The sequence below is a fragment of the Lytechinus pictus genome, unplaced genomic scaffold (genome assembly GCF_037042905.1).
Source record: "Lytechinus pictus isolate F3 Inbred unplaced genomic scaffold, Lp3.0 scaffold_19, whole genome shotgun sequence".
NCBI lineage: Eukaryota > Metazoa > Echinodermata > Echinoidea > Temnopleuroida > Toxopneustidae > Lytechinus > Lytechinus pictus.
The window spans coordinates 1,016,470-1,088,558 of NW_026974140.1; the positions used below are offsets into that span (position 1 = coordinate 1,016,470).

Consider the following 72,089-nt stretch of genomic DNA (forward strand, 5'->3'; position numbering starts at 1 on the left):
GTGATCTCAATATTCAAATGCTCATAACTTTCTTATTATTCATTCAATCTTCCTCAAACTTTCAACAATATGTTTCTTGGATTTTTCTCTTTGATATGGATTCAGCTGGTTTCAAGGGTTTCATTCTCCTTTAAGTATAATTTTTTATTCTTTGTTTTTTCTTTTTTAAGTATAATTTTTTATTATTTCCAAATCTGACACTGTTGCAAGGCACATAGAGTGGATGAGCACTGAAAAAAAGGCAGCCAGACTTCAAGAGAGTTGAGTTCTGCATGCAGAAGACACTGGCAGACAGAAGGGCATGGATCATAAATTCTGTCCCTCGGCCAAGGATCACTGATGACCGACTGAAGTATCCTTGGCTCTTTGATGAGGATCAGGTAATCTATGTTTTTCTATCTATAGTTTTCTCACCAGATTTTGAAATATACTAAATATCCCGAGATTGATTGAATGCTGACGGACGTTGATAGAGTTGCTTACTCAATGTTTCCCTATTACAGTGATTTACAGAATTTATTGGAAACTTCTAACTCCACATGGATTATCCAAACTTGCTCATAAACTTAATTTATTCAAGACTGCGTAAGGTATGAACTTCATATGTGGTCCTTGTATGTAAAATTCAGGTTATTTTATTGTCAAAGCAATATCACCTAAACAGCTTGAGGTATGGATGTAAAAACTTGGTGTTTAACATGTACCATCGTTAGGAAGACGATTTGAATGGATTTTGGAATATGTAGGTCAAAGGTCAATTTGTGAAATTTATTTGTTTAAACACATTGTCACCTTAACAATTTGAAATATAAATGTGAAACTTGGTGCTAACATGTACCACTATAGGAGATGATCTGGATATATTTTGGAATATGTAGCTCGAAAGTAAATTTGTGAAATTCAGGTAATATCTTTGTTAATGCAATGTCACCTTAACAGTATGAAATATGGATGTAAAACATGCTAGCATGTATCACTGGGAAGAGGATGCATTGAGTAGTGTATGTTTCATTGACTGTTTTTGAAAATTTGACTCAATGTCTCTAATCTTCAAATTAAAGAGAAATTCCAGTATTTGCAGTAAACACTGATTTCATGAGAAAGTCTGTAAAACAAGGCTTAATTGTCAGTATATCATCGAGGATCTATATCTGGTACAGTTACATAAACTGAACTTTGTGAAATCTTGAAATCTACGCTGAAAAATGTTCACACTGAAGATCACCAACACAGATAGGCACACGTGGGACAGTGTATTATTATTGCTAAAATAAAGACCCGACGGAAGTGACCGAATCCGCGCTTATTTTGCTTATTTCTCAGCAATCACACAATTTCTTCCAGAATCCTTTGGCACATATTTTTTATTCATACAAACAGACACTTAGGTGGTCATTATATTAGATTCTGTAAAAAGTCATTTTTAGATCGTTACCAAAACTGGAATTTATCTTTAAAGGTCTAGTCCACCCCAGGAAAATGCTGATTTGCATAAATAGAAAAAAATCAAACTAGCATGAAATTTTAAAGTTTCGCATATTTTCAACAAAACAGTGATATGCACAACTAGGTGAGCCAATGATGTCACTCACTATTTCTTTTGTTTTTTATTGTTTGAATTATACAATATTTCCATTTTTACGAATTTGATGATTAGGACCTCCTTGCCTGAAGCACAAAATGTTAAAATAATGGAATTCCACGTGTTCAGGGACGAATGAAACTTCATTTCACATGACAATGACGAGAAAATCAAAATATTTCATACTTCATATAATAAAATACAAAAGAAATAGTGAGTGAGTGATGTCATCAGTTCCCTCATTTGCATACCGACTGAGGTGTGCATATAACCGTTTTGTGAAATGAAGCAAAACTTTAAAATGTCATAACTTTCTTATTTTACATCCGATTTTGATGAAATTTTCAGTGTTATGCTTGTTGAATTTTTCTCTTTTTATTCAAATCAAGGTTTTTTTTTTTTTTTTTTTTTTTGGGGGGGGGGTGGACTTGTCCTTTAATCTTGCCATATCTGTGCTACCTCTGTGTGTGAAAAGTACATTAATTTATTTAGTTTATTCAGGGATTTTTTTTTTGTATATACATAAAGTCTTTCTACCTTGTCTTCTCAGTCAAACCAAATCTTATAAGATCAACAGCAAAAAAATAAAACAGTTTCCAGGAGTATGTGACATCATTCTGCATTCCATACTTAATTAAGCTTGACATATCTGTGCTAACTCTTAATTTATTTAGAATATTTATGATTTTTTATGCCTCCGCCAACGAAGTGGCCGGAGGCATTACGTTTTCGGGTCGTCCGTACGTCCGTCCCGTTTTGTTTTGTCGAAATCTCAAGAACCGTGGAGTGGTTTTACATCAAACTTGGTATGAGGGTATATCCTGGGGGGATAATACTTTGTTTTGATTTTATGGTCACGGGTGAAAGGTCACAGAGGTCGTTATATACCTTAAAATGTCCTGTTCTTGTGATAACTTAACCATTGGAGCTAATAACTTCAAACTTGGTACATTCTTTATATACATAATAGAGGGAGAATGATCTGATTGGATTTTGGGGTCACATGGTCAAAGGTCACAGAGGTCAGTATGCCTTAAAATATCTTGTTCTTGTGTAACTAAAGAACTGTTAGAGGAAGTAACTCCAAACTTGGTACATATATGCTTGATATAGGGGGGGGGGGGGTAATTTGGGGGGGTTGCAGGGCCAAAGTTCAAAGGTCATAAAGGTCATATACTTACAACTTTTTTTATGAATACTAAAAATTATTTTCATGTATCAAGTTTGATTCTAGGTCAGTGTATGCATGAAATTGTTCTTGTGATAAACCAAAGACTTCGATAGATCAATTTCAAATATGGACAATGCATACATTATGACATTGACTTGAGAAGTTCAAAGGTCTAAGAGTTCATGTCTCTTGTCACAATTGCTTGTACATTCAATATTAATGGTTCTTGGATGCATATGAGAGTGATCAATATGATAATAGAAAATATCAATCAAGGTTTTCCGTTGGGTAGATTTAATTTTATTGAATAATTTTTGCCTTATCCAAATATAAGTGAACACCTAATGTTCAGGCCAGCTATGGTAGGAATCGAACTCACGATCTCCTGGTTACTAGACAGGTGTCATACCACTAGACCACCAGGAATTAAGCCCGATTGCTATTGGCTGCTATTATGTGATATATCAACACAGTACCTGCTGCTATTATGTGAATCAAACCAGCTAACAGCCATCGGGCTTCTCGGTGGTCAAGTGGTATGACGCCTGTCTAGTAACCAGAAGGACGTGGGTTCGATTCCTACCCGAGCCGGCCTGTGAAATTTTTTCTTAGCAGCTCAAACATGCATTGAACATTCAGTGTTTATTTATGTTGGGATAAGGCATAAATTATTTAATATAAAAAGAATAGAACAAATTTGAAGATTTATGGGAAATTACCTGTGCAACATATTTCTGATCTAGTGGCAATGGCGGAGGCATAAATTTTGACTGTGTGCAGTCGAGAATCCATTTAGTAATTTTCTTGTGTTTTCTTTTGTTTTTTGTATAAAGTCTTTCTAACATATCTTCTTGGCCAAATCAGGTTGTATGAAATCAGCAGTAGTAAAACAGTTTTCAGGAGTACATGTATGCATTCCTTACTCAGTTTAGCTTGCCATATCTGTGCTAACTGTGTGTGTGAAAAGTACATGAATTTATAAATAATATATTCAAATTTATGTTGTTTTTTTTTTAGATATGTATTCAAACCTGCCATGTATAGAGACTTGCCTCTTTTGTAAGTTAACTTGGGTAATGTTTCTAGAGCTGTACATGTAGTACTGTATTAGATGTGTTTGACTTTATTTTTATTAAAAGTATTCATTGCGTTGTTCTTAACACTGATTTGCATTTTGTCCCTTTTTAGGTCATTGTGTGATCACTCACTGATTGATACAATAAGTGGCGATGTGTAGTGTGGAATATGACCTCTGTCATATTATCTGTCTGACTGACCTACAATTTTAAATGTAATTTCTTATTATACCATCACCAATGTGGCTCTTTGATGATGTAGCCGAATGTGTACATTGTAACTGTATTTTAATTGACTCTTTTCTTTCGCTGATACACTAGAAACTCAATATACAGAGATTCCCAATATAACAGTCAAATTTGCTGGTCCAAGGTCCTTTTGTTTTTGTGCCCTGGTGAAGTTAGATTCCAGGTATAATAACAAGGTTCATGATCCCAAGGTCCTCCTTATACTGAGTTTCCACTTTATCTCATTTCAGCAGATAATATGATAGAGGTTGGATGACGTGTATGCTGTGTATGACCATACGACCATGGTTATACTCTGGTTTGGGTGGTATAGCAGTTGATGGTTATACCAGAGGTCGGTTGTAAAACCATGGCTCTACTGTGGTTTGGTTTGTAGAACCAGGGATTTGTCATCGTTTCTGGCTGTGAAACTACAGTTAAACTTTGGTTTGAGCTTGAGAACCACGGTTTTATTGTCTCACTTGCATAGCAGAAGTGAGACATAGCCGCCGCTTTTCCGGCGGCGGCGTCAACACCAAATCTTAACCTTGGTTAAGTTTTCGAAATGGTATAATAACTTTGGAAGAATTTGGTCCTATTTCATGAAACTTGGGTATAAGGGTAACCAAGTATCACTGATCGATCTGCTATACATTTCAGGTCACATGATCAAGGTCAAAGGTCATCTGGGGTTACTGAACTTAGGCCATGTTTAGGTGTCAATATAAAAAACTCAAAGATTTTGAAATATCATAACTTTGATCGTTTTTAAAATCGGTGTTTGATCGATGTCATCGAGCGCCGGTGCAGATTTTGCGAAATCGGTGCATCGAAAAGAAAAAAAAATTACGTCGACCGGCCGATTCGCTTGGTTAACACAATCATCGAAATAAACAGTAATGTCCAACTTGACTACTACTTACTTGATCTACATTGCCCCCAAAATAACACCTATTGTGTAATTATGATGCCTATTCACCACTAATTCGAAGTTTATTTCGATCATAGTTCGAGTCTAAGTCGTCTGCTCGTGCCGAGATAATTTATGCACGATGAATTCATGAATGGAAATGGTAATACTGATGTAAATCCTTTCAAATTTACCATAGTTAAATCACAGTAACTGTAGTACGATCACGGTTGAAGGATGTCCAAACCATGGGCAGACCAAGGTGCACCATGGTTTAACCATCATCAGACCATCATGCACCATGGTTAAACCATGGCCCTGTCGCACAATGGATCCAATATTAACCATGCTTTTACCATGATTTTGAGGATGCAAGACCATGGTAATTCTATGATTGGTTTGTAGTGAAACCATGGTTATACTTTGGAATTCATTGCATAACCATGTTATTATCGCTGTTTCTGTTTTAAAATCATTGTTTCACCTTTTCTTAACCATAGTAAAGACATTTTGAAACGATGGATTTACCACAATAAAAACAAGGTTGTAACCACGGTTAAACCATGGTAGCCATGGTTTATCTACAATGAAACCATCGATTAACTGTGGCACATTATGGTTAAACCGTGGTATACAATGGTTAAACCATGGTTAGACAGTACTTTGACATGGTTTAACCATCATCATACAATATTGCACTAATGGTTAAAAGGTGGTTTTACCGTATGATTGATCATGGTTTTACCGTGATTTGGGTTGTAATTATGTGGTTTGGCTGCTGTAAAACAATGGTTTCACCGTTTTCTAACCATGGTTTCACCTTCGCTTTACCATGGTTTTACCTACCCTTTACCATGGTTTTATACTTTCTTAACCATAGTTTCACCTTTTCTTAACCGTGGTTATAGTATGGTAAAAACACAGTTGTGACCACGGTTATGCCATGGTAATGTCATGGTAAGTGCGTTCCAATTTAACACCTTTTAACCATGGTTACCATGGTTTACCTATGCTAAACCTATAGTTTAACCGTGGTACACCATAGTTAAACCATGGCTAGACAGTACTTTGACATGGTTCAACCATCATCATACAATATTGCACTATGGTTAAAAGGTGGGTTTACCATACAATTGATTATGGTTTTACCGTGATTCGGGTTGTAATTATGTGGTTTGGCAGCTGTAAAACAATGGTTTCACCTTTTTCTAACCATGGTTTCACCTTCTCTTTACCATGGATTTATACTTTCTTAACCATGGTTAAACTATGGTAAAAACATAATTGTGACCATGGTTATGCCATAGTAATGTCATGGTAAGTGCGTTCCAATTTAACACCTTTTAACCATGGTCACCATGGTTTACCCATGCTAAACCTATAGTTTAATCGTGGTAAACCATGGTTAAACCATGGCTAGACAGTACTTTGACATGGTTTAACCATCATCATACAATATTGCACTATGGTCAAAAGGTGGGTCTACCATACAATTGATTATGGTTTTACCGTGATTCGGGTTGTAATTATGTGGTTTGGCAGCTGTAAAACAATGGTTTCACCTTTTTCTAACCATGGTTTCACCTTCTCTTTACCATGGTTTTATACTTTCTTAACCATTGTTAAAATATGGTAAAAACACAGTTGTGACCATGGTTATGCCATAGTAATGTCATGGTAAGTGCGTTCCAATTTAACACCTTTTAACCATGGTTACCATGGTTTACCCATGCTAAAGCTATAGTTTAACTATGGTTAAGCACTAGTGCACCATGATTTCACCATAATTAAACCATATCTTACTATGGTTAAACTATGAAATTACTGTACGATGGATCCAATGCAAAACCATGGTTTTACCTTAACATCAAACCATGGTTTTTTTTTACAAGGGTGGTGATAAACAGAAACACAAACTCGTATCCTACATCGTATAGAAGATAAGAGAAAAAATGAGTATAAGGTAATAATAATTTCCAACTTCACGATTCATACTCAGAATTCTGTACAAACATGCATTTTTATAATATCATAAATACAATCGATGTGAAATATCAATTGTCAACTCTATTGTTAAAAAATAATGCAAAATTCATATCAAATGATAATATTATCTTCATCGTCAAAATTTATCGGGAATGGAGGGGTGGGGGGTCAAAAAATATATTCCATTATTCTAACTTCAAGCAAATGCATAGTTTGATATATTTGATTGCTAGAATAACTAATCCAAGTTTATTAATTCCCCGGGATAAAGCTACATGCGCATGTCCTGGTCAGCTACGCCCACGGCCAGAAGCCTGTAAATAACGGCCTCAGCTGCTAATGTGAAAATGTGTAGCCTTTCAGCTTCCATACGTATGACGAGTCCTGATGACTTTGTTGAATGTTGTGCGCGGTATAATATCGCTACCTAACTAGATGGCCTTCATTACATCACATTCATAATATTATATTGTTTATGAATATAAAATTAATTGCCATATATGTATACGCATGCATGTGTGTATATCAATATTCTTGAATGTATTTTCGACATTTCAACAATCTACGATTATGAGAAAAAGGGGTAGAAATTTTTCGGAAGAATGACCCCAGACGCACGTTGCTAAAACAGTGATGTTATTTCACGATCTTTGAAGTAATTTACCACACCCGGAATGGTCGTATGGTGGTACAGAAATAACATCTAACTGTGCAATTAGTTTGGTCACTACAAAATAGGGTCCATCCGCTATTCATACGGACCGTTAGTCATAATATAATCAACGATGAGTGTCGCTAGTCACAATCAAAGAGTAGGATCGCTGGTCATAATCAAGGAGGCTTATGATAATCGCTCGGGTCGCGGGCGCGTTCGAAATCACTCGGGTTTTGGATTTCGATGCGATTTTTTTTTTCTAACGGTGTCTTTAATGGGGCAAACACGCTGGGAAAATAAAATGAAATTGAAATTCTAGTTTCGTTTTAAGCCGGCAAGTGCCTTAAATAAAATGTACTCGACTACTGTTTTAACATAACAAACAAGCAAATCAGCCACGTGGCTCAACTAACTTCGAAAATATCCGGACTTCTACTGTGTCTTATAGTATGACTCCGAGTCAGAACTTGCCATATCTGCCACATCGATATTACATCGTCATTCCCATATGCGGACATGCCTGCATGCAATGGCCCCAAGGCGGGACCCGGCCGCGGTCGGACACGACGTGCATCGGTAGCATGTAGCAAGCTAACATAATAATAATAATAATAATAACTTAGTCTTATATAGCGCTTTTCATGAAATTATAACAAAGCGCTTTACAATGTAGAACATACGAAATATACAACAAAAGTGAAATTAGAAATCATATAACTAAAAAAATAAAATCAATGACACTGTAAATGGAGATATGTTGAATATGCTTTCTTCATGAGGTACGTCTTTAAATTAGATCGAAAGGAAGTGATATTTGGGATACAACGGAGGGAAGCTGGAAGACTGTTCCAAAGACTTGGGGCAGAGCTTGAAAAGGACCTATCACCAAAAAGTTAAGTTTTTGATTTTTTTGACTGTTAAGAAATTTTGATTTGCAGAACGAAGGTATCTACTGGGAGTATATGCCTGGATTAATTAGGAGAGATATTTTGGAGCATGTCCATGAAGACATTTGAATGTTAGGTGTAGAATTTTGAATTGTATACCAAATTTAATGGGGAGCCAGTGCAATTGTTTAAGAGTAGGTGTTACATGGTCATGTTTCTAGTGAGGGAAAGCTTAGAAATATCCTTTTCTGGAATTCCATGGAGCAGGCTATTACATCTGTCAAGAAGTAAACTAATAAATGCATGAATGAGGACTTCAGTAGATGACTTTGAGAGATATTTTCGAATTTTACAAATTTTTCTTAGGGCGTAGGATGCTTTACGACAGATTGTGTTGAAATGGGGACGCATTGAAAAGTTTTTATCAAACAAAACACCTAAGTTGGTAACCGTTTTAGAGGGATGTATAATCATTTGCAATTTGAATCGAAGGTAGCTCAGGGGTATGTCTACACTCTTAAAACATGTATTAAAAAACTGTGGGTTAAAAAAATGTGGATTAAAAATCGCTCAACATTGGTTATTAATTGAGTGTCGGCTAATAATTTTGTTTAGTCTTGCGTGGGTTAAAATTTTTTTTGATTAAAATTATTATTTTTAATCTTGTTGATTACTCTCAGACAAACATTGATTAAAAACGGTATTCTCGGCTTTCCCCATCAAGTCAATCGAGGTAACTGATATTTTTGTAGGTGAAAGTTTGATCACAGTTGATTAAATGTTGTATTCCCGCCAAAATGATCGTGCAGTCTGAGGATGTTTTCGTGGGTGAAAGTTTGATCAACGTTGATGAAGATACTGATCACGTGAGCGAACAGCGCCTGCGCATATTGGATTTCATGCAAATTTGCCTGCTGCGCGAACTCGCTCAAAATATTTGCGACAAAAGTGGAAGAAGTCATCAAGTATCTACGCGATTGGGAGCTAGAAGGGCTCATAAAGGTGTTTGGAGGTGAGAAACTCTATTCATATATGTGATTGTTATTAGTTTAATTTATGAATATCTAGTTCTTAAAGTAAACATGGTCTTACCGTACTTTCTTAATGATTTAGGTAGAGGATCGGGTACAGCTTTCTAGCAGAAGATCTAGTTCTTAAAGTAAACATGGTCTTACCGTACTTTCTTAATGATTTAGGTAGAGGATCGGGTACAGCTTGCTAGCAGAACCCGCTGGTACAGTGATATGCGATCCAAGCTTGCGCTTGCATGCTCAGCTAGCTAGCCTTGCCGGCGCGCGCAGCCCCAGCTGGCTGGCGCTGGCTGGGCCAAGTCTAAGCTAGCCGATTGTAATAGTCTAATACGGTACTTAACTGTTTTTTGCCGTGGATTCATCTCGAAATCCGAGTCAATCTGCAACATCCCAAAATAGTTTCCCGAAAAAAATAGTTTCGGAGAAATATCTCTGATAATTGGCACCTTAGAAGAAAAATGGGAGGTGATTTGAATTTCCTTAAATGCTATTTTGTCAGAAAAAAAAGTAATTGGTCATTTTTGGCAAAGCAGGAGTCTTGTGCCAATGCTATAGTTCTTGTGTGTAATGTGAATGAATCATCATAAAATTCTGGCATTGGTCCTGCATTCTTTAATGGAATTCTGTCTTTTATTGTCATGATCAATTGTCAGTATCACTATGTAGCCTTATCATGACATAATTGCAACATTTACTTGAATCTGAGTGATATTATTTCCCATTCCCTTTTGGGAAATATCAAACATCATTATTTACATCTTACAAGTGTATTTGGCCTTAAATGTTGTGCCAGCTAGTCAAGGCTTTTACACTAATGAAAACGCAAGGGTGAAAAGTTGCAACACATAAGAAGGAAATCAAATATGAAGTTCTAACGTTGTATGATTCATTAATTTGTGCAGGAAATACTTTATTGTTACTTCCCTTTGCAATCTCATTTTTTTTTTTTTCAAATTTGAAATATGGAAAATAAGAAATTAGTATAAGCATATTATTTCTCCATTCATATGCATGCAATTAATACTCCCCAGTGGCGTACCTAGGATTTTCCACAGGGGGGGGTGCAAAACCGTCCGCCAAAAAATTTGACAAGCAAAAAAAAAAAAAAAAAAGGTCTTTAATCATAAATAAAGGATTTCGTACCAGAAAAAAAATTGACAAGCAAAAAAAAAAAGTCTTCAAGCTCGTCAGGGGGGGGGGCAATATAGGTTTTCAAGCTCGTCAGGGGGGGGGGCAAAAAAGGTCTTTCAAGCTCGTCAGGGGGGGCAGGGATACATCCTTTGCATGGGTTGTGGCTCGTCAGGGGGGGGGGCAGAGTGATACTCCCCATGAAATGATGTTATAGAATCAAGGCTTTTGCAAGTGCAATAGCACCATTTATTTTGAGGTTCGCAAATTTGAGTGTTTCTAAATCAAAATATTCATTTCGTAAGCAGTTGAAATAATGAAATTAGCATTGATGTATATTCTGAGTATTTGTAACCTTTCAGGAGTGTATAGTTGTTTTTGCTTCGGACTAGGTCTTTAAATGTTAAGTTGAGTTAAACACATTGACTGTCATGATGGATTGTTAAACATAAAAAAATGTAATTTATAGAATTTTCAATTTTGAAGAAAGTTTTGTATATAATTTGTTGTTTAGTTTACTTCTTTTCATTTAAATTTCAGCTATTTCATCCATTGAACATGAGAGAATAGAATGGATGAAGCACAACACATCCCCTGGCACAAAAGTTGCACAGTACATGGATGAAACTTCTGCCTTTAGGTACCATTGGATTCACGAAAAGAAGCAAGATGGAAACAGAAGCAGTGCAACGGAAATTCTAGAACGCTTGGCCTAGACTCCTTGAACATGTAAATATGACTGACTTGTACAATCTGTTAAGGATTTTTAATGATATAACTTCATCAGTTTTTACTGTTCCAGGAGTAAACAGTGAAAAAATAATTCTCATGTGTATGACATTCTCCAATTTATATGTGACAGTTGACTAAAGTTCTTGAAAATATAATTTTAAGCCATGTTTTACCCGTTTTTTTTTTCTTTTTTTATTTGAAGGGAGTGCTGAGTAGCATGGAGCCTGTCCCCATATGTCCTCAGTTGATCGATTTTCATCAGATTTTCCAGAGACCTTGAGAATCCCAAATCCATTTGAACTTATATTGAAATTTCTATGTAAATTATTTAGATAAATTATTTGCTTTATTCAATATTGAAATAAATATATATTGCCTCAGAGAAAAAGGAATAATTCAAAAAGCTGAACCTTAACATGGTTTCGTATGAACAACAATTATTTGAAGTGATAAAGATTCTTATATATTCTTTTGTTTTATAATTTCTTAATGTATTTATGTTTTTTTAACATCAAGGTGTATTTTTTTTTTGGGGGGGGGGGTAAGTCCGCTGTTCTAGAGAATTATCTGAACCAATATGAATGGACATTGTTTTGGCTTAGGGATGAAATTGTAGGTTATAAAGGAAAACAGCATTTCAAATAGGTTGAAAAACAATTTTCCAAATTCCGGGGGGGGGGGGTCACAGGTGGTTACTTTACTTGGTTATGGCATGCCCAATTTTTGTTAACTCTTTGTTGAAAGATGTACAAGAAGTGCCCCCCCCCCCACACTCTTTACATAGTCAGACTTTATTTAAAGGAAGAAGTGAATATAATAGTTCAATATGGTTTTCCAATTATTCTAAAATTGTGCTGGGAAAAGTAAGATATTATACCTTGTGTTGGATCATATTTTTCACTGCTATTCATAAAAAAAGGATGTTCATTACCTTTACATTAATAAATTCAAAATTTTGGGGGAAAACAGGTAGGTCCTTCATTTTTTTAATCTAATTTACATATGCCTCTGATTGTTAATTCAAACACCAGAAGATGCAAGGAACTATACATGTCTTCATTTCGATGCATTTTTTGTTGCTCTATTGGCATTCGATTGAATCATGATCAAAGAGTTTTGTTTTTTAAAAGAGAATTAATGAACCTGATCTCTTTATTTTTATTTTTGAGGGGAGTTATTATCTTTAGAAGTGAAGCTAAGTAAGTGGAGCCTTTTTCAATGATGTGCAATTTAGCTGTTATTAACAAGACAAATATTTATTTATTAAGGTGGAAGAAGATTACAGTTCAACAATTGAAAGACAACTTGTTCACCAAATGGACCACTGTATCTCAGGCTGTCATTAAATATGCTGATCATGTGCACCCTTCTTGGAGAGCAGACTTGGGTCTTCAAAGTATGACACAGATCTTAAAGAAGGTAATTATATATTGTATGCTTGATGTATATTTAATTGCATCTGCCAGAGTGGAGGGTGGTGTCTGAGACATTCTTTTATCATATTGCATTGCGGATATTTTTGTGTGTGCATGTATATATATATATATATATATATATATATATATATATATATATATATAGCTCTGGCCCGGGCATCAAGCACTTTTTGGATACCTCAACTAATCTACCAAATGGATTTGTCTTCCAAGTATATATATAGGTTCCAGGTAATCAAGAAGTCACACATTGTTTGGTGAAAGATAAAATAGTCAATATTTACCATTAACTTAATTGATTTTAGGGGAAGGCATGTGGCAGTCAATTTGCATAAATTGTTTCACCCAGATCTTTCCAATACACCAAACAGAGTAAGAAATTGTGTGTGGCATTTAGAAATGATGTATCTTTCAAGCTTGTGCATAAAGATTATGCATAATTGCATTTAATGAAAACTTCATTGGTTAATAACAGGATTTGATATTCCTTTTGTACTCTTTGTATTCATTTTTTCCAGATGAAGTAAAGAATCTGGCTCTCAGCGTTCTTCCTGTTATCTTCAGAGGAAGAGGAAAAGGAAATAAAGGCAAATTCAAGTTACAAGAATCTCTGGATGCCATATATTTTTTTTCCAGTAATTAATATAAGATGTGATTAGAAATATGATTTAGAAGTTTCAACGCACGAAAGCTTAGGAATAGATGATGACTTATGCAAAAAAGCAAACCAAAGCTAGGGCAAAATAAGACAGGTCAACAATTTTTAAAGGAAATCAAACACCAAATAAAAAGTTCAAACTTTTGTAATACCAGACAGCTATTGATAACGCCATCTTGTTGAAAACCCTAAATGTGTTTTGCACACATATAATTTTCTCTGTAATACATTTTGGATAAAAACGAAGACATTATTTTTCATAGCAAAAAAAATTGAGAGTTCTCCACTAATTATATACCCAATATCTATCATAGTTATTTAGTTTCTCACTTATTTACTTAATTTTCCACGTTATTATTTATGTAATATAATTTACTAATTTCTTATTTGTAGATGAAAAGATTATTAAATCACATGATTATTGGATTTCTTAATATAGAACACTCATTTTACCAGTCGACTGTAATGTTCAATAATCAGCAAGTAGACCAACTTTCTATCAGTAATAATCAGAGTGTATTCCCCTACTCTGCTTACTATTCATTAATTACTTATTAATTCATACCAAATGCTTTGTACTCTTTAATGTTTTATGATTTATTTTTAATGTTTCTGTGCAGCACTACATGTGGGGGTGATCGCAACAGCTATTTATTATGCTTTTATCACTCCTGACTAGCATGTAGTGCTGATAATTTTCTTTTTGTTCTGAAATTTTAAGTTATTTATGATTTTTATTATGCACATTTTGTATGTTTTTTATGATTTGGTCGACTAAATAATAATAATAATTATAGGGTTATGAAGCTGATAGAAAAAAATTGAGGCTCGGTAAAATATGATTAAATTCAGTTGCATTGAAAACATGATCCTCGAGACCTGTGCATGGTAATATACATGTGAGAAAACTTTATAATTGGAAAAAAAACCTCCTTTGAGTCAGTATGGGGGGGGAGGACACTCACACAAAAATGTAAATTTTAAATAAAGTAATGCACCAAAATGGAAATTAATATTATCAGAAGAGGGATTTTGAAGGCGAATGTATAGGAAAGTAAAAAAAAAACCAAGCACTGTTAGCTGTTGATTATATAAGGCGCAAAAGAAAAATTTGATAATTTTCACAACTGTGTCACATATATTGTTTTAAATGAATTTTCAGGAAGGAACAAGTGTCGAGTAATATCATGGAAAAAACCAAGTTGTAAGGCTAAGCCTTATATCATGCTGCTGGTTGTGTGAGGAGTAAGTTAACCCCAACCAAGTTCTTGAAACCCGTGCCCTACAGATGCAGTCGTTGGTCAAGGCTGTCGACTTTGCCTTCTTGAAAGTTAACATACATTTTGGACCTTCAGTATTAACCCATGGAGCTCCCGCCCGCGCAGGGGCGGGAGCCCAGGGGCTTACCGTGTATTTGACCATACCCACGGGACTAGCGTGATTTATGGTCTAAATATTTATCCAAATACATTGTGAAAACAGAAATTATGCACTTACCACGATTATATGGATGAAGGTCTAACGAGTGGCAGTTTTCCTGACATCTGGGCACAGACTGGAACCTCAAAAAAACGAAAAGTTCTCTCCTACCCCAGTCTCGATAGGCCATTTTGTCACGATTTATAGCAAAAATGGCCGATCGAGACGGGGGTAAAAGGAGAAAACTTTTCGTTTTTTGAGGTTCAAGTCTGTGCCCAGATGTCAGGAAAACTGCCACTCGTTAGACCTTCATCCATATAATCGTGGTAAGTGCATAATTTCTGTTTTCACAATTCCTTTGGAGAAATATTTATACCATAAATCACGCTAGTCCCGTGAGTATGGTCAAATACACGGTAAGCCCCTGGGCCCGTATTCCATAAACGAGATAAGCTTTTTGCTTAAGTCTTAGCAATTTGTCTTAGCATTTTGCTTGTCTAAGAAATCTTCCCTTAACGATATTCTATAAACTTTAAGACATTTGTCTCAAGTCAGACGATATGGCTAAGCCAAAGTCTCAAAGTCAAATTCTATGACCTTCTAAACTGCTGCAGGGGTGACTGCAACAAAATAGCAAAAATGTAATTGAAGTTGTTTTTTCTTAACAATTTTAATTTTATTGAAATTAATTACAACTATTGTAGTAAAAGAAGAGCATTCATCACCCATATATGGTAAGAATTTTTTATTCAGATTATCTATATTTTGTTAGTACCAAAACATTTCAATCCCAAACCGAGTGACTTGCACAGTTTTTTATGTATCAGTCCCATTCATTACTTTTCATGTATTGTTTGTCAGAATCTAAATGGAATAGATTCCTCTCGACATCTTTATTCTACTTTAGTTGAAGTAGACCTAGGGTCTAAGGGAAAACATTTGTAACTTTTGAGAATAGTCTTGGGTCTAACATTAGGCCTAGATCTAGCCTAGGCCCAAGATCTACAACTAATATCCGTCTGTTTGGAGGAGAATTGAACATTGTCTTTACTTTTTACTTTCCTGAAGGCTGAAGCAAAACGTAACTTTGTTAGTCTAGTGCCGTAGTGGAGCAACTGAGACTGAAGCTACATAGGCCTAGATCTAACGATAGACCTAGGCCTATATTAGTATTGGTCTAGGCCTAGAACATGCAGGACTAAGCCTGGCTTAGCCTTAAGACAGGGATAGATCTATCTAGGTATACATGTAGGTCTAGAATAGATCTGACTTAGACCAAAAGCTTCAGTCTCCGACTGTATTTTGGTTGTTCCGCTATTACGAGTACGACACTAAACAGTCTAACGTTATGTTGGCCTAGTCTCACCAATGTTATATGACAGTAAATGTCAGAAACTTTTAAATAAATCCCCAGAAACGACGGTTATTCCTGTCAACAGTGTTAACGTTAGATCTATCGCTATGCATTGCTTGCCAACTATGCCTAAAGTTAGATCTAGTCCTAGTAGTAGTCTAGACATCTATCTAGATCTACTCCTGCTTTAGGTCCATCTGTTTGGAGTTTTTATTTTATACATTTTGAGGACTTGTTTAGATCTAGGTTTCCAGGACTAGAAAACACTGGCAACAGCTCAGTCTAGACTAGGGCCTAGATTTATATAAGAATTTAGATCTAGGGCCAAGCCTGTGCTTTCTTCTATTCATTCTAGATTCTATTTCTAGCCTATCCGTTGGCCCTAACGTTAGGACTGGCTGATCTAGTCTACTGTTTGATCTACAAATATAAGACTCTAACCTAGGCCTAGATCTAGACTAAATGACTTACTCACTTAGACTAAAAGTTAGACCCTATCTAGATCTAGAAGTAGAACTATACCAATCAAGGTGTACATAGGGTCATAGTAATAGGTCTAGATCTAGAGACTTGTAGACTCTATCTCAATGTAGATTCTAGATCTAAAAATAGTAAATGTAGGCTAGATCTAGTCTAGTTCTACTCATCTAACGTTAGGCCTGAGAAAGGAAGTAGGCTAGGGATCTAGCATTGGATTATTTATAGGACTAAAGGATCTTGATCTATGCTTAGATCTAAACTAGGGGCTGTAGTTCGAAATCTTGAGGTCTAGCCCCCCCCCCCCAAAAAAAAAAAAAAAAAATAGAACTAAGCCCTCAGCTACATGTAGTTCTCTATGTAGCCAAACAAAAGTTAGCATTGACCATTACTTAATCTTTTTTTGGCGTATACATGTAGTTATCATACAAACACATATTTTGATGAATGAGAAAATGTGTCTTGCAGATTATTTTAGCTCAAAACCTACATTTCATGGACATATAGGCCAATGTCATAAAATGAAGAAGTAGTTCAATACACATCATGCTGTTTACACATTTATTGATCTGATATGCTGTTACCATGGCAACACATTTTCCAATATATGTCTTGCAGATCTACACCTCAAAATCAATGTGTGAGCCAACTTTTATAAGAATTGGTAAAACTAATAAAGGGATTCAAACCACAAGATTTTCACCTAATTTCATTATATAATATGTTGTTACCTTGGCAACACGATTTCTGATACAGACAAAAATAGTCTTGCACATCTTCAACTCAAGACTATTGTGTGTGCCAAATTTCATGAGCATTGGTTGAAAAAAGATGAAGGAGTTCGAACTACAAGATTTTCACCTTATTTTCGTTATATAATATGTTACCATAGCAACACGAATTCTGATACAGGTAAAAGTATGTCTTAGAAATCTTCAACTCAAGACTATTGTGTGCGCCAACATTTTAGGAGAATTGACCAGTTGAAAACTGATAAAGTAATTCAAATCACAAGATTTTCATCTAATTTTTGTTATTTTATTTGTTGCCATGGCAACGCAATTTTTTATAAAGGCATAAAATATACTTTGCACATCTTCACATCAAGACTAATGTTTGTGCCACATTTCATGAGAATTGATTAAAAACTGAAGAAGTCGTTGGAACTGCAAGATTTTTACATAATTTTTGCCCTAATATACCGTTACCATGGCAACACAATTTCCGACACATGCAAAATGGTGTCTTGCACATCTTTTCCTCAAATCCAATGTGTGAGCCAACTTTCATGAGAATTGGTAGAAAACTGATGAAGTAATTTAAACTTTAAATTTTGGCCATAATATACTGTTACCATGGCAACACAATTTCCGACACATGCAAAATTGTGTCTTGCACATCTTTTCCTCAAATCCAATGTGTGAGCCAACTGTCATGAGAATTGGTAGAAAACTGATGAAGTAATTTAAACTTTAAATTTTGGCCATAATATACTGTTACCATGGCAACACAATTTCTGAAAAAGCAAAAAAAAAATTATTACACCTCCTTACCTTAAGACCAATGTGTGTTCCAAATTTCATGAAAATCGGTTAAAAACTGAGGAAGTAGCTCGAAATGCAATATAGGTATAAATTCAAAAAAAAAATTGGCCATGATTTGTTGGATTTAAACCAGGTTGTCTTAAAACAATTAAGACAACTCACAACTGTCTTAAAGTTAGGGCTAAATTCTTAGCCATGTTGTATTTATGAAATACAGACTCTGCAGTTTTAAGAAAAGTTACTTAGCCATTCATCCTATATCTGTCTTAGTCGCGCAAAACCTCTTAGCCAAATTCTAAGACAAAATTCTTAGCCAATTCTTTATGGAATACGCGTTTTGGCTAAGAATTTTGTCTTAGACAGAAAATAAGACAAAATGCTTAGATTTTTGAAAGCAGGCTTATCTCGTTTATGGAATACGGGCCCTGGGCTCCCGCCCGCTGCGCTTCAGTATCAGCCCCAGTGCTTCGCAGCTTGGCAGTTCATAAAAAACATATATGATTTGCCAGACGTCATGACCGGCACAATCACTACAGCTAGCTCAGTTAGAGATTTTCAAAGTTTCTGCAAAGATTAATAGTTAAAACTTGGGCATAAGAGTAATCAAGTATCATTGAATATCCTGTGCGAGTTTAAGTTCACATAACCAAGGTCAAAGGTCATTAGGGTCAATGTACTTCGGTCATGTTGGTTGTATTTGTTGAATTTCCATTGTAACTCAGAATTTTTATGGACCTACTTCATAAAACTTAGACATAAGAGTAATCAAGTATCACTTAATATCCTGTGCGAGTTTCAGGTCACATGATCAAGGTCAAAGATCATGTAGGGTCAATGAACTTTAGCCGTGTTGGGGGTATTTGTTGAATTTCCATTGTAACTCGGAATTTTTATGGATCTAGTTCATAAAGCATAAACATTAGGGTAATCAAGTATCAGTTATTGTTTTCGGCACATCTTACATCACATTATAATGGTCAGTCATTTTGGGTCAATGGAATATTATCTTATCACATGAAGATTTCCTTTTTTCAATAATTATTCAATACCCGTTTTCGAAGTCTGCTTAGCTCTGCTGCCTTTTCTAATCGCATACTGCAGGCGAGACTGCCAGAGGCGTTCCACTTGTTTTTTTTTTTTTTTTTTTGGGGGGGTTGCTTAGGGAACATTTTGCTTGAATTTGCGTAAGGACAAGTCCACCCGAACAAAATTGATTTGAATAAAAATAGAAAAATCCAACAAGCACAACATTGAAAATTTCATCAAAATCGGATGTAAAATCAGGAAGTTATGACATTTTAAAGTTTCGCTTAATTTCACAAAACAGTTATTTGCACATCCTGGCTGATATGTAAATGAGGAGACTATGACGTCATCCACTCACTATTTCTTTTGTTTTTTATTATATGAAATATTAGAATTTTCTTCTCATTGTCAAGTGATACGATTAATTCCTCCCTGAACATGTGGAATTACCATTGTTTATTACTATATGGTTCAGTCAAGTTGGTCCTTATTGTCAAATCTATGAAAAATGAAATATTGTATAATTCAAACAATAAAAAAACAAAAGAAATGGTGAGTGATGGACATCATCGACTGACTCACCTAGTTTTGCATATCACTGTTTTGTGAAATATAAGCGAAACTTTAAAATGTCATAACTTGTTTTACATCAGATTTCGATGAAATTTTCAGCACTATACTAGTTTGATTTTTCTCAATTTAAATCAACATTTTCCTTGGGTGGACTTGGCCTTTAAAGTGTTTTATTTACTCTCAACAAGAAATGGCAATATTTTTGATGCAGGTCCAGGAAAAAAAGTTGCTGGTCAAAAATCCAAGATATTTACCTACCAGCCGAGTATTTTGCTTTAGAAACACTCAAAATGTTGACATCCGAAAATAGGTTTTATTGCGCTCCTCGCCTTTGCTTGCTAGCGGCCTGAAGTATGAAAGGTTGTGATTACATGTGCGTGGTGTATGCACAAAAACCTAATTCTTTTTTTTTTTCAGAATACGATTTTGAATTTTTAAAATGATTTTCACATGAATGTTACTTTGCAAGTATTTCCTGCCTAAATTCATGAAAAGTACAGGTCTAGACAAGTTTTGAGCAGGCCATCTTTTATTGCCGTTTTGTGGGCTATCACTACTGTTATATCACACAGATCTCTTCCACACAATTTGAATGCAGATCTGGATGGATGAAAAGCTGTGCTAAATAAGCAGCAAAAAAAAATTATTTAAACAGTTGTATAGACCTGTATTTTTATCAATTGATGTAAGCAGGGAATACTTGAAAAGTAACATGCATGTAAAAATCGTTAAAAATATAAATTTTGTTTTCTGGAAAAAAAAATTATATAACTTTTTTTTTATTTTTTACAAGCACATGTAATCACAACCCTTTTTCCTCCCCATAGGATGTCATAGTATTCAGGCTGCCGGCACGCAAAGGCAAGGAGCGCCATAATACATATTTTCAAAAGTCAATTATTTTAGTGTTTCTAAAGCAAAATAATCACCTGGTAAGCAGTGAATAAGCCTGTAATTTACTTTGGGGTATTTTTTAGCTCATAAGCTTTCAACTTGTTAGTTTCATATTTTGCTCTGGTTGGGTTCTTCAATATTTGAATATTAGATATATGAACTTATTTGTCGGTCATGATACTTATTATGATGACAATATCTTATTCATTTCAAAATATGCTGTATGAATGTGTACCAGAGAAATTTGATAACAGGTAATTATTTAGTTATACCACTCAAAATTTTGGTCTCTGAATTGTGGTTAGTTTATTGGATTTTTTTTATACAATATACCAACACATTTGCATTTGGACTATTGTACATAAATTCAGTCATTTTACGTAAAAGAGAACATGAGGGGTATTTGCCTAGACATCTGACATGCAGTTTTGATTTTATGGTATACTAGTAAATGATTGGCATTGCAAGTTCTTGAGTATATATTGCAAAAAGGCCTTCCGAGTTTATTATCCATCTTATTTCAACTGAGTGCATTACATAACACTGTTTAGGCACAGAACAGAAGCATGCAGGTTGACAAAGTGGCAATCAGGGGCCCGTATTACAAAGAGTTACGATTGATTCAATCAATCGTAGCTCTATGGAAATCCATCAGTGTCATAAATTTTTCTACAGGAAATTTGCACAGTGTCCTTTGTAAACAAAGAGAAGCACCGTGAATTTTTAAGAAAACAATTAATGCATGAATATACATCATAGCTAGAAAATATTTTGAACAAGTATTCATAACACATGTTGACATTGCTGGTCGTCCATAGTTGCGATTGATCGGATCACTCGCAACTCTTTGTAAGACGGGGCCCAGGTCTAGAAGTTATGACAAACCCACTGATATGCTACAATTTGAAGGATGGTTTGTTCGAAGTCACATTCAATCCTCAACATTCATGACAGTATGCACACTGTAACACTTGTCCTTGAATAGTCAGAACAAACCTCCTTTCAATTGTGCACCCATCCAACACTTTTTGAAATCATGGATGGAATGTATTTAGTGATTTGAAACTTAAATTCAATATTGTTTCATATTGTTCCATACTTTAAGTAATGTAAATGCTTAAAGTAATTCTTAAAGTTCCATACTTAAAGCAAATGTATAGGCATTTGCAATTTGACTTAAATATTGAATAAATTGCTTTATTGAATGATGATGTTGAATTAAAATATGACATTTCTACATTATTCATCTGGTTTTTCATTGAAATGAATCTCAAATTAAGCATTTGTTAATTGTCATTCTTCAAATTTAAATGTATTGTGTAAAGTCGTTTCATTTACTTTGTTTTAAGTTTTACAAAGAATCTCGGTAGTTATACTTATCTATTTTATATCAAATATATGTATCAAATGATCAAATTGGTTATTTTTACTCCCTTTTTCTGTAATAAAATGCACCAACAAAACAATATATACCAATTATTGAAACGTTAAGGAACAATTAAGCAGCATAAGTTTAACCAACATCATGTGAAGCGTATGATGGTGAATGATAGCAGTTTGGAACTTCAGTTCATCATCAAATGATTAATCTTAATTCAACAGCACAAATCATTTCGTTTAAGCAAGAATAAAAATAAGAATAACCAACAATTGGTGAAATCTTTAACTAAAAATCACCAACATCATGCAAACTAAAAACAAAATTGACCAAAATTGGTTAAAAATTTGAACTGATATTAACCAACAAACCATATAAGTTTAATCAACATCAGGTGAATTGAAAGAAAAATGAACCCCAAAATGGTTAAAACTGAGTAACAACCTTTTGTAAATTTAACTAACATCGTGTGAACTAAAAAAATTGTAACCAACAAATGGTTAAAACTTACCAACAATGGCTTGAAATAACCATCATCATGCAAATTCGAAAAAAAAAATTATCCAACAAAAGGTTAAATATTTAACCAACAATTTGTTTTAGTTTAATCAACACAAGTTTAACCAAAGTTGAGCGAAATACCATCAACCAACAAATGATTAAAACTTTTAATCAACTACAGGTTAAACTTTAATCAACAGGGTGTTGATCAAAGTTTTAACCTACAAATGTGTGGTTCATAGGGTAATCTTTGGTTGATTAAAAATTTAACCAACAAGTATAGAAATTTTAATCTCCGTTCTAACAGTGTACGATGGGAGGAGATATGCAGGAATTCCATCTTGTTATCGTTAAGGAATAGATAATTCACAGTCATCCAGGAACGAATGACACCAAGACAATCTTCCAGTTTCTGTAACATTCGGAGAGCTTGTCCAGAATTGAATGAGATATGTAATTGTTGTCATCAGCATATATCATAGACGAGAAACCATAGGAATTAATAAGATCTTCCAACGGTGTCGTTTAGCATGTAAGAGTTTCAGGCCCGATAACCGAACCTTGCGGCACCCCCCATTTGAGTAGAGTAGGATCAGATCGTGAGCCATCAGTGAGTCGTGAGTCGAGCCGAGTTAGATCCCACGGTACAGTGCCAGTCAGTCCGCAGCTCGTCCGAAAGTATTTTATTCAGCGGTATGCATAGCCAGCCATCCGTGATTTAAGGCATATGTATATACGTAATTAGACAAAAAGCTTCGGTCTCTGTTATGTTCGTTGTTTCATTTCATTTTATTTCATTTCGTTTATTTCCATTTTCAACAATTACAGTTTATTTTGTACATTTTAACCTATAAATAACAAAACATATTTCAAGTATTCCTGTACAAAAATTATATTCAAGATTATTACATATCAGGTTGGAAATGGAGGAGGCTGCTAAAAAGCGGAGCTTGTAGAGTGCAGCCTCCTAATAAATATTCTTGTAGTTGCATAACATATAAAAATCAAAATAACAACTAGAGCATGAACCAGTTAAATTAAAAGGAAATAGGGGAAATTAAAATAGAAAAGGAAATCAGAAAAAGAGAGATTAAAGGTCTCCAGAATCCAGCCCCAGCACTCACAGACGGACCTCGTTGATCAACAGGAAAACGAAAGAGATGTAAAAGCGTACGTGACATGATAATCATGTTTGATTTAAAAAAAAAATACAAGAGTTTGAGTGATGAAGAGTTAAATTCAATGGTTATCTTGGAGAAATTTTTTGAACTTATATTTGAAAGAATTAAGGCTTGGTGATTTTTTGATGTTTTTATTAATAGTTCCCCAGAGTCTAGGGCCTTCAAAAGTAAAAATAGATTTTGCAAGGATGGTCCGGGGTAGTGGTAAATGGAATTCATCTGATTGACGTGTGGGATATTTGTGAAGAGTTTTGTTTTTGTTAAATGAAGAATTAAATATGAATGGTAACATATTATTGTTTAACTGATACATGAATTGACCTAAGTTATATTGGTACAGTGTTTTTATTTTTAGAATGTTGTTGTTAAAAAACAACTCATCTGTGTGAGATCTCCAGGACAAGTTGAAAATAACACGCAATGCCTTCTTTTGTAAAAGTAATATTCTATCAAGGTAGGTTGAGTGTGTATTTCCTCAAACAATTGATCCATAATTTAAATATGGTAAAATTAATGTTGAATAAAGCATTTTTAGGGAGGAAGTTGGAAGAAAAAATTTGACTTTGTTAATAACACCAATATTGCATGAAATTGTACGACATATAAAGTCAATGTGTGTTTTCCAAGATAATTTGTTGTCTATTATGAGACCTAAAAATTTTGTTGTAGTAACAACTTCAATGTCTTTATTTTCCAATTTGATATTAGATGGCAATTGTTCTAAAGAATTGCTAAAAAGCATGCATTTCGTTTTTTGTACATTAATTGACAATTTGTTAGCCCTAATCCATTGTACCAATTTATCCAGTTCAGTGTTTAGTACATTTATTAAAATATCGGGGTTAGGATGAGAGTATAGTACATTTGAATCATCTGCAAAAAGGACATAAGATAATATTTCAGAGGAGTTCTGGATGTCATTTATATAGATTATGAATAAAAGAAGGCCCAGGAGGCTGCCTTGGGGAACACCCCAGTTAACATTTTGTAGAGAAGAATTTCGTTCATTTATGCTTACGAATTGTTTACGATTTACGAGGTAGTTTCTGAACCACTGCAAGGCCTTCCCACGAACTCCGTAATTTTCAAGTTTGTAGAGCAGTATTTCATGATTTATAGTGTCAAAGGCCTTGGAGATGTCAAGAAAAACACCTATTGTATGTTCAAAGTTGTCAATAGCTTTTGTGATTTTGTCAATAAATGAGAGAGTGGCATGAGATGTACTATGTTTTTGGCGAAATCCAAATTGAAAATCAGAGATTATATTATATTTTTTCAAAAAATTTAATAATCTTGTGTAGATCACCCTTTCCATAACTTTAGACATAGTAGGTAATAAAGCTATCGGTCTATAGTTACATACATTAATCTTTTCTCCTTTTTTGTGCACTGGTATTATCTTTGATATTTTCATATTGTCAGGCACGACGCCATTACTTAAAGAAAGGTTGAATATGTATACTAATGGATCAACAATATATTCTATAACATTCTTTAATAAAATATTGTCAATACCATCGTGACCACAGCTTTTTTTGTTTTTTAAGTTGTTCACTATATCTATTATTTCATTTCTATGTACTGGTACTAAAAATATAGAATTAGGGTTTGGTTGGTGAATGAAATCTGTAAAAAAAATTTGTGTTAATGGTATATTGTCTGCAAGACTTTTGCCAATTTGTGTAAAGTATTGATTAAATATATCAGCTATACGAAAAGAATCATGAATTTCAACATTATTGTGCTTTATTGTTTTTATGCGTGCTTTTGTGCTTTGTTTATTTATGGCAGTGTTTATTGTTTTCCATGTTTTATTGATGTCGTGTTTGAAACGAATTAATTGATTTGTGAAATATTTTCGTTTTTCACTCCGCAATAATTTAGTGAGGGTATTTTTATATGTAGTATATTTACGATGTGACTTTTCTGAGCGATTAATTTTATCGGCATAGTATAAGTTATTTTTGCGATTTATTGATCGTAATATTGATTTCGATATCCAAGGAAGTCTTGGACTCTTTTTATAATTATTACATTTACTGACCAATGGTACATGTCTATCTAAATTTGAAGTAAAAAATTTCATACATATATTATATGCTGTATTTGTATCTTGAGAACTGAATGCCTCAGACCAATCCGCGTCTTCAAGACCATCTTTTAAGCTCTGTAAATTATTTGGTGTTAGTCGTCGGAATTTATGTTGCGGGGTATCTTTTTTTGCTAACCTAAACGGAGTTCTTGAAAATATCGGGAAATGGTCAGAAATATCAGATAAGATTATTACAGACTCGGGTAGAGGAGAAACATTACAAAAAATATTATCAATAAGGGTTGCAGATTGGTTAGTAACCCTAGTGGGTTTTGTTACCAATGGTAAAAAGGATGATGAAAGCATGAAATCCAAAAATTCATGTGACCTATTGTGATTAGATTTAGATATGTCTATATTAAAGTCACCTACCACATAACAATCTTTATTATAAAAAACCGGATTTTGTAGAAAGTCTTGCAAGTATTCAAAAAAATTATTTGTGTTGGAGTTAGGAGGTCTATAAAATACTGCGATCATTATGTTTTTAGAGTTTGGTACCCGAAGTTCAATGATAAGAGATTCAGCAATTTCATTCATACAATTAAGATCATTGTGAGTAAAATATTCTAGTCGTTCATTGATATAGATACCTACCCCTCCTCCCCGTGTATTACCCCTATGGTTTTCTACAAATGTGTAACCAGGAAGTGAGTATTAAACCATCAGATTCCTGTGATAACCATGTCTCAGTTAGCGCGATTATGGACATTTTGGTTTGTGAAGATGAATCGGATAAAAGGCGTAAATTGTCGAAATTAGAGCTCAAGCTCCTTATATTCATGTGCATTATTGAAAGTGTATTTGTAGATTTATCAAGATAATTAAATTGATTTATTGTAAAGTAATTCGAACTTGGATAATTATAGTCGTTATTTTCATTTAAATCTGCAGCTAAATTCATCTCCATTGATACGAGATTTTCAAAAGAAGAATTGTTGTTAGTATTTTGGGTTTCGTAAAACAAATTGTAAAACTCATCATCATTCAACACTGAAAAGGGGAAATTTTCAATCACTGGGAATTGAAAGAGAAAAACACGAAATGCAAAAGAGTCGCTTCCTGAAGAGACCGACGAGACCGCGTGCTCTGAGTGTCAGCGAGGCAAGGACCTGGAGAGAATAATAATTGGACAAAGAAAAACTGGTTACCGGTATACACATTCCTATGAAGAAAAGGAGCACAAACACATGAAAAGTAATCAGGTAAACATTGGCAATTATATATGATGTCAATTGCATCGTAAATTTTTTGTACTAAATAAGCATAAAAGAGTTGGGTGAGCTCCCGTGAATAAAACAAGCTGGGAAGCCTCCCATATATAGAATAGAATAAGGAATGACACAAATTCAAATTATTCAGGGCATGCTTCCCAGAAAACTGAAAGAAGGTGAAAAGGCATTCGAATGTAGTTATGGTGTTCGTACATTTAAATAAAACTTCTACTCTTACACCTGGTATACAATTTGTTTGGCTTGATCGAAATACCGCTGAATTGATGAATAAAAAGAATGATCGTCTGAGATCCAGATCATATTACACTGTACATTAATCATAGTTGATTTGTCAAAAACAAATTAACTAAAGCTATCTTTTTCTTATGTAGAATGGTTACTGCTTTTACAAATAATCATGTCCTATATACGTCCTCAGTGAACAGAGTAAACCTACATGACAAAACTTCAAAGTTCTTTCCTCTTTTGACCTTAAAACAGCAATGTACACTTATGATTATGATCAGTAAAGATTTTTTTTTCTTCTTCAAAATTAAAACTCAAAGATAAAAAAAAAAAATCCAGAGTTACAATCTATATTTCTGTTTGAACTCTAAAAAAAGATATATTTATAAATATATAACACGAAGTTAGGAACCAATTTCAAAATTTGTCCGACACCTATAAAACACATCGTTTATCATGTTTCAATTACCGGATAAATTATTTAGACAAAAATAATGCTCTACTGGCTGCAGGTCATTTTCATACTGTAGAATTAGTAAATAAATCTAACTCAATTCATCATTGAACTAGCTTACATCTTCTGTCCAATACAGTTAGCAACAAAAAGAATGGTTATTACTTTAACATCCTTCGTATTTGTAAACAGAAAAGTTAAAAATGCAAAGAAAAAAAAAATCATCTGAAATGACCAGGTTCTTTCCTCCATTGGTCTAAAATAAATGTACCATGATTAACATGATTATAATTTATATTTTTATCAAAAGAGCTTGTGTTAATCATGTGAATGACTACGTCAATAAAACTGTTAGCAATTGTAATACAAAAGGTCAAACATTTCTATGCACATGATGATATAAATGAATCAAGATTCAAAATCGAAGGCAAGTCTATAATGCACATGACCATCCGTTTATGGGATTGTGAACCCATCATGCCCATAGAGTATTATTTTGAAAAATTAAAACCACGAGGGTGAAAAAACAATTCCAAGTTTCAACCGGCACTAAGCATGTCCAAATTTTACTCAGTTGAAGTTTTGAATCTTAATTCAGAGGGGTTTATAAAAAAGATCTAGATGAAAATTTTCTTCTACTATCTTAAAAAAAAAGATCATACAGTCATAGTACTATATACTTTCTCTCCCATTGTATATTACGCATACATGCTTTCATGAAGAGCAAAATAAGGAAATGTTTACTCTACGGCCTACGTTAAAATTCTAAGTTATATCTTACAAACTCATTCACCTCTTTACAATGGTTATTTTTACTTAAATTTACTTAAATTTAAAGGAAAATGAGAATGCTATATGAATACAAGCACCGCCAGGAGTTAGTCAAGTTAAGGATGTTCAATACTTAGAATTCCCGTAAATTTTAGCAAAAAAGAGTCACAATTTTTAAATGCACATATGTTTTACTATAATTTTTTTTTTGTGTAAATTAATAGGCCCCAGAGAAAAAAATCTTATGCTTTAAATGGAGATGTAAGTTTTGATTGATATTTAAAAGAAAATGAGAATGCTATCTGGTTGCTACTTCCATCAGCATAGATACAGTACAGGTAAGTGCCTGGTATACATTTACTGGAATCTTCACTGAAAACTGGTATCAACAAATGCGAAATATTGAGTAAACTCCAGAAGTAAAACCTGTTTCTCATACGGACGAATTTTTTTCACTGGGCATAATTAGGTCAAGATGTATAAGTTGAACCGTGGTATGCAATTTACTACATATAAAAAGTCAAAATTTAGCGAATGATCATGTGAAAAAATTGTAGTTTACTCACATCCAAATTAGTAAGTTAATAAAATATGACTATGATGTATAAACAAATCAAATACATTACATGGGTGCTCTTGGATGAAGATTACTCGGACCAATTAGCCCATCGATCTGGCGTGCCTCCATTCCTTACAGGTTTGCGTGTTTGTAGCAAAATCTTGGTTCCAGTGACTTTGATCCTGGTTGCCAGGTTATTGTTCTTACGAATGTTGTATGCAATTGCTGCCAATCTTCCTCTTTCTCTTTTCATGCTGGGAGGCAAATCCGTACGGATGGAGACCCGACTGAAAGGCGACGGAGAGTCCGATGCTCTGCTGCCAGGGGGGTCCGGCTGCCGGCGTGGTCGTCGTTCGTAGGCCTGAAGAAGCCGGTCTCTGTCCATCATGCGGCCGAATCTGATGATAATCGCAGGGGGTTGGCGGTTAGAATTACGATCTCCTCGGGGGGTTGAGGGCAGACGGTGGGCATTTACAAGAGGTATCTGCATAGCTTCCTGCTTTGAAATGTTCATGAAGAAGCAAATTGTTTGATGAACTGTGTCATATATGTTTTCGTCAGTTGGGGGGGCCATTCCATACACCAACAAAATGGCCCGAATTCACAAAGGTGGTTTTTGCAGAAACCATGGTTTCAACCGTGGGTTTTACTGATTTTGCGATTCACAAAGGTGGTTTCAAATGAAACCATGGTTTCAACCGTGGGTTTTCGGCATGATTTTGAGTCAACTGTTTTAGGTGGTTTCAAACCGTGGGTTTTAGAAAAAACATGGTTTTTAGGCACATTGACCAATCACAGAACAGTATTTCGGTACATTGCTGAGCAAGTGGAGATATAGACGTAAGACGACGATAAATAGATTTGTACGAAAAGAAAAGAAGCTAGAAGCGAAGCGTGGAATATCGGTATTTGCCGAGCTGTGAGAACATCGTGAGTAATTTACCATTTCATAGCGACGGTGAATATTTTTTCTACGTCTGTGTGTATTTGTTTGTGAAGAAATATTATAATTAATGCTGTAAATGCATGCAGATTTAGGAGCGGAACGGTGGACTCGTGATGGGAAAAGCATTATCGCATTTAAGTTATTTTCTAGTCCCACGCGTGTAGTTTTGTGTCCTGTCAAAACAAAAGATTATGAAGAGCTCTCCGTACCGAATCGCTAAGCTCCCTGGCCTGGGTTTAATAATAATAGCTCGGCTCATAAAGCTGAGCTCTGGAGAAGCGATGCATGACAAAGCCGCCAAAGTAGTCAGACTTTCAACCACAATTGTGCAAAATTCAAGAAAATTGTATTCTTAATTTATACCTTAGTTTGATATGATTTTTAGTAAATTAAAGTAAAGTTCTGCACAATTAACCAAACAGCATCAGTCACTTAATTAATGGGCATGTTGCATGTTGTTGCCTTGTTGGGTCAATTTAGTGAATGGGAAAACACTTCCTAACTGTGTCTAGTCATTGTTAATTGCTTGTAGATCCTGTCTCCAATAATAGTGTTCAAAATTCACTTATTCAGATCCAACTGGAGAAATGTTGGAACTAGATCTAGCCTCGCGAGGACGAGGACTCTGTGATGATATTTTTATAATTTTGAGTTGACAGTGTCTTCATGGAGCCAGAGCCCAAGTTGTTAGACATGCGCTAGGCTAGGGCAGGCCTGCATAGGGCTGTGTCAGTGTGTGTCGAAGAAGTTGGTAAAATTGTCAATGATGCATGGAATCCCCTTCAATATCCACATCACTGCCAATAATTGGTTAGATACACTGAATTGAATTAATTTAAATTTCATACCTTTTTATTACCTAAGCTTTTAAAAGGAATAACAAATATTTTATCGGGCCTAAATAATGAAAACATAAAAAATTCATGAAATTAGAGGTTTCTTACCAGACCGATCTAGTGGCCATTGCAAAATATTCCCATCCCTTGCTCACCCTGCGTAATACAATACTAGGCTTGACTCGGTTTGTTTATAATGATGTAGCTACAATACGATGAGCTACGTTATGAAGCGCCATTCTATAGAACAATTCATTGAATAAATTATTTAAAAAGATGATAATATGAATTAACATTTTGGTTGGAAATACTATCGTTTAATCTGGCAGATTTGAGAGATGTTGAATTATATTATGTCCATCAGATTTAAAAGTAATTTAATGTAGATCTACCTGTACTTTGTTTTTATTTCCGCAGTAAATTTTTGAATGGATGAAAACATCTTACAACATGCACAGGCTGTCCTAAGATACTATGAAAGGAGGATTGTTAGAGAGGTATGTTCATTTTTGTTGTTTCTATGTGGACTATCGTCTATTTTCTAAAAAAATTATTTGTCACCGTCTAAACAATTTTTTATCATAAAATTTGTTGTCATGACATGATAAAGAACCATTTATTTTGATCAATTTCAAACTTGGTTGATGTACACATCTGACAGTTACTGAACTAATCTGAATTCTGTGTCACATGATCAATGGTCATAGAGTACTAGACCAAAAGCTTCAGTCTCTGTATTTTGGTTCCACTGAACTGAGTAAGGATTATAGTGAAATGTCAGAAATTGTTAAGGAAATCCCCAGAAACGACGGTTATTCCTGTCTAATAGAGTACATGCCTAAATGTCGAATATTTTGTAGATCCAGTTGATCAATTTATATTTATGAGAATGATGATGTGATTAGGATGTGGCAAAATAATGAATTAATAAGTCAACTGACCAAATATGCAGATTTCTCAAAAGGTAGGCCAATAAATTTCGACAATATGCAGTAAAGGTAGTTAAGAATACATTGTTTTTTTTTCAGTTGTTTAAATATTTTCTTTTGCTTCTTACTCTAGTCTAACTCAACAGGAATATGCCAACCAGAACTGCAGTTAGGAGTCATTGGCAGGAGGAACCTTTGTGACTTGTACGAAGATGAAGCTTTCAAGCACAGAATTGCTTTTCCAAAGAGACCACACGCTACCTCATCATCATGCTTGAAGGTGATCTGAGCCTGAGGAGGGACGAAGGGCCTAGTGATCGACTACCTTTGTTTCTGCAAGTATTGACAATTCTGCGTTTGTATGCTGTAAGTATTTTTTTTAATAAGAAAGTTATGACATAAACATCTCAAGACAAGCCTAGTGTATGCAAATATTTGTGATGTTGCTGTAAAAAGAAATCAAACTCAATGTAAAAAGTGATAATAGATTGTGGCAACTGCCCGTTTTTAATTCACAATGAAGTGAGCATATGATTATTTTTTTTTTTTTTCAAATATAGAAAATACAATCAGAAATGTATATTAGAACTAGAAGTTTTGTCATCCATTGTGGACAGATTCTTCCAAAATCCATACTTTACATTAAGGTTGTATCATTATCTTGGTTATTTGAAAAAAAGTACTGCATCTGCTTTGCTCAATGTATGTTTGTCACACAAATGTTTATGGGGTTGGGAATGGTGTAGCCTTTAGACCAGTAAAGTAACAGAGTAACAGAGTAAGGTGCAACTTCTGGCAATATATCTTCATTTACAGGATAATTTCAGGGAATACAGGGTGATGAGGCATCAGTGTTGCAATCATCTGTTTGTTGAGTGATCAGATGTTTCGCAAGCCATAGCCAGAAGAAAGGTTTTGTGAGAACTTGAGATTGAGGCTACCCAACAACAACTGTTTGAGTACCAGTACAGTACTACAGGAATTCAAGAGTCATAGGTGTGTTCGATGGGACCCATGTCTACATATCCTGGAGGGAAACAAGCTTTGTACTTTCTTGATGGGCAAGTCCACCCAACAAAAAGTTTATTTTGATATAATAGAGAAAACTCCAATGAGCATAACACTGAAAATTTGATGTAAAATGAGAAAGTTCTGACATCTTGAAGTTTCGCTTATTTTCACAAAACAGATATATATGCACATCCTGGTCATTATGCAAATGAGTGACCAAGTGACGTTCTCCACTCACTGTTTCTTTTTTGTAATATATCATGAAATATGATTTTTTTTTTTATAATGGCTAATACAGGTGTATGGTTTGATTTCTCCCTGAAACTTGTGTAAAAAGACAATGTGGCAACCTATACTCAATTGTGAATTCTGTAAAAAATCAAGTATTATAATATATTTCATATATTGATATACAGAAGAAAGAGTGAGTGTGTGACGTCATAGACTTGTTTGCATATCACCTGTTTTGCGAGTACTGGTAATTAATTTCTTATTTTACATCCTATTTTGACGTTTTCAGTGTCATGCATGTTTTATTTTTCTCTATCCATTCACATTAACTTTTTGTTGTACAGTGGACTTGCTCTAGAACAGGTATTTTCTGTAATGTACAAGTAAGAATTTCATTATTCATTTGTGTCTTCTTTTTAACACCTTCTTTACAGAGGGGGGGGGGTTGAATCAACCTCCCTTGAGATCTCTGCCAATGATCGCATTAACGCCTTGAAAATTGGTATGATAATAGTGGGGGATGTCATGTGCAATGCTGTTTGGTTAATTTTTCCGAAATTGTCAGATCTTTTATATTAATTAATTATGCTAATTTCTGCATAAATCTTACTTTTATACCATTGCTAACAATCAAAATGAAAAAAAAAATCCTAGATTGAAAATGAATTTCTTATGTATTTTATTGTTTTATGAATTTCTTATGTATATCTTTTTTTTCAAGATTTTGTTTTTTGCCAAATTTAAAGCAGAACATTTTTTGAAGCATAATTATGCTGAAATCAAGTAATTTCAGCTGATGAAAGTAAAAATAATCATGTCCATATGAAGAAGATGAGAAAACTCAATATTGACTTTGTACACAAAATCACATTTTGGAGCAATTTTGGGTCTGACATGCACTTTTGTAATGTTGAGTAATTTTCCAACAGCATGCACAGGCATCGTAAATTTGATCTCAAGAGATGTGCAAGACTTCAAAGTAAAAAGTCGGCGAGCAGCACGGTCGTTAAGTTTCGCACAGCGGAATGGTTGTGGAATATGTTGAGGGAGGGGGTTCATTCACCCCCCCCCCCCGGGGTTTTATAGGGTTAACCCTGAATCTCCCGGGGTATTATGATTCTTGTCATTCTGGGGGGCCCCCCTTAAGACCTCAGTCGCGGATTGCGCGATCAAAACAAAAATTTGCATGATGGTAGAGAATGACGTAATCTACGCAGTTGCATTGGTAAATTTCACTGAATTCATATATTTTTATTTTATATGAATTAATTATGCTAATTTATTCATGAAATCATACTTTTTGCTCTGATTCACTAAATAAAGCTCCTAGAATGCTATTTTTTGGTGAAAATATTCTTTATAGCATTCCTAACAATTGTGAATGAAAAAAATTATGGTACCAAGACCGATTTCTTATGCATTTTATTGTTTTTTAATTTCTTATGTATTTCTTTGTTTTTTAAGGTAAAATTAATTAAGTTTAATCAGTAAAAGTTGAAATAATGATGCATTTATGAATATTGGCTAATACACAATCTGCATTGGATTTGTACATGAAATCACGTTTATGAGCAATTTGGGGTCTGACATGCACTTACATAATGTTGCGTAATGTCGTAACCGCGTATCCGGGCGTCACAAATTTGGTCTCAAAATTTGCGCGAGACTTGAAAGTAAAAAGTAAGTGAGCGGCGAGGTCAAAAAATTTTGCGCAGCAGATATATCGCAAAAATTGTCAAGGAGGGGCCATTATGCCCCCCCCCCCCGGGAGAATGAGGGTTAAAAGAGCACATTATTACTAAGAATTTCACATGAATACAAGTATTTGAAATTAACTTTTATCAGATTTAGTTTCTTTCACAGACTATCTTCAATGATTATTTAATTCAAATAGTCCTTACTAAAAAACCACTATTTAATCAGGAAGCATCAAATGTAAATTCCTCATTTACTTTTTCATGTGAAATATTTTCACATATTTTAAATTGTCTATTTCAAATGCTTAAGATTAGAACTTTGATAGCTCACAGAAAGTTTATTGCATGCCCCAAAATATGCATGTCCATGAGGGTCATCAATTTAAACTGCTCTCATTTCTTTGTTTTTGCATCAGTTGTGTTTACACTTGGTACAGATAACCATTGGGGATTAAATACCATATGCATGTCCAGGAGGATAATAAGGTCAAAAGATCATATTGCATACACTGTAGTTTGATTGTGATATCAGGCGAGACTGATGGTTAACCTTGTTTTTTGTTGAAATGTATTCTTTTCAAGTGTCCCCAGGGCAACAGCCCAGCTGGGGCAACCAGGTAGCCTTATGAATAGAGCTCAACTCGGGCAACCAGGAAAACACTAGCTTGGCCTGGCAGTGCTGGCACATGCACATTTAGGGGGCGTGAATGAGACAAATTAAAAGGGCAATTAATGCATTTTCTTGGAAAAAAATATAATTTCAATTGACCCCAAATGATAACCTGATCATGGCCTAGTTGGGAAACCAGGTAGCCTAACAAGTAGAGCTCGAATCAGGCAACAGAAAAACACCAGCTAATAATTAACAATAATTATTCATTTGGGCCATTATGATGTGGCAATATATCAAAACTTGGACTGAGTATTTATTTCACAAAATGTTTGTAATTTTGCAATGTTTTCAAAATGCCAATTGAGTATTAGATTTCAGTGTGTTATATTTTTATGTAATTTCCTGGTGTGATTTTCCAAGGTGCAAGGTGGTTTTATGCAAATTAAAGATATACAAAAAAGATAAAAGAGTAGTCTTTTCTCTTTTTTTCTGATTTGGACGAAATAATCATGAAGATGATCAAGATGACTTTGGTGGTGATGAGGATGATGATTGTGTTGGTGCTGCTGATGGTGACAAGTGTGGTGATGGTCATACATGTAATGGTGGTGATGGTATCGATGGTTTTGATGATAATGAGGTTGATGATGACAATAAAGATGATAGCAATGGTGATGTTAGTGTTGATGATGATGGTAATGTTGAGTGATGACGATAGTAATGATCATGCCCCTTTCATCTCCATCACTCTTATCTATATGTATCCCTCTCATCTACATCTCTAATCATCTCCCTTCCTCATCATCTCCATCCCTCCTCTCACCATCTCCATCACTCTATACTTTCATCTCTCATCTCCATCCTCCTATCCCCTCCATCCCTCATCTCAATCACCTCCATTCCTCCCATTATCTCCATCACCCTCATCAACTCTCATTTCCATTCCTCTCAACATCTCAATTTTTCTCATCTCCATTCATCTCAGGAAAATGCATATACACAAGATAGAATTCAACAGTCAAAATACTTGTTTTGAAATATAATATTCCTCTGTAAAGTGGGTTTTATTATTTGCCATATAAAGTTGAATAATTACATAGTAAACACTGTATACTTAACAAAATTTGCATTTTTGAAAGTGAAACTGAGATTTTTCATGCACACTTTCAGTGGATATGAAAATTTTCAGTAAAATTAAAATGTTCAAAAATTCCAGGGGGAGGGGGCAACTGCTGCGTAGATTTTTGTACATTTTGGGGGCCGGGATTATATCGTCCCAAGCCGGCCCCAATGTATATTTTCCCTTAATACTCAAAGTAACAGCCACGTAATAAGCATAGAACTCATTCTAAGCTGTACACCAGGGAAAATTAATGTAAAAAGAAACATATTATTCATAGTAAGCTGCAAGAGAAGTTAAAGAAAATAAATCAGGGGAAAAACAAGAAATTGAAAGGGGCAAAGTAAGATAATTCATCCATGTTATTTTAAATTCTGTAAAAAAATAATGCTAAGCCCCTTATTTTTATTGATCGCTTCCTTCGGCCCGGTATGCCCACACATCCCCCCCCCCCCCCCTGCAGTGCCTGTGCATGAATCGAACATCTACAAGTCAAAGAAATTGAAGCCTATTACCACTTAAAACCAAGCTATACACCATGGAAAATAAATACCGGTATAGGCCTACATACAATTACAAAATATTTATTTTAAAAAAGTAGAATTTAGAAAGGCAGATCCTACGATGTCAAGCTTCATCTAATGTTGTCTAAAGGAGAGCAGCGATAGACATTCTACTTTCATCGATAAACAGGCTTAGTCCTACATCGTTGGAGTAAACTAAACTAAACTAAACTCAGCCAAGCTCGGCTCTTTGACTGTACATGCCCACTTCCATTGGCGATATCTTCGGGTCTGAAGCGCCCCGGCAGCTACGGGGGCCGAGCTACGTAGTATTGCGATGAAAAGCACCGAATCATTAATCCGTTTTTCGCTACTCACGATCAGAGAGAAAAGGTGACAAATCTCAACAAATCGGGCATCTACACTGCGTTTTACTCTTTCTATGAAGAAATTGAGTTGAGGGAATACAAGAGAGTCTATCTTCCGCGACAAAAGGGAAGAAAATTATGATCACAAAATTAAGTCAGTTGTTGAGCGGGGGCCCGGGGCCGAGTCGAACACCAATACAGTGCAATGTTACGGTACGGTATCGCTAGCTAATACACGTACACGCGCGCTAATATGGGATCGCGAGATAGCTAGAAGCGCATAAAATTACACTTTTTTCAATTGTTGATATTTCAACGAAAAAAAGTTGTAGTAAGTGAAGAATCAGACCGTATTGCCAGTGCTAGCTGTATAATGTAAGTTTTCAATGAACTGAGCATGCTCAGTACACGCTAAAAAAGGGGAAATCCCTGGTTTTGAGGTAAAACCCACGGTTTAAACCATGGTTTCATTTGAGTCCACTGTTGAAACCATGGTTTCATTTGAGACCACTGTTGAAACCGTGGGTTTTAGAAACCATCGTTTGTGAATAGCAAGTTTTAGAAACCATGGTTTTTGAAAAACCATGGTTTCTAAAACCCACGGTTTCTAAAAACCATGGTTTCAAACGAAACCACCTTTGTGAATTCGGGCCATTAAGTTTCCGATCATGAATTTCACCAAGGGTTAGTTTCTCATTAAGCTCCTCAATCTTCTTGTCTATGTTATTACGTAGCTGGGGCAGGTCATCTTTTTCAATGGCGAGTAGACGACCAGATGTACTTGTTAGGCTAGTTTCTATGTCAGAAATGACCTTTTTTGTTGCTTCCATTTCAGTTTTCAAATTCGTTATCTCATTAACAACCGTATCAAGTTTGGTATTTACCTGAGAGGTGAAGCTGGTAAACATGTCTCTAATGTCGCTCATGAATGCCATTAATTCAGAAGGTACCGCGTTGGGGGTCGGCGGTCCATTTACATCGTGTACCGTGCTGGTGCTGGACGTGCGGGAGGTATCGGCGAAATTGGCGCCTGCCGTGGCACCCTGAGGCAACGTGGCGTCATGCGTATCGTGGCTTGCGATTCCCAAGTTTTTCTGACCAGTTTCCCTCCTTTTAGACCCAGTATTGTTGGCTTTTTTACCTGGTTGCCCCCGTAGATTGTACTCTTTCTGTCTAACATCCATTTTGGCAATATTTGATCCAAGTAGGCATGTAATTTTCCACCAAAATATAGTATGTTTTCAGGAGCTCACTCAAGAGTGCTACCGCTCTGTCGACATCGCGTTTTTGGCTCCAGCTGTTCCGCTGAACTCCGTTGGCTCCACTCACCAAATACAGAGACCGAAGTTCTAGCTCGATCTGTACAGGGACTCAATGGCCATATGTTTAAGTATTAAGTTCCAATAAAACAGGGAAGTGAAGTTGCGCGACAGCCGAAGTAAGTCACTGTTTTTCCCCCTTTTAAGTTTATTTTCACCCGTTTTTGGTGCATTTTAGGACAAGACAGAATAATAATCTTTATTTTGGTACGGTTCCTTTCATATATTTTTATGAAATAAAGACAAAAATCGATGAGCCCCGTCTGGGGGATTTTGCATTGCTAACCCCCTAATGGTGGCTGCACGATAGCGAGCCGTCTGTGTATGAGGAGAAATAAAAATGTTTAAAAACTCCTCGAAACAGACGGCTGCCAGCTGTCTAATACGTAATAAGCTGTGAGGACGATCTTTCCGATCAGCGTTTTAAAATTTTGCTCTTAATTATTGTCCATTTCTCATAAAATTGGTCTTATTTTATAGATAAAAGGGCCATATCGTGTTTTAAGTAACTGGAGACCTAAAATATTCCCTACCTAAATTCACGAGACATTGCATTAGGTGATGTGCTTGATTGATCTATTTTGTGCTCGCGTGCGAAAGGTATACGTTGAGCTGAACGGGGAGTCTTTCTCTCTCTCTGTCTTTCCTACCTTCGCAAAATTAAAACAGTCCCTCGATCGGACACAGTTATTTAGACGCAGGACAAATAATGCTCTGACAATTAAACTAACTTCTCGTCAGCATCAGTAAAAATGTGAATCGGCTTTTAAAACTAATACTAAAACTGATCTAAAATCGATCTTAGATCGATTTTATTATTGTTTAAACAAGTTAACACCTAGTTACCAATAATGCATGTAGCATTTCCATTTATTTGAAAGCAGGATAAAAGAGCAGGCTAAAATTGATTTTAAAATTCCATTTTAAATCAATTTTAAAATCGTAATTGTACCTGTCCTAATTATTTCATCAACCCCTCTTTTCCCTGCTCTTCAAAACCATTCTGCCACTTTTAGACAGTTATAATTTTAAAATCGATTTTAAGATCGTATTTAAAAATTCGATTTTAAAAGCTCAAACATATATAAGACAGTCGGCTAGCCACGATATCGCCTTATCAATCCCTATTATTTAATCCTCCTTTAGGGCTCTCCTGTATTAAAAAAACATTAAAATCCCATAGACGGAGCCCTAAAGGAGGACTAAATAATAAGGATTAACAAGGCGATATCGTGGCTTAGCCAACTTTCTGAAAGTGGCAGGGTGGTTTTGAAGAGGAGGGAAAAGAGGGGTTGATGGTAAAATTCGGTTGATTACGAATTTAAAATTGATTATAAAATCGATTTTGAAATCAATTTTACAATCGATTGTAAAATCGTATTTCAAATTGGTTTTAAAAGCTCAAACATTTTCCAAGACAGTTGGCTAGCCACGATATCGCCTTGTCTTGAAAAATGTTTGAGCTTTTAAAATCAATTTAAGATACAATTTTAAAATCGATTTTAGAATTATAACTGTCTAAAAGTGGCAAAGTGATTTTGAAGAGAAGGGAAAAGAGGGGTTGATGGAATAATTAGGGCAGGTATAATTACGATTTTAAAATTGATTTTAAAACGATTTAAAATCAATTTCAAAATCGATTTAAGTTCAATATAAGATCCATTTTAGTTTTAGTCTTAAAAGACCATTCACATTTTTGCTGATGCTGATGAGAAGTTAGTTTTGGTTGTCAGAGCATTATTTGTCCTGCGTCTAAACTGTGTATGAGGGACTGTTTTAATATCGGAAGGTAGGAGAGAGAGAGAGAATTTTAGGTGGTTTCATGTACATGTGCGATTCTTGTCAGCGCATGGGGGGCCTTCGCGTAATAAAAGAAGTGTCAAGGTAATTTTATGAATTATTGTCTCTATTTCCGTTCTTTTCTGTTTTATATTGTTGATGGAGTTGTTGTGATAGTCATACCAGGAATGGTATTTTCTTAAGATTCCCTCCCTGATATGACATATGGGGGCTTGTCCGAAATATAATTTTACAAGCCATTTTTCTTGCTCGGGTTGTGTCCGATCTCGCTTTGGTTTACGTGATTGTCCCACGTATCTAATTTGATGTCGGGTTTATCTCTGCTTTGGCATTTGCCTACTAGTCTCGGCCACTTCTGACATCTGTACTACATGTAGCTACGTAGCGTAGGCGTTGTTTGTGATCTCGATTTCAGGATTTATGTCTATTTATTAAATAGCTTGTACTTCAGTCGTTGCCTGGTGCTATTTAATATTCTTACTGTACACTTTTCAGGACATTTTTCGTCACGATTCTGCTCTGTTCATTGCCTGGATGAGTTTGGCCGGCAAGAACAGACTTCATTTCGTAACGTTGTCTTCTTCGGTGATTTAGACCTATCCTTGATTCTTTAGTCAATCTAGGTCCTATGCCATTCTAGAGCCTTAGAGTTAGATGAGTTTTTTATGTGACTTTTTTTGTCTCTTGTTAGACTGGGTCATACTATTTTGACATTAGGCCTAAACTTATGCCTGGTTTCGAAACTGAAGCACGTGTGACATAGCCTGGGCCGTGGCATGGGCGCATGACATTTTAATGATTTTTTTTAGACAGTGTTCTGTTAGATCTCCTAAATACTTGTTTCTTTTTATTCTTCTTTTTTTCTGTCGATTTACTGGATAGAGAAATATGGCACAGTTTAATGTAGATACGTTTTTTAAGGCAGACCTTACACTCGTTGGCTTGCGTCAGCTGCATAAAGATGATCTGATAGCGGTTGGACAGAAAATGTCGCTAGAACTTTCGGGTTTGAAGACTAAGGCAGAGCTATTTTTTGCTATTGCGGCCCGTGCGGAATTGATACCTGAAAGTGTGAGTGGTGATTCTGATAATGATTGTGATGACAGAACTAAACTTGACGGTGATGAGGTACGGCTTGCACTGGCCCGTATTGAACTCGAAGAAAGAAGAGATAGGCTGAGAGCTGCTGAGCATGAGAGGGAAATGGAAAGAAAGCGACTGGAGTTTGAGATGATGCGGCATAGTGAAATGGTGTCTCAGAGTGGGTAGTTGGGTGAGAGAGAGAAAAGGTCAATTGAAGCTGGGTTCTCTGCCAGGGTAAAGCTTATTCCAAGGTATAATGAGACTGATTTAGACTCGTTCTTTCTTTTGTTTGAGAGAGTAGCCAGGAAAATAGAATGGCCTGAAAGTGACTGGGCATTGCTCATTCAGCAAGTCATTTCAGGCAAGGCACAGTCTGTCGTGTCTGCATTGAGCTATGATCACGCTTTTGACTATTGGAAAATGAAAGATGCCATCCTTCAGGCGTTTGAGCTAGTCCCAGAGGTATACCGTCAGATGTTTCGTGATCTCAAGAGGGATCCCGCAGAGACTTGTGTTGAGTTTGCACGTCGCAAAGAGGTCGCATTTGATAGATGGATCCGGTCTCTGAGAATTGAGACGACATATGAATCACTGCGTGAGGTTATTTTGATTGATGAGTTCACAAGATGCATGTCCCGTGATGTTAAAACATACATGAATGATCATGCTGTTGTTAGTGTCAGAAATGCTACAATGCTGGCAGATGGGTATGGGTTGTCACATAGAAGTAGCGCATCGCAGCTCCAACCTCCTAGTCCGTTAGCGAGTGGTTTTGGTTGGATTAGGTCCAAGACGTTACATAAGGAAGTAGAGAGGTCAAAGTCACCGAAGAGTAAGTTGAGTGGTGGTAGCCAAGCTAATGGTGTTAGACCAGAGGGCATGTTGTTTTGTGCATACTGTAAGAAGGATGTGCACCTTATTTATCATTGTCAGAAACTAAAGGACAAGAATACTGGTCAGAATAAAGTCCAGGCCAGCGGTTTGTTCGGCCGGCTACGGTTTGTATAGGAGACCCTGTGTGTGGTGATGGGGTAAAGCAGAAGTTTCGTGATGGGGTGGATGAAGGATACAATGAATTTATTTCTGATGGCACGGTGAAGTTCACTGTTGATGGAGAAAAATTTCCTGTTGTGATTTTGAGAGATACTGGCTCTGTTCAGTCATCCTTGGAATCTTGCTGTTTCACAGGCATGAGAGTTCTGATCCAAGATGGGAATGAGGGTTTCAAATCTGTTCCTCTATATGATGTAGAACTTTGTAGTGGGCTGGTTTCTGGGCGAGTGACAGTTGGCATTGTTTCTCGATTGCCTATGAAAGGAATCACAATGCTGCTTGGAAATGGTTTGGCTGGGGGTAAGGTGCAGCCATCTACTGTGTTGAGTGACATGCCGGTAGTGGATTCCAAGACAGAGGCTTTGAAAACGGCTATCCCATGTATTTTTCCATCGTGTGCAGTTACTAGAGCGCAGGCTATGGCAGGGAGAGATGAGAGAGAGGTTGAAAATGGTGGTGACATAGATGTAGGGGATACAATTTTCAGAGATCTGAGTGAGAGTATGAATAGTCAGACTGGTGATGATAGGACTGTTTTCAGCCAGCCTGCCTTGATTGCAGCCCAACAGTCAGCTGCAGACTTGAAGGCCCGAATTCACAAAGGTGGTTTTTGCAGAAACCATGGTTTCAACCGTGGGTTTTACTGATTTTGCGATTCACAAAGGTGGTTTCAAATGAAACCATGGTTTCAACCGTGGGTTTTCGGCATGATTTTGAGTCAACTGTTTTAGGTGGTTTCAAACCGTGGGTTTTAGAAAAACCATGGTTTTTAGGCACATTGACCAATCACAGAACAGTATTTCGGTACATTGCTGAGCAAGTGGAGATAGACGACGATAAATAGATTTGCATGAAAAGAAAAGAAGCTAGAAGCGAAGCGTGTAATATCGGTATTTGCCGAGCTGTGAGAACATCGTGAGTAATTTACCATTTTATAGCGACGATGAATATTTTTTCTACGTCTGTGTGTATTTGTTTGTGAAGAAATATTATAATTAATGCTGTAAATGCATGCAGATTTAGGAGCGGAACGGTGGACTCGTGATGGGGAAAAGCATTATCGCACGCAAGTTATTTTCTAGTCCCACGCGTGTAGTTTTGTGTCCTGTCAAAAGATTATGAAGAGCTCTCCGTACCGAATCGCTCAGCTCTAACCAGGCCAGGGAGCTCCAGGCCTGAGCTCCCTTGGTTAGCTCAGCCTCAGCTCTGGAGAAGCGATGCATGACAAAGCCGCCAAAGTAGTCAGACTTTCAACCACAATTGTGCAAAATTCAAGAAAATTTTATTCTTTATTTATACCTTAGTTTGATATGATTTTTTTAGTATAAATTAAAGTAACTGCACAAACAGCATCACTTAATAATAATAAGTTAATTAATGGGCATGTTGCCTGTGAGGCTGTGTTGTTATTGCCTTGTTGGGTAAATTTAGTGAATGGGAAAACACTTCCTATAAACTGTGTCTAGTCATTGTTAATTGTTTGTAGATCCTGTCTATAATAATAGTGTTCGCAATTTTTTTTCTTCAAAATTTACTTATTCAGAATCGGATCCAACTGGAGAAATGTTTGAACTAGATCTAGCCTCGGCTCGAGGACGAGGACTCTGTGATGATATTTTTAAAATTTTGAGTTGACAGTGTCTTATCATTATGGAGCCGGAGCACGCGCTAGGCTAGGGCAGGCCTGCGTAGCTAGGGCTGTGTCAGTGTGTGTCGAAGAAGTTGGTAAAATTGTCAATGATGGAATCCCCTTCAATATCCACATCACTGCCAATTGGTAGAATACACTGAATGGAATTAATTTAAATTTTATACCTTTTTACCACCTAAACTAAAGCATATAAAAGGAATAACAAATTATTATGTAGGGCCTAAATAATGAAAACATGAAAAATTAGAGGTTTCTTACCAGACCGATCTAGTGACTAGTGGCCATTGCAAAATCTTGCCATCCCTTGCTCACCCTGCGTAATACATAGGCTTGACTCAGTTTGTTTATATGATGTAGCTACAATAAGATGAGCTACGTTATGGAGCGCCATTCTATAGAACAATTCATTGAATACATTATTTTAGCAAATGATATTATGAATTTACATTTTGGTTGGAAATACTATCATTTAATCTGGCAGATTTGAGACATGTTGAATTATGTCCATTATATTAAAAAAAAAAGTTATTTCATGTAGATCTACAGGTCTGTACTTTTTTTATTTCCGCAGTAAATTTTCGAATGGATGAAAACATCTTACAACATGTGCAGGCTGTCCTGAAGAATGAAGGAGGATTGTTAGAGAGGTATGTTTATTTTTTTTCTATGTGGACTATTGTCTATTTTCTTTTTTTTTTCTTTGTCACCATCTAAAAAAATTAATCATAAAATTGGTTTCATGATAAAGAAGCATGTATTTTGATCAATTTCAAACTTGGTTGACGTACACATCTGACAGTTACTGAACTAATCTGAATTCTGTGTCACATGATCAATGGTCATAGAGTACTAGACCAAAGGCTTCAGTCTCTGTATTTTGGTTGTTCCGCTGAACTGCGTAAAGGATTATAGTGAAATGTCAGAAATTGTTAAGGAAATCCCCAGAAACGACGGTTATTCCTGTCTAATAGAGTACATGCCTAAATGTCAAAAATTTTGTAGATCCAGTTGATCAATTTAAATTTATGAGAATGACAATGTGATTAGGTTGGCAAAATAAGGAATTCATAAGTCAACTGACCAAATATGCAGATTTCTCAAAAGGTAGGCCAATAAATTTCGACAATATGCAGTAAAGGTAGTTAATACATAGTTGTTGTTTATTCAATGTTGTTTAAATATTTTCTTTTGCTTCTTACTCTATTCTAACTCACTAGGAATATGCCAACCAGAACTGCAATTAGGAGTCATTGACAGGAGGAACCTTTGTGACTTGTACGAGGATGAAGCTTTCAAGCACCACACGCTACCTTATCAACATGCTTGAAGATGATCTGAGCCTGAGGAGGGACAAAGGGCCTAGTGATCGACTACCTTTGTATCTGCAAATATCGACAATTCTGCGTTTGTATGCTGTAAGTATTTCTTTTATAAGAAAGTTATGACATAAACATCTCAAGACAAGCCTAGTGTATGCAAATATTAGTGATGTTGCTGTAAAAAGAAATCGAACTCAATGTAAAAAGTGATAATAAATTTTGGCAACTGCCTGTTTTTAATTCACAATGAACTGAGCCTATGATTATTATTTTATATTTTTGAAAAAAATAGAAAATACAATCAGAAATGTAAATTAGAACTAGAAGTTTTGTCATCCATTGTCGACAGATTCTTCCAAAATCCATACTTTACATTTAGGTGGTATAATTATCTTGGTTATTTGAAAAAAGTATTGCATCTGCTTTGCTCAATGTATGTTTGTCACACAATTGTTTATGGGGTTGGGAAAAGTTTAACCTTTAGACCAGTAAAGTAATGTTAAACTGAGTTCTATGATATTTAAAGGATTCCATATGGGATCAAAAATGATTTTTTTTAAATCTTTGAATGTAAAGACGATGAAATAGTTATTTCTTGTTTTATCTTTGTCATCTGAAAAAATAAAATCAGAGAGTAATGTGCAACTTCTGGCAATATATCTTCATTTACAGGATAATTTCAGGGAATACATGGTGATGAGACATCAGCTGTTGAGTGATCAAAGATGTTTAGCAAGCCATAGCAAGAAGAAAGGTTTTGTGAGAACTTCAACAACCAGAGATGAGATTGAGGCTACCCAACAACAACTGTATGAGCGTTGTGGCCCAGTGGATTAGTCTCACGGACCTTGAAACAGAGGGTCGTGGGTTCGAATCCCAGCCATGGCATAATTTCCTTCAACAAGAAACTGATCCACACGGTGCTGCACTCGACCTAGGTGAGGTAAATGGGTACTGGTAGGAAGTAATTCCTCAAGAAGCTGTGAACGCCTAGCTTAGCCGAATAATATAGGAGCGCCTTGAGCACCTAATAAGGTGGATATGTGCGCAATATAAATACTCTATATTATTATTTTGAGTACCAGTACTACAGGAATTCAATAGTCATATGTGTGATCGATGGGACCCATGTCTATATAAGATAATAAGAATTCCTGGAGGAACACAAGCTTTGTACTTTTTTGAAGGGCAAGTCCACCCCAACAAAGAGTTTCTTTGATATAATAGAGAAAAGTCCAGTGAGCATAACACTGAAACTTTCATTAAAATTTGATGTAAAATGAGAAAGTTCTGACATTTTGAAGTTTTGCTTATAAGTTATTTTCACAAAACACCTGTGCACATCCTGGTCATTATGCACATAAACGACCAAGTGACGTTCTCCATTCACCGTTTCTTTTGAAATATATCATTAAATATGATTTTTTTTTTGCCTCATAATGTGTAATACAGGTGTACCGGTATGCTTTGATTTCTCCCTGAAATTTGTGTAAAAAGCCATTGTGGCAACCTGAACTCAATTCAATGAAGACTTGTAATTGTGAATTCTGTAAAAATTCAAGTTTTATAATATATTTCATATCTTGATATGCAAAAGAAAGACTGTGACATAGACTTAATTGCATATCACCTGTTTTGTGCATATAAGTGATTTGTGTGAATCTTTGATATGTCATTACTTATTTTACATCATATTTTGATGTTGTCAGTGTCATGCATGTTTTATTTTTATCTATCCATTCAAATAAACTTTTTGTTGTACAGTGGACTTGCTCTAGAACAGGTATTTTTGTATGTACATGTAAGAATTTCATTATTTATTTGTGTCTTTTCTTTTAACGCTTTTTTACTGGGGGTTGAAGCAACCTCCCTTGAGATCTTGGCCAATGATCACGTAAACGCCTTGAAAATTGGTATGATAATAGTGGGGGATGTAATGTGCAATGAAATTATATGGTTAATTTTTCCGAAATTGTCAGATCTTTTATATGAATTATGCTAATTTATGTGTAAATTATACTTTTATACCATTGCTATAAAATGCTAACAATCAAATATATATAAAAAATCCTAGTTTGAAAATGAATTTCTTATGTATTTTATTGTTTTATGAATTTCCTATGTATATCTTTGTTTTTGTCTCACCTGCATAGCAGAGTGAGACTATAGGTGCCGCTTTTCCGACGGCGACGGCGGCGGCGGCGGCAACGGCGACGGCGGCGTCAACACCAAATCTTAACCTGAGGTTAAGTTTTTGAAATGACAGCATAACTTAGAAAGTATATGGACCTAGTTCATGAAACTTGGCCATAAGGTTAATCAAGTATTACTGAACATCCTGCCTAAGTTTCATGTCACATGACCAAGGTCAAAGGTCATTTAGGGTCAATGAACTTAGACCATGTTGGGGGAATCAACATCAAAATCTTAACCTAAGGTTAAGTTTTTGAAATGTCATCATAACTTAGAAAATATATGGACCTAGTTCATGAAACCTATACATAAGGTTAATCAAGTATCACTGAACATCCTGCATGAGTTTCACGTCACATGACCAAGGTCAAAGGTCATTTAGGGTCAATGAACTTTGGCCGAATTGGGGGTATCTGTTGAATTACCATCATAACTTTGAAAGTTTATGGATCTGATTCATGAAACTTGGACATAATAGTAATCAAGTATTACTGAACATCCTGTGCAAGTTTCAGGTCACATGATCAAGGTCAAAGGTCATTTAGGGTCAATGAACTTTGGCCAAATTGGGGTATTTGTTGAATTACAGCCATAAATTTGAAAGTGTGTTGATCTAGTTCATAAAACTTGGACATAATAGTAATCAAGTATCACTGAACATCCTGTGCGAGTTTCAGGTCACATGATCAAGGTCAAAGGTCATTTAGGGTCAAAGAACTTTGGCCACGTTGGGGGTATTTGTTGAATTGCCATCATATCTCTATAAGTGTATTGGTCTAGTTCATAAAACGTGGAAATAAGAGTAACCAAGTATCACTGAACATCTTGTGCGAGTTATAGTAGTTTTCAAAATCAGCACTGCTGCTATATTGAATCGCGTGATGCAGGTGAGACGGCCAGAGGCATTCCACTTGTTCAACCTTTTGGTTTTCTTTATTAAGAAGATGAGAAAACTCAACATTGACCTTTTACACAAAATCCCATTTTGGAGCAATTTTGGGTCTGACATGCACTTATGTAATGTTGAGTAATTTTCCAACCGCATACCAGGCATCGTAAATTTGGTCTCAAAAGATGTGCAAGACTTCAAAATAAAATGTTGGCGAGCGGCACGGTCGTATAATTTCTCACAGTGGAATGGTCGTGGAAAATGTCGAGGGTGGGGGGGTTGAATCAACCCCCCCCCCCCCCCGCGGTTTTAGGGTTGAAATAGCACATGATTTTTGAGAATTTCACATGAATACAAAGGAAATTATCTAATCTATTTCTTTTTTAAGTATTTGAAATTAACTTTTATCAGATTTAGTTTCTTTCACAGACTACATGTATCTTCAATGATTTTTAAATTTAAACAGTTTGTTAAAAAAAACACTATTTAATCACGAAGCATCAAATGTAAATTCCTCATTTACTTTTTCATGTAAAATATTCTCACATATTTCAAATTGTATTTTTCAAATGTTTAGAACTTTGATAGCTCCCAGAAAGTTTATTGCATGCTCCAAAATATGCATATGTGTCCATGAGGATGATGAGGTCAAGGGTCATCAATTTAAATTGCTCTAATATCTTTGTTTTTGCATTAGTTGTGTTTACATTTTGCACAGATAACCATTGGGTATTAAATACCACATGTACATGTATGTCCAAGAGGATGACAAGGTCAAAAGATCATATTGCATAGTTTATTGATCGTGATATCAGGCGAGACACGTGGTTCACCTTGTTTTTTGTTGAAATTTATTCTTTTCATGTGTCCACAGGGCAACAGCCTATCTGAGCCTTATGAATAGAGCTCGACTCGGGCAACTGGGAAAACACTAGCTTGGCCTGGCACATGCACATTTAGGGGGCATGAATGAAACAAAAGGGCAATTAATGTATTTTCTTGGAAAAAATATAATTTCAATTGACCCCCCAAGGATAACCTGATGGCCTAGTTGAGGAAACCAGGCAGCCTAACGAGTAGAGCTTGACTCGGTCAACCAGAAAAACACCAGCTAATAATGAACACTAATGATTATTCATATAGGCCATTGTTGTATTGTAATACAAGAATGTGGCAAGATATCAAAACCTGGAATAAGTATTTATTTATTTCACAAATATTTGTAATTTTACAATATGTTATAAAATGCCAATTGAGTATTAGATTTTCAGTGTGTTATATTTTTATGTAATTTCCTGATGTGATTTTCCAAGGTACCAGGTGATTTCATGCAAATTAAAGATATACAGAAAAGATACAAGAGTAGTCTTAATTCCCTTTTCCTGATTTGGACGAAATAATCATGAAGATAATCAAGATGACTTTGGTGGTGATGAGGATTTTAATGGTGTTGTTGCTGCTGATGGTGTGATGATGAAGTTGGTGGTGATGATGGTGGTGGTCATACATGTGATGGTAATGATGATGTTGGTGGTGATGATGGGTTGGTGTTGATGATGAGGTTGGTGATGATGATGAGGTTGGTGATGACGATAAGATGATAGCAATGGTGATGTTTTTTTTTGTTTTTTTATGTATAGCAATGGTGATGTTAGTGTTGATGGTAATGATGTTGACGATAGTAATGATCATCCCCCTTTCATCTCCATCCGCCTTTTATCTCCAGCACTCTTATCTATATATATCCCTCTCATCGACATCCCTCCTCTGATCATCTCCCTTCCTCCTCACCATCTCCATCCCTCCTCTCACCATCTCCATTACTCTATCCTCTCATCTCCATCCTCCGATCCCCTCCACCCCCGTCTCAATCACCCTCATCACCTCCATCCCTCCCATTATCTCCATCACCATCTCTTTCCTCTCAACATTTCCATCCCTCTCAACATCTCAATTTTTCTTATCTCCATTTGTCTCAGGAAAATGCCTATACACAAGATAGAATTCAACAGTCAAAATACTTCTTTTGAAATATAATATCCCTTAGTAAAGTGGGTTTTATTATTTACCATATAAATTTGAATAATTACATCTATAAACACTGTATACTTAACCGAATTTGCATTTTTGAAAGTGAAACTGAATTTTTTCATGCACACTTTCAGTGGATATGAAAATGTTAAGTAAAATTAAATTATTAAAAATTCCAGGGGGGGGCAACTGCTGGGTACCAAGCCGGCCCCATGTATATTTTCCCTTAATACTCAAACAACCACGTAATAAGCATAGAACTCATTCTAAGGCTAAGCTGTACACCAGGGGAAAAATAATATAAAAAAGCAATATATTATTCATTAAGCTGCAAGGGAAAACAAGGAATTGAAAGGGGCAAAATTAGATCAATTTATCCATGTTATTTTAAATTCTGTAAAAAAATGCTAAGTCCCCTATTTTTTTATTTTATTGATCGCTTCCTTCGGCCCGGCATGCCCACACCATATTTCGGGGGCCGGGGCGAAAACGCCCCCCCCCCCCCCCTCGGCATGCGTACGTTATTAAATATTAGTACTACATTTCATCATCATCATCATAGGAAGAAGGCGGTGGCCTGTAATTCCCGGTCACTCCATCTATGGTTTTAGTCTGGTGAATTTATTACTGTACGCATGCTGAGGAGTGGGGATTTAATTTTAGCCTGAATCGAACATCCAAAAGTCAAAGAAATTGAAGCCTATTATTACTTAAAACTAAGCTATACACCATTGAAAATAAATATACATAAACAAAATCATTTATTTAAAAATGTAGAAGGGCAGAGCCTACGATGTCAAATTAAGCTTCACTCAGCTCAGCTCGGCTCTTTACACGCCCACTTCCGTTGAGGATATTCGGGCAGCTACGGGGGCCGAGCTACGCAGTATTGCGATGAAAAGCACCAAATCGTTCATCCGATTTTCGCTACTCACGATCAGAGAGAAAATATGACAAACCTCAACAATCGTGCATCTACAGTGAATGTTACTCTCTCTATGAAGAAATTGAGTTAAGGGAATACAAGAAAGTCTATCTTCTGCGACAAAAGTGAAGAAAATGAATTATGATCACAAAATTAAGTCAGTTCTTGAGCCGGGGCCGACCAATACGGTACAGCAGCTAAATAAACGCGGGCCTGCTACATGGGAATCGCGAGATAGCTAGAAGCGCATAAAATTACACCCTTTTTTTAATATTTCACCAAAAAAAGTTGTAGTAAGTGAAGAATCAGACCATATTACCAGTGCTATTTGTTGAATGTAAGTTTTTAATGAACTGAGCATGCTCAGTACACGCTAGAAAAGGGGAAATCCCTGGTTTTGAGGTAAAACCCACGGTTTAAACCATGGTTTCATTTGAGTCCACTGTTGAATCCATGGTTTCATTTGAGACCACTGTTGAAACCGTGGGTTTTAGAAACCATCGTTTGTGAATCGCAAGTTTTAGAAACCATGGTTTTTGAAAAACCATGGTTTCTAAAACCCACGGTTTCTAAAAACCATGGTTTCAAACGAAACCACCTTTGTGAATTCGGGCCGAAGGGTTTGTATCATGTTGCTCTGACAGCAGAGGAGGCAGAGAAGGTCTCACAGTGTTATTGCATCAAGTCTGGTGTGTTGATGCGAAAATGGTGTCGTACTGGTCGCCCAGCTGATGAAGATTGGGTTGCGGTAGATCAGATTGTTGTCCCGCCCCAGTATCGAGCAGAGATTCTTAGGTTAGCTCATGATATTCCCCTTGCTGGACATCCAGGTGTGAGGAAGACAGTGGCCAGGATTTCTACTGGCCTGGGCTCAGGAAGTGCGTATCTGAGTAATGTAAGTCATGTAATGTCTGTCAGGTGGTGGGCAAGCCACAACATCACATCAAGCCAGCCCCACTTATTCCAATTCCTGTTTTTCCTGAACCATTTAGCCGTGTATTGATAGATTGTGTTTGCCCTTTGCCAAAAACCAAGGCAGGTTATCAGTACTTGCCTACTGACATGGATTCAACGACACGTTTCCCAGAAGCTTTTCCGTTGAGGAACATTAAGGCTAATACAGTTATTGATGCCCTCTTGGTGTTCTTCACACGCTATGGACTTCCTCAAGACATCAAGTCAGATCGGGGCTCTATTTTCACGTCTAGTGTTTTCCAGGAGGTGATGCATCAATTAGGAATCAGGCAGGTGAACTCACCACCTTACCACCCACAGTCGCAGGGTGCCCTTAAGAGATACCATCAGACCTTAAAGACAATGATCAAGCCTTACTGCTCTGAGAACTCTGGAGACTGGGAAAAGGGTATTCCTTTCCTCTTATTTGCCTCTCGTGATACTCCAAATGAATCTACGGGATTCACCCCATTTGAGCTTGTGTTTGGCCATGAGCCAAGAGGTCCTCTCAAGGTAGTGAAGGAGCATATGTTGTCACAGTTTGAGGTGGAGAGTGGGAATGTGCTAGATTATGTGTCACAATTTCGTGAACGACTCTTGAGGGCGTGTGAACTCGCGGGAGAACATTTGAGGTTGTCTCAAGGTGTCTCAAGGCCCGGGCAGATAAGAAGGCAGAACCTCGCTCATTCGAGCCTGGTAGCAAAGTCCTTGTGTTACTGACCATCCAGGGTGAACCTCTTAGAGCCAAGTTCAGTGGTCCATATGTGGTAGAGAAGAACTTGGGTAAGGAAACCTATCTTGTGAGTATTCCAGACAGAAGAAAAAAACAAAGAGGGTTTGCCACATTAATATGCTGAAGAAGTATTATGATCGTGACGAGGTGGCGACAGTTGCTGTTGTTTGTGAAAAGGCAGCAGAACATATTTCTGGAGAACTTGAAATCCCAGTGGAAGCGGAGATTGGTGAAGGGATGTCTGTAAAGGTGAATAACTCACATGTGATGGCTGATCCCTCAAAGATATCGGGTCATCTATCAGATTTTGAACAGCAGGATGTAGTGCAAATACTTCTTGATTACCCTGAAGTATGTGGAGATAAGCTGGGATATACTGGATAGGCTATTCATAATGTTGATGTAGGCGATCATCTGCCTATTAAACAACATCCCTACCGTTTGAATCCAAGAAAGAAGAGCCAGGTGCGGAAGGAACTTGAGTATATGCTTGCATGCGGTGTCATTGAGCCTAGTCAGAGCTGCTGGTGTTCACCTGTAGTTCTTGTTCCAAAACCAGATGGGAGTCAGCGCTTTGCATTGACTACATGAAAGTCAATTCTGTAACAAAACCTGACTCATTTCCTGCTACCTCGTATTGAGGATTGCATTGATCAGATTGGCAATGCAAGGTATATCACAAAGCTGGATCTGATGAAAGGTTATTGGCAGGTGCCATTAACAGAGAGGGCAAAACAAATCTCTGCATTTCTGACCCCACATGGGTTATTCCAGTGTCGGGTTATGCCATTTGGCATGAGGAATGCTCCAGCGACATTTCAACGGCTCATGAATTGTGTAATTGCCGGACTTGACAATGTTGTATCTAGATGATATTCTAGTAGTTAGTGATACCTGGTCAGATCATCTAACTTGCTTGAGAGATGTGTTTTTCAGATTGACCAAGGCAGGACTTGTTGTGAATTTGTCAAAGTGTGACTTTGCGCAGGCTACAGTAACTTACTTGGGTCATGTAGTAGGGCATGGACGCGTTGCCCCACGAGAGGCAAAGGTCCAAGCTATTGTGGATTTCCCTGCCCCTTCCACAAAGAGGGAGGTGATGAGGTTTCTGGGCATGTGTGGGTTTTACCGCAAGTTTGTTCCGAATTTCAGTGACATTGTTGTTCCTCTTACAGATCTTTTCAAGAAGGGGACCAAGTTTGATTGGACCAAACCATGTGAGATTGCCTTTCAGAAATTGAAAGCTGTTCTGATCTCAAAGCCTGTGTTGAAGGCTCCTAACTTTGAGCATCCGTTCCTACTAGCCACTGATGCACGTGAGGTAGGAGTTGGTGCAGTTCTCCTTCAGTTGGATGAAGAGGGTTTCATGAAACCCGTGAGCTACTTTTCGAAGAAGCTTGATGTACACTAGCAAAGATACTCTACGGTAGAGAAGGAGTGCCTAGGTCTGGTGCTGGCAGTTCAAAACTTTGACGTGTATTTGAGTAGCTGCCCTGATGTGACCGTTTTCACGGATCACAATCCACTAACCTTCCTCGAAAGGTTAAGGAACAAGAACCAGATATTGTTCCGTTGGAGTCTGTTTCTTCAGCCTTATGGGCTTAACGTGACTCATATCAAGGGAAATGACAATGTTATTGCAGATGCACTTTCTAGAGTTTAGGCTAATCTAACAGTCAATTGCCGAATAACCTCATTAGAAACAACAAACAGAACAATAATAATAAAAAATAAAAATAAAAAATAAAAAACCGAAAAGCTGCAAACCGTTTGTTAACTGGTATTCACATAAAAAAATAAAATTAAATAACAATAATAATTTTAAAAGAAAATGTGATTTTCTTTTTACTCCAAAATCCAGGTGGTCAAGCAATGTTTCGAAATGAATGTCTATTACAATTTATTAACAACTATCTTACTTTTAATGACAAAATCGTTTTATCAATTACATGGAACAATTCATTCTGTTCTAACAAGTCTATATATTCTAACTCTTACTCTCTTCATTTATTTCATATTTTCTCTCTTTTCAGGTTCTGCATTTGTAAACTTGAAGCTGGATCAAAGTTCTTGCATTTAAGGGCTTTATTTTATTTTTTTTTGATTAAATGGCTCATGTTGCTATGGAAAGGTTTCATATATATATATGTATATAAAAGACAAAAAAGTCTTGCAGAGTTAAGTCACCTTGTTGTATTGGCATATGTTTTTTTTTCATGTGATATTGGAATTCCTTAGGAAAAAAAAGAAGCTTGTTATTGACTGAAGTTTTCTGCATCTCTTCTTGTAAAGGTTTTTTGATGCTACGTCTTAACTATACACTTGAATGGATTTTTTGTGTTTGTTTTCATATTCCTCATTCTTCTGAGTGTTATAATGTTATGTTATTTCAACATGCTCCTTTAAATGAAAGAAAGTTAAATTGCTATAACTTTCTTCTTCTAAGGGGGGAGGTATGTCATGTACATGTGCGATTCTTGTCAGCGCATGGGGGGGGGGCCTTCGCGTAATAAAAGAAGTGTCAATGTAATTTTATGAATTATTGTCTCTATTTCCGTTCTTTTCTGTTTTATATTGTTGATGGAGTTGTTGTGATAGTCATACCAGGAAGGGTATTTTATTAAGCTTCCCTCCTTGATATGACAGTGGGGAATTGTTTAGGTCTCCAGTTACTTAAAACACGATATGGTCCTTTTATCTATAAAATAAGACCAATTTTATGAGAAATTTACAATTCTAAGAGCAACATTTTCAAACGCCGATCGGAAAGATCCTCTTCAAAGCTGATTACGTATATGATAAGTTCACACCAACGGCGCTTTGATGGCGCTTTAAAGCGGCGTGCAAAGCGGCGGCAAAGCGTAACAAAACTTAATTATAGCGTAAAGACCGCAATAGAGCATGAGAAAGCTTTGAGCAATTCGGGACACTCGGAAAGAGCGCCAAATTTTTTAAAACTGTTTAAAATTTGAAGCGATCTGTCACGGATTGCGTAAAGCGGGGAGAGTGTATTAAAGCTTATCAAAGCGTCACAAAGCTTAACAAAGTCGTAGGAAAGCTTAACAGAGTTTAAGAAAGCTTGGTTCAAAGCGGTGAACCCACTTTGTACGCTCTCACATATAAAATTGATTTTCTTACTAATTTTTTAATTAGTAAAAATCAATTTGTAATAATTTGTAATAATCAATTAAAAAAAAATGCGTATTTTAAAGATCTTTTATCGCACATATCTAAATTTCAAATTCTGCAACTTGATTCCTTTAAATTTTCACTCCTGATTTACAATAGTAGTATTATCTGATTTGTCATGGGTAAAAAATCAATAAAGTCTGTATTTATATTTTTACAAGCAGATGAAATACATAACATCAATAATGATAATAACATCTTCACAAGTACACATAATACAACAATTATTTCAAACTAATATTAAAAATAAACAAAGTTTGCATATGGGAGAATGTTCTTATTTCCAGACACAAAAGTCTTTATCTCCATCATTTCCTCCTGACGATATCTGAGCCACTCCTTTCTTAACTCAATCAGGAAGTACCACCCCAGCCATTCTTTGTTGCCAGTCACAGCACCCACCGGAGAGAAGTATTCTCTGAGATGATCTCTCTGATGTCTGTCATCCACAGTGGCGATGTTCCCCCTTGCAGGTGGTTGCGGAACATCTTCCCAGTGAGGTCCATCTCTCCATGCCCCTGGTGCGAAGTTGTGCTCTTCATCTTCGTGGTCCACGGCATTGGCTGCCAGCGCCATCCTCCTCCTCAGCAGGTTGTGGAGCACTACAGCATTCTCCACCAAATCCCTGACGTTATCTACCTTCTGTTCCAGTGTTCCTAACAGGCACCGGAACCGGTTGGCCATGATGCCAAAGACACTCTCCACCACTCTTCTCCCCCTGGAGATCCCGTAGTTGCATATCCTCTGTTCATCTGTAATCCCTCTTCTACTGTATGGCTTCATCATGTAGCTCTTCAGGGCAAAAGCATCGTCACCCAGGATGAAGTAGGGAATATCAGGCTGATTTTCTCCAGGGAGAGGGCATGGTGGGGGCAGCCCTATGGACCCATCTTCTAGGCATTCGAGGAGCTCAGAGTCTGTGAATATCTGGGAGTCAGACATGTTTCCTTTACCTCCCAGCTCAATCCAGATGAACTTGCAGGCGTGCCGGAACACTTTCAGTTTTAGGGGGGGGGGGCAAAATCTCGAAGTGGGCATAATATTTTGACAGCGTGAGATACCGAAGCGATCGAGCGGGAGTGGGTGTGGGACCCCCCACGGAAAGGACTTTGTGTAAAAATGGAGTATACAAGTTGCGTTTCTAATGGGGTGTTGCAAGAAAGTTACGTTGCAATTGATTGCAAATCGACTGCAACTTTGCAGCCGATCCCGATCGACTGCAACTAGCAATCAATCGCCAATTTGCGTTGCAAGAAAAAGGCTTGCGATTGAACGCAAGTTGCAGCTGATTTGCAGACGATTTGCAGCTGTAAACAGGGTCTGCAGCACAAGACTAGCTGATGAAGCAAAATAATCCTTGCAATAATCGTGATTGTGGAAGAGAGTAAGTAGAAAATATTCATTTTTCACTGCTTTCTTTCTCCATTATGTATGTTTTCAGAGAATTTATATGTTTTAGACCTATGCCAGGGAAAAAATTATTTTGTAAAATGTGAAAATGTATCTTTATCGCCAGTCGAAATTTCACCTTCAAATTTTTTTTTACCACACAGTTTAAACCCAGTCCCACACTTGACTTTTTGTGTCGGTAATGCACTGTTGTACCAACAACACGGCAGGACATTCCCGGTGCAGTGCTGTTAAAAATCACCCTGAAGCAAGTAAATTTGTAGGCTCTAATTATGTATGAAACATCGAAAATGACCTTAAAAGATTATTATTGTTCATATTTGAAATGATTTTTAAGTTATATAAGTTTCAACGGCTAATAATCATCCAGTAAATGGATTCAATGCAGTCGAATGGCCACAACTTTTAAGAAACACTCGACAGAAAGCAATTTTTTGTTTTTAACTTAAAGGATTTTTAATCTAACGTTAGGCTTTAAATCAAAGACTTCCATTATTAGATCCTCTCCATTAGTCTCTCTTTTTTAAGAGTCTGTCTAACCTCCCTTTTTATGACTTTCCTTTGCCTGGCCTGGGATAGAATGAAAATTTTGCTCTTGACTTTGGAGGAATTGTTTAGATTTATTTAATATTATTTTATTTATTTATTCCTTTATTTTTAATTTTTTGGAGGGGGGGGGGGGTTCTCCACATTTTTCGCCAGGCCAAAAAAAAAAAAAAAAGGTATAGGGGGTCTACATGTGGGCCTGTATTATTAATTATTTTTAAAGATGTTATTGGGCTATTAAACCTATTGGCCACATCTGCCACATTCTTTGGGAAGTTTTAACATTGAACAGGGAGTTGCCCGCCCGGGGCTCTTTTTAAATTTTCTTACGGGCAGATTGCACAAGAGGTTCTTTGCAAGGACAGTCTATTTGTGTCGTTGATTTGTAATGATGTGCCGTATGAGTCACATTTTTAATATCCATCACATATAAATATAAAAAGATATAGGGCCTACATGTAAGCCTAAATAAATCAATTTTTTAGATTCAATATGTAGGTCTACTATGCCGGGGGGAAGGTACTTAGATTTGGTTTGGACAAAGGTGTGCGGCTGAAGGTTTGAAACCCGTACCCATATTTACAGGTCATTTCGGCTAAAAAGGTACCCATTATTAGGGATTCATTACAGGGGCGGATCCAGGATTTCCACAAGGGGGGGGGGCACATTTTCGCCTGGAAAACTTGACAAGCAAAAAAAAAAAGAAAAAAGTTATCGCCCAAAATGTAAGGTAATTTTGTATTTGCACCAAAGACAAGAGTAGAATATGGACCCATGTTTAAGGCCAGTATCTAAAAATTGGGCCATGTTTAGGGATTTTCCAGCATAAAATCATACCCCATGTTTAGGGATTTCTTCCAAAAAGGCGACCCATTCCAGCGGCACATCCCCATATGCATTATTTTGTGAGTCCCCCCCCCCCGGGCTACTATTTAACTGACTCTAGTCTTAACTTGATTTTTATGCAAGCACATGAGGTGCTATATAGATGACAGATTTTTTTTCACTTTAAATTGTTTAATGGATGATTACAATGCTTTTCCAGGTGCTTACAGTAAAAGGGTGTCTCATATGGTGCATCATTATCATTTTATTAATATTGAATGCATAATCATGATTTTTTTTTTTTACATCCTTTTACATCAAGCACAATACTCGGGGGGGGGGGCATATGGTCCCCCTTCACATTTTTCAGAATAAATCTGCCACTCAAAATTTTATTACCGCACCACTGACTGGCGTTTTACTTTCAAGTCTCGCGCAACTTTTGAGACCAAATTTGCAATTCCCAGGTACAGGGTCAGGAAATGTTGCAACATTGTGTTTGTTTAAGTACATGTCAGACAAAAACATGATTACATGTAAAAAGTTAATTGGGTAATTTTTTTTATTGACAATAGTAATTTAATGTCACTGATGAACTTTGTCTTGAAAAAAAAAAAAAAAAAATACATTTAAGAAGTTAAGAAAAAATATTTAAAAAAAAAACATGAAAGGATTTTTTTTTATACCAGATTTTTTAAAGTAAAGTTGTTAGGAATGCTCTAGAAAGGAATATGTACACCAAAGTTTAGCATTCTATTACAAGCTTTTTTTAGTAAATTAAAGCAAAAGGTATGATTCATAATTTTTTTTATTGCGCCGCCCATAGCTGAGGAACCATAGTACCCCTCCCCAGGACAGAAGTGACTTTAATCAAAACACCCTGGGACTACTATAATGATTAACACACTGGCAACTGAGCTTAACTTGTATATTAATTTCATGAACATGTTTTATCTCTTTGCTTTTTGCTTTTAATTGCTTACTACAGTTATGACAAGGAAGTCTGGAATAAACCGAACCACCATAACTGTGTCTGCTACCATGTGTGTTCTTGCAACCAGCTGATTGATTCATTTTATCAACTCTTGAATGGTAGGTTACATGTAAACTGTATTATTATTAATAATTCACCATGATTGTAATGCGGATGGGGGTGAAATCTGTACACATTGACCAAAGGATAATGCAAAATGAAAAAAAGGCAAACACAAATCTCTATCTTGACTGGACTTCTCAGCAATGAAGACATCCCATTGATGGGGGGGGGAGGGGAGTGGGCGGTTGTTGTGCTCATCCAAGGTGTACTGTATGAAAGTGTGTATTTTGCTTTCATTTATTTAATTTATTGCATATTTTAATTTCCATGATTCATTTATTTGGGGAAAAACAATCAGTTCACACTTTTTTAGATTACATCATGGCAAATTGCCAATTACTATGGTCTCAGGAGTAAGCCACTTTCCCTCTATCATATCATCATGTCGGTGCAAACAACGCCCTTACCAGCAGGCATAGGGGCATTTCTGCACCAATGGGGTGCACAAAAATGTTTTGCTAAGGGCGTTTTTACACTGAAAGGACAAAATTTGAACTAACCCAAGCTACATGTATGTATAGTTATGGGCTTGCATTATTTCCTATATTATTATTTTTTTATGGACAGGTTGATTATCAGAACTGAATTCAGAGCTGCTCCTGTCTGTAGTAAGATCATTTATAGTGGACTTCAGAATGAGGGCGTTGCTTGTTTAAAATCTTCACTCCATGAAGCTCTCCAAATTCATCTCAAATTAGACTGCTTCTGGAAACCAGATTTGTTCCTTCAAGCAGAGACGCTTGTGGCTTTCCTGACTGGACTTCTATGGATTCTTCATGCCAACCTTAAGGACTGTGGTCTTCTGCATGATACGTCAATTTCAAACAAGACATTCTGTGGTGAAACACTTGATGTAGATGATATGAAATTTTATTTCATATAACTGAATCTCAGAAGTAATTCCTCGGGAGCAAGAAACATTGAAAAATAAAAATAAAAGGTCCATCAATAATGAATGTCTTGAGCAGTGTTCTTTTTTTGTGCACAGATCAATGGATCTTTTCAAGTCCAAGCAGGGATGTAGTCAATGCTGACCTCGAGGCAACATTTTGCTGGCCTTGGTCCGAGTCACTGTACAGAATCTATGGGAAGTTCTCTCAAGCTGCCTCATGACTCGGAAGAATCAGCCTCGACCTCATCCCTGTATGCAAGTGTGATATATATCTACGATGCAATCTTATGATTAAAGAGAGCTTCAGATTTTGAAGTGTAGCAATCTCCTGAAATGTATGTTTTTTTGAAAATCAAACTAAAATAACTTAATTGGGCATGTTATTCATTATGATATGTATGAATGAAAGCATTTAAGCAATTTAGTGCTCTTGCAAAATAAATTCTGAGTTGTATTTACTGCAAACCCTCAGATATATTTATAAGCATTTGCCAGTGCATGAAGTGTTTTAATAAAGAGTGGCTTTTGTGCCTATGGAGAGTTATTATTTCTTCAACATTTCTTCATACAAATTATTTCAGAAATCACAATTTGAAATATTCCATGACCTCTGATAACAAGAGCACAATATTTTTGGTGATTGACACACTTTAAAATGATATTAGGAGAGAATGTACTGAAATTGTGTGAAAATAATGGCATAATTGCTGAAGAGGCCTATAAAGATTGAAAATAACATTATTTCAAGTTTTTCTTGAAAAAAACCCATGGAAAATTGAAAATGGCATAATTTACACAAGTTTTCAAAACAAAATACAAAAAAAAAAATCTGCTTTTTTAGTACACAAGCCTATGGACAATCAATTGAACGTAAATCGAACGCAAATTTTGCGCATCCTCCAAAATCTCACATAAGTTACGTTCGATTTGCAATCAATCGCAAAGCTTGCGCTTGATCTACGTTCAATTGATCAAACGCAACTTCTTCTTGCAACAGGATTGAACGTAACTTGCGTTCAATTGCAGATTTGCGTTTAATCGGAGGACTTATGCTCAATTTTGGGAGTTGCGTTCGATTTGCGTTCAATCGCAAGTTTCTTGCAACACCCCATAAGAGCATTCAAAAATAAATTTCTTGAGAATTAAACATAAAATTCACTACGAAAGACTATACTCATTATTAATGAGAACCTATGAAATCTACGCGCAAAACGATCGCTTCGGAATGTGGTTTACATGTCTGATCAATCAAATTACGTATTACGCTTATATTGACTCAAAATACCAGAAATTACATTTTTCATGCAATATCCTTTCAGAAACATTTATTTATGTACATTTACATACACGACGTGAGAGAGCACAATCATCATAAGTTTCAAGTAATTCCTGTCAGAACAAGGAGTGTATAAGCAGAAGAAGCGTAACAACAGAAACAAAAGAAATTATAATGAATGTCTTTTCAAATTCAAAATGTCATACTGTTCTGACGTGGCAGACGTCGGTAAGCACTTAAATCCCCATTCTATGCAAATTATTTTTGACATCAGCATTGGAGATAGTCCCTGATTATCCATGCAATATGGGCAATACGTTTCATATTCTGTAACTGGAGGAAAAAGAAATATGACAAGCTTAATTGTCTAACCATTTAAAACTTTTCTGAAAATCATTAAAGTTTAAAACATTACTCGATTTATGTGTTTCCTTTTGCACGTTTTGTATGGCTTGGAAGAACTTTTGGATGACTCCTTCAAATTCTTCTTTTTTCTTTACATATTTTCTGGGGAAAATGTGACCATAACTAGGAAATGATGAATATCAAATTCCAGGAAATATTCATTTGTAAATAATCATGAACTGTTTAACAAACTACCTTAGTTCATAATGTACATTATGTAACATTATCTAGAAGAAAGCAATTACATTCCAATAGCGGATGTGGTTGACGGTACACCATGTGGAGTTTTCGAAAAAGTGGATAGGGTCTAGAGGAAGAAGTGAAATTGATAGGGGAGGAAGTGGACAGTTGATAGTTGATAGTCGAGTAATTTTTTGTTTAAATGAGCGTAGTCCTGAAAAAGACAGTAAACCGGAAAAGGTTGAAGAGTTGAAGAGGCTTGAGTAGTTGATAGATGAGTACTCCTGCTCTGCACTCCATTCGCCGACTCAAGCTAGCATCTTCTCATTTATCCAATAATCCAACTACTCAAGCCTCTTTAACTCTTTAACCTTTTCTGTTTTACAGTCATTTTCAGAACTACACAAATTTTCAAGAAATATTACTCTAGGACCTACTCTCAATCTTCCAATTTCTCGCCTATCAATTATAATCCTCTACACATAATTATTTTGTGTGTAATTTTCTGATAACATGTCTTTATTGAGTTGAAATGACCTTGGTATTTTCTTTAGGGCATTGACTTGTTATCATTGTATTAACTCAATTTATATTTAGTTGAAAATGAAATAATTGAAATAAGTTTTCATAATTTAAATCTATATCTTTATTAATCTATACTTATTATTTCAGGGATGACTTACACAGGCAACAAGAATATGAGATATTGACGACCTCGAGATGTTATGGTTTCTGGGCTTGACAGCTATGACATAGATTCCATATGTTGCTCGAGTAACTAGCGTTCACGCGCGTTAGTGATATCGGGTCCGGTCTGAGCGTTTCTGGGCGACCGCGCGTTTGTTAGCCGACACAGCCAGCATGCATTGGTGAACCACTTTCAATTTGCTATTCGGTTTTAGTCTGAAATGTATTCATTAAAAGGTTAAACGTTATCACACTGTATTAAGATGGAAAAGGGGCTTATAAAAGGTATGTTTCACAGAGGGGCATGTTCGTCAAAAGACGCGAGGCTTACTATGATATGTAGAGATGATCAGATGACAAGATCTTGGATCGTTTCATGTCTACATCCTGTGGAGGACGTCATCTGATCATCTCTCCCAGAGGATGTAGACATGACGAGATCCAAGATCTTGTCATCTGATCATCTCTCCCATGGGATGTAGACATGATGAGATTCAAGATCTTGTCATCTGATCCTCTTATCTATGGGATGTAGATATGATGAGATCCAAGATCTTGTCATCTGATCATCTCTCCCATAGGATGTAGACATGATGAGATTCAAGATTTTTTTTTCATTTTTGACAATGGAAATGACAATTCTTAGACAGAAAAGTGCCTTCATCGTTTACTTTTGTCCTTAAATAATTTATCATTTTTCTACTTTTAGGGGGGGCACACTGGGGGGGGGGGCAAAATCTCTTTTTGCCCCCTCAAAAATTTTATTGGGGGCAAGTGCCCCCCCCCCCCCCCCCGCTTCCGGCGCCCTTGTGAACTTGTACTCTGCATCTAACAATGCCAGCAGTGGTATAGAGAAGAACCCCCTGTAGTTGTGGTAGAGACAGCCTGTGTTTGCTGGCTTCTTAATGGCTAAGTGCTTTCCATCCAAGGCACCAATGACATGGGGGATATTCAATCTCTGTTCAAACTGCTGGGCAAGGGTGCTCCATGCTTCAGGGGTGGTAGGTATGTTGAAGACCTCATCTTTATACGCCTCTACAATGGCCCTGCACACTACTGGAATCAACTCTGATATGGTTGAGATACCACATCTGAAACCATATGCCAGTGATCTGTACTTGTCCCCAGTGGCCAGATGTCTCAAGGTGATTGCCAGTTTGAGGCCAGCTGACAAAGGGTGCCTGTAGTTAGTCTCTTGCTTCTGGATGACTGGTGCCACTCTCGCAAGGATCTCATCGAACACCTTAGGGGTCACTCTAGTGAAGTTTGCGAAGGCAACATGGTCCTCTAACCTCAGTTGTGTGTCCAAGAGGATAGTGTACTGGCCATACTGCTGTCTTCTTTCTTCAGTGAGCCATGACCTAGTCCAGCAACACCTGATGAATGGTCTTCTGCCTCCTGCTGGTAGTTCAATCTCCTCTTGTCTTTGCTGTTCTTCCTGTCTCTCCTCTTCCTCGAGGGCTAGGATGTAGTTATATAGAAGGGAGACGAAGGTCATGACTACATCATATGATGGTTCATACTCTGGTACATATTGAACTTCTATATCTTATTCTTCTGCCAAAGATGCAATGATTTCGTGTATCTGCTGCATCTTTATACATACTCTGGATCAGAGGCGGGATGTATGGAAGATTAAAGGTGCCACCCAGATGTTCAGATAATAATATTGTTATGTCTACATTCCTTATAAAAATGACCAGATGACAATATCTTGGATCTCGTCATATCGACATCCTGTGGTAGAGATGATCAGATGACAGGATCTTGGATCTCGTCATGTCTACATCCTGTGGAGGAGATGATCAGCCCTTACAAAAAACTTCCTGCAGTACTTTAGTGGTACTCTGTTGTACCTGTGTGATACTTCTGTTGTACATGACGGTACCACAGAATGACGACAGGCGTTCTGTGGTATCACTCTGTGATGTTCTGTCATACTTCTGTGGTACATGACAATTTGAAAAATTTCCTGCAGTACCTTAATGGTACTCTGTTGTATCTGTGTGATACTTCTGTTGTACATGACGGTACCACAGACTGACGATAGATGTTCTGTGGTATCACTCTGTGATAGTTCTGTCATATTTCTGTGGTACATGAAAGTTTCAAACATTCCTGCAGTACATTAATGGTACACTGTTGTACCTGTGTGATTGGTATAAAGAATAACGACAGACGTTCTGTGGTATCACTCTGTGATATAGTTCTGTCATAGTTCTGTCGTACATGAAAATTCCAAAATATCCTGCAGTACTTCTATGCCAACCCTGCGATACTTCTGTAATACATGAACATTTTAAAATTTCCTGCAGTACTCCTTAAAGGCACATCTAAAATTCCATGGCAATCCTGTGATACTTTAAATTTAAAAATTCCTGCTGTACTTTCAAAATTTCCTACGCTACTTATCAGGCAGCCACCCCAGAAATATGACTGAAACTGTATCACAGACGTTCTGTAGTATTTTCTGTGGTACATGAAAAATTTAGTTTCCTTCAGTACTTGTATGGAAGCCCTGTTGTACCACAGATTTAAAAAAATATATTTTCAGTGAGGGATTTATCCTTTTTTTTTCAGTTTCGCGAGAGGTCAGTAGCGTAATGAGTCTTATTTTTCATGAGGCCATGGCTTAAAGGGCACCATTCATTTTGAAAAGTACAATTTTTAAATATGAAAATTTAATTTTGTGATAGCTATAGATTTTGACATATTTGAAAATTATATGTTTTACCCTGTTGTTTTCTTTTCCCTATTTTCTCCTTTCTTTGTTGTGATACTTTTTGGAGTCCATGGCCCACAACGGTAAGTCCCATTGTGTAGGCCTGCAGCGATGGGGTGGTTGTAGTTCTGAGACTCAGAAGTTTTAAGTTTGATAGCTTCCATTTCTACAAGAAAGGGTTTTACGTACTAGATCAAAACTAGGAGCAAAGCGTAAACTGAAAATAAATTGACCCCAAAATGAGCAACTTTTGAGGACTCTTGTCCGTTTTCAGGGTTATTTATCTTTCATGCGCTCTTTTAAATTTCAATTATCATTGGTTATGTTTGTTCGCCACTTATTTTTCATCAAAAATCAGGATAAAGAATAAAAAGTGATATTTAAAAGGGTACGTGTTAAAATAAACATGACATACCTAACACCCTTAGAGCTTCGTTGCGAGGAGGCCGGGTTACATTTTAAAAAGATATTGTAATGAATAAAAACATAAACATGAACGTATTATTCTACTTCATCTCTTTCTAACGATACAAGAAAAGAATTAAAGGGAGAGTCCAGGCTAGAGATATTTATATCTCAATAAATAGAGTATACTGATTCACAGAACAAAATGCTGAAAATTTGATCAAAATCGGATGACAAATAACGAAGTTAAGTTGAATTTTAAAAATTTGCAATATTCCGACGAAACAATTATATTTAGGCATGTATATTATATATTGTATATATATTGTATATTATATGTAATTAGGTTTATTCAACATATTTCTACCAAGAACTTAAACAATTGGATTGAAAACTGATAGTGCATTAGTTATTTAATGCAGCAACTTATTTCATCACAATGGAGACACATTATTTCAATAACGTAAATCCCATAGAAATAGCAAGAGCAATTAAAAGCACTTGTCCCAATCCAATTGACAATATTATTTCTCTCCCTCACAGCATTATTGTCAAGTGCAAAAATCAAAAGCAAATGACCGCTCTTCAACAAATAACCCAAATTGGCAACATCCCAGTAAAAATAGAAAAGAAAAGCGAGCCGGCGTGAAGGGTGTTATTTATGGGGTATCTACAACTATCTCAGAAGAGGAAATCAAGCAGGAGCTTAAGACCCAAGGAGTTTCTTTTGCAAAGAGAATCACTAAGAAAACAAAACAAAATCAAAATGGTCCCATCGAAGAGGTGCCCCTCAAAAGTGTAAATCTAACATTCAATAAAACAAATCTCCCCCAACAAGCAAACTTGTGTTTTCAAATTTTCCCAGTTAAGATCTTTGTACCCCGTGCTTCAAGATGCTTCAAATGTCAACGTTTTGGCCACGGCATAGCTCAAAACAGAGCAAAGATACGTTGTGTTAGGTGCGGAGAAGCACATACCTTTGAGGAATGTCAAAAGAAAGAAGATAGGAAATGTATCAATTGCGGGGGCAGACATTCTGCAGCATACGACGGCTGTGCCGTGGCTAAAAAGGCACAGAAAATACAGCACATAAAAGTAACAAAGAACACAACCTATACTAACGCCGCAAAAATGCTCGCTAACGAAGAAAAAACTGCAGACAATAACTTGACCACGCCTCATAATGTAGACCCTACCAACAAGCACCAAATTGATCCCCATGTAGCTCAAACTAAATCCGCCCTTCCGGTGGTCCGTCCAAAAGAACCCCTCCCCCAAAAAGACGGCACCACAAACAGAAGTACCAATGGATTTTAATTATGAACAAACAATAAAAGAAGAACATAGATACGAGCCTCAAACGAAAAGTAATTTTTTAACAACAGCAGACAATGAACAGATTATAAATTTCATTACTTATCTTATATTCATTTTTGTGGAAGGAAAAACAAAGAATGAAGTTTTAGCTCTGGTCGAATCGGTAACTGGACGATTGCTTAGAAGTGGATCTACCCCTACCCCACAGGCAGAAGGAGGTAGCTAGTGTTTTTCTTATCATGGCGTCCCTAGCAATATTGCAGTGGAACGCACAGGACCTACACTGCCATGGCAGTGAACTTATAAGATACCTAAGTAACCCTCACAACTTATTATATCACATTATTTGCATACAAGAAACTTGGTTGGGGGAAGATCATATTTTTAACATTCCCAATTATACATTTTTACCCAGGAACCGTATAAATCAAAGTAGAGGAGGGTGTGCATTATACATCCATAACACGGTCGACTATTTAACCCCTCATTTTGATGAAGAATATGAAATCCAACATATAAAAGTGTATTTTGGTGAGTCCCATATTGCCATAGTCAACTTTTATAATCTTTGTCAAAAATTAGATGAAAATATTTTGAATAAATTACTAACTGTAGCCTGTGGGACTGATAGGTTTCTCATACTTGGAGATTTTAATGCCCATAACAGCCTTTGGGGCAGTGTAAAAATTATCATAACGGACTTATCATAGAAGATTTCATTAATGAACAACATTTAGTTATAATAAAAACGATCTTTCAGGAACAAGACTTGATCCTCTCTCTGGAAAAATGTCCAATTTGGATCTTAGTTTTACTTCCCCAGCTTTATCGAACCGATGTTCCTGGGAGGTCCTCAACAATTCCTTTGGCAGTGATCATTTCCCTCTATCGATAGAGCTTTTTATGGATATCTCTAAAGACACAACACCTCAAAAAGAAAATTCTAGTCATATGAAATTTTGGTCTTTCAAAAATACAAAATGGGCTGATTTCGCAAAGAAATGTGAAGAATTGATGGATGAATTCATTAATTTTGAAAGTTCTCAAGAATTTTTTACTTTTTTCATCAAAACTCTTACAGATACTATCCTGAAGACAGTTCCTTCTAACACAAAAAGACAGCATAATCCTATACCTTGGTGGACTCCCGAATGTACCAAAAGCATCAAAGCGAGGAATAGAGCTAAAAATAAATTAACAAGACATGTATCTGTAGAAAATCTTGCCTCTTTCCAGGAAAAAAAGGCAGAAGCACAAAAAAATTATACGTAAAACGAAAAAGGAATATTGGGATTCATTCTACAAAAAACTCAACCGTTTCGTCCCCGAAGGCAAACTATGGGCAACAATCAAACGGATGAACGGCTTAACTAGCAAGAAATCTAACAGAATGTCGGCACTTATTGAAAATGATAAGGTAATAACAAAAGTTCCAGACGAATCAGAATTATTTGGTACTCATTTTCAGGAAATGGGCTCATCTACCTTTCCAACAAAAAAACTATTACCCGACCTTGAATTGGAGATTTCTCAGGCACAATCTGAAGGTTTAGATCATGTAATAAATGAATCTTTCACAATTTTTGAACTAGAAAAGGTTCTCAAAACCTGCAAAAATTCAGCCCCAGGTAAAGACAACATCCCTTATATCGTTTATCAAAATCTTCCTCCTAAACCTAAAAAAGTAATGTTGAAAATAATGAACAAAATTTGGGACTCGGGCGATATACCCCATGAAATGAAACATTCTAATCTCGTTCCGATTCTTAAGGAAAAGAAAGATCCTAAACTTGTCTCTTCATATAGTCCTATAGCTCTTTCTTCATGCTTTTCCAAAATATTTGAACGTATGGTTAAAGGAAGACTTGAATGGTACATTGAAAAACATAATATTTTGCCTTCAATAATCAGCGGCTTCCGAAAAAACCACAACACCACTGATAGTATCGTTGATTTGGAAAACACTATTCAAAAATCTATTTACAATGGAGAGCATACTTTGGCTCTATTTTTAGACGTCGAAAATGCATACGATAGATTATGGATAAAAGGTCTAATTTACAAACTTTTGCAGTGTTGTATCAAGGGTAAAATGCAAATTTTTCTCTCCAACTACCTTTCAAATAGAACATTCCAAGTCACAATTGGAAAGAGTGAATCAAAAATATATGTAATGCAAAACGGACTCCCACAAGGAAGTACACTTAGTCCCATATAATATAATGTCATGATGAGGGACATCCCTATCATCAATCCAGTCACCACATCCATTTATGCAGATGATATAGCAGTTTGGATGTCCGGTAATCAATTAGATGTTACCTTAAAAAAAATCAAGAATATCTTAACAAATTACACGTATGGTTTAATAAATGTGGTTTCCGTCTTTACTCTGATAAAACCGCTTTTTTGGTTTTATTTACAAAAGCCCAAAAAATAATTGCTCTGAGATAAAAATAGGAGAAAATCGTCTAACTTTCAACTCTGTTAAATAGTTTTAAGGTGTCACTTTTGATCACCGACTTACATGGCATGCCCATATCGAGGATATAGTGACAAGGTGTAAAAGGAAACTTAACATTCTCAGAAGCCTACTGGAATCGCTAATGGATTATGGATGCGAGGATTATGATAGTGCGTCCCAAACAATGAAAGCAAAATTAGATGCAGTTCAATATCAAGCATTAAGGATTTGTGTTGGAGGGTTCCCTCTTACCTCACTAGAAGCCCTGCAGGCTGAACTCGGGGAAATGCCCCTCGACCTGACAAGAAAAGCACTCACAGATAAGTTCAGAACAAAGATTGAAACACATGAAGACCATCCAATTTTGCTTAATAAAAAACCGTGCTGGCAATTCGATTTATCCAAAACTGATAAAAATAAACCTTTGGAATCAGAGAAGAGAAAATAAACTACTCTGTAGAATCATATAGATACGCTTTTCCTCCATGGCTTTTTCAACAACCGAAGGTTTCAATACAATTGAACAAGGAATTGAATAAACATGACCATCCTTTATATAAAAAACAAAAGAGCCTCGATCGTATTAATTCAAAATGGTCAAATAAACTCCATATTTACACAGATGTATCCAAAGAACCCGTCACTGGAGCATGTGCTGCCTCCTTTTACGTTCCAGCTTTCCATTACTCCCAGTCTAAACGCCTCACTGATTATACTTCATCATATAGAGCTGAATTAGCAGCAATCATCTTAGCCCTCAACTGGTTAGAAACTCTTGATGTATACGTAGGAGTAGTAAATTTTAGTGACTCATTAAGCTCCCTAGTAGCAATATCAGAACAAAAAGAAATACCTTTTGTCTCCGAAATTCTTACCCTACTAACAAATTTAACATATTTAGGCATAGACATAAACTTTGAATGGATCCCCAGCCACTGCGGTATTAGTGGAAACGAGGTGGCGGACACGAAAGCAAAAAATGCATTGCAGAAAAAAGTCAACAACAAATTATCTTTAACAAAAATAAAAGATACACTCTAGAATGTAAAAAAAGATGGAATGAATCCCACCGCCTACTCAAACTATACTATCCCACTGTTAATTCTCCTTTTTTTTTTTGTTCCCTGAGTAGATTCCACGAAACCATTATCCGCAGACTCCGTTTTGGTGTAATAGGATTGAAATACGATTTAAATTTATATACACCCCACGGGACTTTGTGATACATGTAGGCCTAACAAATTAGAAACAGTTGAGCATTTTTTAATCGAGTGTCCCAAATATATAACAGAGAGAGCCATGCTACTT

General features: G+C 36.3%; 3 long non-coding RNA genes across 3 annotated transcripts; all 3 read left to right on the forward strand.

The window, feature by feature from the left end:
• The first annotated feature begins 30,005 nt into the window (after window positions 1-30,005).
• LOC129260054 (uncharacterized) lies at window positions 30,006-35,880 on the forward strand. The gene is made up of 4 exons (XR_010296710.1): window positions 30,006-30,093; window positions 31,363-31,442; window positions 32,008-32,240; window positions 32,691-35,880. It is a non-coding gene; the product is annotated as an uncharacterized LOC129260054 (long non-coding RNA).
• A 7,385-nt stretch (window positions 35,881-43,265) lies between these two features.
• On the forward strand, window positions 43,266-46,476 carry LOC129277621 (uncharacterized). The gene is made up of 4 exons (XR_010296711.1): window positions 43,266-43,587; window positions 44,895-44,970; window positions 45,541-45,738; window positions 46,315-46,476. It is a non-coding gene; the product is annotated as an uncharacterized LOC129277621 (long non-coding RNA).
• An 11,234-nt stretch (window positions 46,477-57,710) lies between these two features.
• LOC135157733 (uncharacterized) lies at window positions 57,711-61,385 on the forward strand. The gene is made up of 3 exons (XR_010296715.1): window positions 57,711-57,940; window positions 60,326-60,429; window positions 61,001-61,385. It is a non-coding gene; the product is annotated as an uncharacterized LOC135157733 (long non-coding RNA).
• Window positions 61,386-72,089: the final 10,704 nt, after the last annotated feature.